The sequence below is a fragment of the Chelonia mydas genome, chromosome 15 (assembly GCF_015237465.2).
Source record: "Chelonia mydas isolate rCheMyd1 chromosome 15, rCheMyd1.pri.v2, whole genome shotgun sequence".
Taxonomy (NCBI): domain Eukaryota; kingdom Metazoa; phylum Chordata; order Testudines; family Cheloniidae; genus Chelonia; species Chelonia mydas.
In genome coordinates, this window is record NC_057856.1 from 27,005,215 (window position 1) to 27,063,059 (window position 57,845).

The 57,845-nt window shown below is 42.7% G+C and overlaps 2 protein-coding genes and 1 long non-coding RNA gene across 10 annotated transcripts; 1 reads left to right on the plus strand and 2 right to left on the minus strand.

The window, feature by feature from the left end:
* Positions 1-2,021: 2,021 nt before the first annotated feature.
* On the minus strand, positions 2,022-14,470 carry LOC122463074. The gene is made up of 3 exons (XR_006286054.1): positions 14,357-14,470; positions 12,208-12,380; positions 2,022-7,562 (listed from the first exon to the last, which is right to left on the minus strand). It is a non-coding gene; the product is annotated as an uncharacterized LOC122463074 (long non-coding RNA).
* A 65-nt stretch (positions 14,471-14,535) lies between these two features.
* Positions 14,536-32,322, plus strand: TCTN1 (tectonic family member 1). Of its 3 annotated transcripts, none has more exons than XM_037878567.2 (15): positions 14,536-14,913; positions 18,628-18,748; positions 21,819-21,949; positions 22,838-23,007; positions 23,665-23,752; positions 24,931-25,040; positions 26,729-26,749; positions 27,365-27,493; positions 28,556-28,681; positions 29,075-29,157; positions 29,624-29,764; positions 30,086-30,242; positions 30,550-30,675; positions 31,159-31,303; positions 31,763-32,322. In XM_037878567.2, the coding sequence occupies exons 1-14, from the start codon at positions 14,598-14,600 to the stop codon at positions 31,300-31,302; spliced, it is 1,863 nt and encodes a 620-aa protein (XP_037734495.1). In that variant the 5' UTR covers positions 14,536-14,597; the 3' UTR covers position 31,303; positions 31,763-32,322. The 3 variants fall into 3 exon arrangements, with proteins under 3 accessions (XP_037734495.1, XP_037734496.1, XP_037734494.1); XM_037878566.2 differs by having other exon boundaries at positions 14,537-14,913; positions 31,795-32,322; XM_037878568.2 differs by lacking the exon at positions 29,075-29,157 and having other exon boundaries at positions 29,640-29,764; positions 31,795-32,322.
* Positions 26,634-49,207, minus strand: HVCN1 (hydrogen voltage gated channel 1). 6 transcript variants are annotated; one of them, XM_043529075.1, is made up of 8 exons: positions 49,096-49,207; positions 40,502-40,743; positions 39,489-39,593; positions 38,086-38,317; positions 33,074-33,186; positions 30,759-30,916; positions 28,788-28,891; positions 26,634-28,209 (listed from the first exon to the last, which is right to left on the minus strand). In XM_043529075.1, the coding sequence occupies exons 2-6, from the start codon at positions 40,703-40,705 to the stop codon at positions 30,818-30,820; spliced, it is 753 nt and encodes a 250-aa protein (XP_043385010.1). In that variant the 5' UTR covers positions 40,706-40,743; positions 49,096-49,207; the 3' UTR covers positions 26,634-28,209; positions 28,788-28,891; positions 30,759-30,817. The 6 variants fall into 6 exon arrangements, with proteins under 6 accessions (XP_043385010.1, XP_043385011.1, XP_043385009.1 ...); XM_043529076.1 differs by lacking the exon at positions 49,096-49,207 and adding an exon at positions 48,527-48,744 and having other exon boundaries at positions 40,502-40,730; XM_043529074.1 differs by lacking the exon at positions 49,096-49,207 and adding an exon at positions 48,527-48,741.
* Between the last annotated feature and the right edge of the window lie 8,638 nt (positions 49,208-57,845).

The following is a 57,845-nucleotide window of genomic DNA, read 5'->3' on the forward strand; positions in this document are numbered from 1 at the left end:
CCCCCACCCCATCCCGATTTGTCACACTTGCTATCTGGTCACCCTACCCTATGCTGACTATGGGACACCTGGTAAAATTACTCAAATTCAAGCGAGTTCAACGGTAATCAATCAGAACTATGCAGGACAAACATTCAAATTAACATCAAGTTGATTGAGCCCCTGTTAAAATGAAACACTGCATAGCTGGATTCTTTTTATTTACCTGCTTATCTTTAAGGCTTTAGGGTTCACATGGGGAGGGGTGACACCCCCTTCCCCCCAACCCTCACACAGAGGTGACACACAAACACTCCTGTTCACCTCTCTCACACAGTAGGGGTGACTGACCTACCAGACCCTCCCTGCCCAGCGCTCTCCACCCTCCACGCCTAGCTAGGCCCCAGGCTGGACCCACCTCTCCTGGTACCTTGCACCACATCTTCCCAAGACAACAACGTGGCGGGGGGGGAATGACACAAGGTCACTTGCCCTCCCTCCCCAGATTTTTGCCAGGGTTCACCCTAGTTCAGGGGTGGCCAACCTGTGGCTCCGGAGCCACATGCAGCTCTTCAGAAATTAATATGCGGCTCCTTGTATAGGCACCGACTCTGGGGCTGGAGCTACAGGTGCCAACTTTCCAATGTGCCGGGGGGGGAGAGGGGTTCTCACTGCTCAACGCCTGGATCTCCCACAGGCCCTGCCCCCACTCCACCCCTTCCTGCCCTCTCCCCTGAGGCTGCCATGCCCTCGCTCCTCCCCGCTCCCCAGAGCCTCCTGCATGCCACGAAACAGATGATCGGAAGCACTGATCAGCGGGGCTGCAAGTGGGTGGGAGGCACTGGGAGTGGAGATGATATGGGGCTGCTGACATATTACTGTGGCTCTTTGGCAATGTACATTGGTAAATTCTGGCTCCTTCTCAGGATCAGATTAGCTACCCCTGCCCTAGAATGTGGTCAGCAGCTGCCTTTGGGCACTGTATGGGAGGGAAGGGACAGGAGCTACTTCGGGGGGGAGAGGAAGGGAGAATTACTTGGCCCATCTTTGCAGAGCTCATCTCTTCTCCCGCCAGTGTGGCTGGACACAGCTTGTCCCTTCCTGCCCCCACAGTGTCAAAAAGCAGCTAACATCTCCAAGCTGCTACTGGCCACCAACATAACTCGGCCCTCCCCAGCTACAGCATGGGCAGGAAGGGGTTAAGCCCTAAGGATGCATTGTGCACCATGGCCCAGGGAACCTGATTGCAGGGGCTTCAGTGAACTTGGCCAGAGAGGTGGCTCAGCAGAGGAGGGTGCCTAGGGGACAGAGCAGCCCTGCGTGCCCTGGGGTCAGTGCCCAGGGCTGGGGAGGTGAGGAGGGTGCTAAGCCCCTGCCCAGGGGGCTGTTATAGACAGGCTGGAAACTGCTTACGCTTAACCCCCACCCCTCCCCAACTCCGGAGCTTAGCTGAGGGGTGGAGAGATGTCCCTGTGGCAGCACTGTGCAGGCCGGGAATGTCTTAGGGTTTTCCAGCGCACCAGCCCAGCCAGAGGCAGTGGGGGAAGGAAGGAGCCTGCCAGCCAGGCTGTTGGTGAACTAACCACTTGAACCAGGGGCTGGTTCTCCACACAGCACTGGGAGTGGATGGAGAAGCAGTTGGGCTGGGAGAGCAAAGGGGCAAAGCAGGTAGAAGACAGCAAGAGGGGGAGCATGTACAGGGCTGATGGGTAAGCAGCAGAGGCGACACGTAACCGGCCCCTGCCCACTCTCACCAGCCACTGTAGCTCACAACGCGCAGCCAGTGCTGGCCAGAAACAGGATAGGGTGCAGCTGGCCGAGAGCCAGCATGCAGCAGGGGCTGCGCTGACAGACCAGCAGGGGGAGCAGCTGGCCCCCCGCACTGCATCTTCGCCCTGCCACCAGCCTTGCACACCCACCCCCATCGTCAGCCACTGGACACCCCCACCTCTCCCTGCCCACCGCTGGTAGGCGGATGGCTGGCGAGCAGGGATCTGGCCAGCAGCAGGACCTATCCATACAGAAAATATGGGACAATTTGCCAGTTTTTAAGAAAAAGTCAGGACACCTGCAGGAGGGCTTAAATACAGGATGTCTGGTCACCCTACCCATAAACCATACTTCAGGCACCTTATGGCCTTCGCATTGCCAGCTCTTGTGCTTTGTGCATAAGAACGGCAATAATGGGTCTGACCAATGGTCCATCAAGCCCAAAATCCTATCTCTGACAGTGGCCAGTGCCCAATGCTTCTGGCAGTTAGAGGTTTAGGGACACCCAGAGCACAAGGTTGCAAGTTTTGTGATACTTTTATTTTTTCTAAGTTTATAGCGGGCATGGTTGTGAAGTAAAGCTGGAAAGCATGAAACCTAACGGCTCAAACACCAGAAGGCAAAACAACACATTAAACCACACACAAAGAAACAACCTCCCTCAAATTTATTATTTAAAAAAAAAAAAAAAAACAAAACCTTTTTTTGGAGCTTGACTCAATTTTTGAACAGCTGGCATGGGCAATACTGTGTCTGTCCTAGATTTTTGAGGACCACATTCATGTTCGTCGGATGATTCCATGTCACACACCCTCCCACCTCACTTTAAGGGACATAGTGACCACCTCTATTTCAGAATTCATGCATGACAAGGCTTATTTTTAAGGGATAGTTCCCTACAATGTTATTCATGGTACAAAATCATACAGAAGACAAATGCATACATTTGTATCATAATGTATGATCCTTCACAGGATTACTGCTGAAATATGGGATAAAGTGTATTGTATATTGAGCTGTATAGGATGATAGACATGAAGTACCAAATAACAGACAGCCCTTAACATAAAGTCATCTTATTTAGCAGCCACAAATGATCATAACACATTGCCATGACCCCACTTAAGAAAGCAACGTAAATAAGGTGGGGCACAAAAAAAATTATGTTACCCCACGGACAGAGAATAAAATGTATACTTTTATTTAGAGTAAGGGAAACAACAAATATAAAGTCTCCACAAAAGAGAAGTCAACATGTTTTTTCTTCTGCAAGATCCTCCATTTTCAATCTCCTCAAAGCGCTACCATCAGCAGCTTGACAGGCAGGCTAACTGACTTCTTATATTTTTAAGCACTCTATGCAGAAAACATAGCTACATCTATCACAAAAACAGGGTCCTTGAAGACAAATAAAAGAAGTGTTATTTCTAATAGTACTTTGCATTTTTATAGTATCTTTCTTCTGAAGATGTAACATGGTTTTACAAGCAATTATTAATGAAGCCTCACAGATTCCCTATGATAAACATTACTATTCCCAATTTACAAAGTCAAAGTCAGTGACAGCACAAAGAATAGAACTCTGGTCTCCTGACTTCCAGTCACAGAATCATAGACTATCAGGATTGGAAGGGACCTCAGGAGGTCATCTCGTCCAACCCCCTGCTCAAAGCAGGACCAATGCCCAATTTTTGCCCCAGATCCCTAAATGGCCCCCTCAAGGATTGAACTCACAACCCTGGGTTTAGCAGACCAATGCTCAAACCACTGAGCTATCCCTCTCCCGCCTGGTGCCTTCCCCCTAAAAATTATAATTATAAAGCATATACATATAGCACCTAAATATGACAGTGATGAACACATTCAAAATGTGCAGACACCAATTCCTCAGTTCTGATCTTTTTGAAGAAAGTGATTGAATTTGATCTTTTCACAATTATCCTTAGATAAAAATAACAATCCTTGAATCAGCCCCATGGAGCTGGACAGTTTCAAAAACAAAAATATTCAAAGTCTTGATTTTCCTCTCACTTTGACCAGTTTTAGACCAGTATAAATCCCATGATTTAAATTGATCTACTCCTAATTTAACAATCAGGCCTTTGTTAACAGACTGGACACCAAAATGGAGACATTGACTTGATATGCAGAATAACCATGGGGGAACCTTTATTCATTGATTAAAACCTTTTCTACAATGTGTCCTCAGCTAATGAGAAAACATTTTCACAATAGTCATAACAAACAGTGATTAAAATATCCAATTTAGGATGAAAATGCCTTGCCCCCCCACCCCATTAGATTTTCTTAAAAGAACTAAAAGTCAGTAACTCCAGACAGATTGTCAAAATAGGACTCTGGTTCTACAAAGTAGGTTGTATTTAATTTCCTTTGTTTCTACATCTTTCATAGGGATCAAAGACATGCTTTTCATGTACTGTGACCTTTTTAATGTTGCTGACTGCAGATGTTCCTTGAATAAAAGCAGTATGATCAGAAAGAGTATTGGAAGGGAATATCACCAAGGATGTATGTAAAGTTAATAGCTGGATTCTGAACTGGTCCATATTTTAGTAAGTTCTTTGAGATTTAATTGTTCGATACTATTGATAATGGGCAAATTATTATATTTCTTACAAATCAGTACCAAATACGGGGTAATACTGAGTAACCTATTCAGTCTTTTCTAAGAGATTCACTACACTTTTCTACAACAGTGGCAACAATTTATTTTCTTTTAATAATGTATTCCAAAAGACACATAGGTCTGAAAACAATCACTGTATTAAAAGGGCCTAGATAAGATTTTTTTAAAAAAGACTTGTGATTTTGGTTGCTTCTGTTTTTGGGTACTCAACCTGAGACACCTTAATGGATCCAGATTTTCAGAAGGCACTGATCATCTATCCTCTGAAAAATCAGCCTTGTTAGGTGTTCAAGTTAGGCACCCACAACTGCTAGTCACTTCTGAAAATCTTGTCCTTTGTAGTTTAAAATAACAGTTGTGCTGTGATTTGGATCTTCCAGGTATGACAAATTTCTGCATGAACATTTATCTGCAAGAGGCTGTCTCTGCAATATATAAGCAGCTGAATGTGCAAACAGCAAAACAATGTACAGGGAGAAATCAAAGGTGGCACTTAAACTCAGATTCCCAGATGATTCAAGTGAGAGCGACAAAATTGATGGTACATTAACAGCTCACTGGCAACTCAAAAGGAACCTTTTTACTATGAAATTAACAGTATTACTGTTGCACTAGAGGGCTGTCGATATTTCAACTGGTGTACATCTTGAGGGTTTTAAAACTCACTTTAAAACTGCTAGAGGCTGAAATTATGCTTGCAGATTTTCAACATAAGAACAAATTTGCTTAAAAACTTACTCAAAAACTACTTTGGCTATTTTCTGGTTAGCTTCTGGATGACAGGGCATGAATTCCAAAATGGGTTGTCTACTAGTTTGATATTAGAGAAGGGGCATCAAACTCATTTGGAGGAGAGGGCCTAGTTCCAAGTTTAAGTATGGTCCTTGGGCCATAATAAGTTTTCAGTTCATGCTCCCCTCGGTCCACATCAGATCTGAGGCTTGCACAGAGACCAAGGGGAGAATACACACAGCCTTATATAGTAACTAAATGTTGCTGATCTCTTTCGATTCATACAATCCTGCAGGATGACAGGTGCTTTACCCCTTTAAAAATATTATTGTCATTTTCTGTTCTGGAGGATTATTGGGCTGCTACAAAAGAAAGAACCAGATCATTTTCATGGCATGGAAGAAACAATTAGTTTCACTCACTGATCAGCACCCTGACTGAATTGGCCTTGTCAACACTGGTTCTCCACTTGTAAGGTAACTCCCTTCTCTTCATGTGCCACTATCTGTAATTTTCACTCCATGGATCTGAAGAAGTGGGTTTTTTACCCACAAAAGCTTATGCCCAAATAAATCTGTTAGCCTTTAAGAACCAGACTCCTCATTGTTTTCACTGATCAGCAGAGATCCTAGAAATCCATTTGCCACAGAAAATCGCGGAAACTGCATTTGTACAGAGAATCTTTAGTTTTTACATATTGCAAAAAAATGAAAAACATTAACTAAAGTTTACTGAAAGTACCAGTGTCACTTATTCAATGAGCACACCCTCCCCTTCTTGAGGTTGATTTTTTGAATGTGCTTTAAATGTTCACAGCTAAACATACTCCGATAAACTGCTTCCAGCATATAGAGGTTCCTCAACAGCGTATAGGGGTTTGTGTTTTAATGCATCTCAAATTTCACTTCAGCCTCCAGACGTAATTAAAGTTATGAAAAGATGCTGAAAACTTTAAAAATCATGCCTAAATACCATGTCACTGAGTTTGGCAAGAACAAATTTCACATTGATGGTAATGTGCTGTTCTTACTATATGCAGCAAGGCATTAGATTACATTCAAAGGCAGACAATTGTAGAATACATGGAAAGTGCTAAACATAAAACATGCAAATAAACTAAAACAAGAGGTTGAAACAGCAGGGCCATTGACAACAGCAAAGAAACAATGCACTGTGACTGGATCATTCTATTAATTTTAATATAATGATTGATGGAACTGGTAGACTTTGAACTTGCTTAAAAATTGTAAATATATCAATAAAATAGTGTTCAATTTATACCTATATATATTTTGTGGCTAAGGAAACTAAAGTTCAGCGTTTCATTTTACTTGCAGAAAAAAGCCAACTGTTATGCTTTTTTTAAAATCAGAGAATTTTGGGTTTTTTTTAATCATGGAAAAAACTTAGGATCCCTGCTGATCAGTGTTCCTGCTGGTGGCTCTCCATGTAAACCCCCTGACTGTACTGGCAAATGTGCCCCCTGATGTCCTATATTTTACTCTCAAGGGAAGGTTAGACCCTTACTAAATAACATTTGCTTACAATTCTAAAATGCACAAAAATTGGAGCAAAGTGTATTCCCCCCGGTTACTGTGGCTGGATTGAATCCTCCCACCTCAAAGTCCAAGACTCATTCATACCCATTCATTTAAAGCTGCAAAACAAAATGAAGTATTTCTGTGAAGTTTGCTCAACCAGATTAATAAACTGAGCAGTGAATTAAGAGCGGAGGTACCATGCAGTGTAATAAACTGTCAGACACACATGTAGTTTTTCAGCTCAGACTAAGACATTTAAAACAACCTGATTTGTGTCTGAAGAACAGCTGACATCACTATCCCGCTCCCCTGCTATTTTAGGGATTTGAGTTTGATAAATATAACCTGTAATGCCATCCACTGTACAGAGAAAGGGACTAATATTCCCAGGCTCCTTAGTATTTATTTAAAGGCTAATGTTCTGCTAGACCAGAATGGAGTTTATTTTAGGCTTATTTGACTTGTTTTTATTTAGCATCAAAACCATCTGTCTACTTGACTTGTTAAACTTTTCTATTACAGAGTGGAAACAATGTTTGCTTTAAAATAAGTTTGTCAAGGACAACATTCTCATCTTTATCTGTAGCTAAGTCAGGGAGGAAACTCATGTGAGTAACAGCAACAGGATTAGGCCCCTACCAGAGAAGTATTCAGGAAGGCAGCACAGTCCAATGGTTTGGACTGAGAGCCAGGACCTCCTAATTCCAGCCCAGCTACCGACTCTCAGTGAAGCCTTGGGAAAGTTACTTAATTTTGGTGTTGTTCCATCAGTTATATGGGATAATGTTACTTACCTGCCTTGGTAAAGGCACAGGACAAGGTGGTCAGGAGACCTAGGTTCAGTTTGCAGCTTCTTCATAGACTTGTCACAATTTCTCTTTCAGTTTTCTTGCCTGTAAAATGAGGACAACTGGTGGTTTAAACACAGTTGGAGTATGTTTTGGTCAGTATTAGAATCACTTGGGATCATGACTCAAGTGAAAACAGAATTATAGATGTTTGAGATGCAATCCTGTATTTGCGTAATTCTACTATTTTTTTTGTTTAGGATTTTGTCCATTCTGATTTTAAAAGTCTGCCATAATGGGTCTTCCACCACTTCCCTTGGGAGGCTATTCACTGGTAATAGATCTTACTGGCAGGAAGCTTTTCCCTACTAAAAAGATAGTAGACATTGCAACATTTGGCAGGCTAGTTAAGAGTCCTTCATGTGGCATATTCAATAGGAAAATTATCTCACATTAATGTCTTCCTCAAAAGTATGGATATCAGTATGAACCTTATCCAGTTCTAAATTAGTGCAAGTACCTTACAAAAATTAAAAGATGTAGCCAGGAAAGTGTCTGACCCCATCCAACAAGTTTCCTCAACTTCACCCTAGCATAAAGAAATGTGTTGACTTTGCCAAAACACACACACAGCCAGGCCAAGATTTGCACTTAAGTAACAGTGCTACTGAATTGCTCTTGATGAAATGGCTTGATGGAATCTTAGTATCTTTTGCTCTGATGCATAGAAATATAGTTTTACAAGGACACTTAAGTTAAAAATCATATTGTTAAAAATGAAACAGTTTGTTGTGCTATTAAATAAGAGATTAGATGGGTAGAACTGAACTATTTTAAAAAGTAATGCTGTTTTCTTTTTGCACTTCTTTCAGGTACTAATACTATCACTTAGCTCTTATACAGCACTTTTCATCAGTAGATCTTAAAACACTTTACGTTCTTTAATGTATTTATCCTCAACACCCCTGTGAGCTCGGAAAGCTTATCATCACCCCCATTTTACAGATGGGAAATGGTGGCACAGACAGGCTAAGTGACTTGCCCAAGGGCACATAGGCAGTGATATTTTTAAATTTGATGAATTTTTTTAAAATCAAGTTTCATAAAATTTGTTGAAATCTACAATATTTTGTGACCTATCTTACCTTCCATGTGAGAATCACTTCATAATAATTAAATAACTTAATCTACCAGCACATCTGTGAAGGAGGTAAATATTATTATTGTGCCTGGTTTGTCTGTGCTATATACTCCAAAGTGTGCTGTTTGGAACCTGCTTTTCAAGTCGAATGTGTGCTGGTTTTTTTTATTTTTGTTCCTGTTTTAGTCTGGGTAGACTTTGCCTTTATTTTGTGCAGGAAGAAGTTTTATTTTTCTGTGTTCTTTGTGTTTATCTGTTGTTCTATACAATTTACTTGTGGATTGGATGTATGTGTACATCTTTGGGGAAAAAAAAATCTTAGTTTACTAAATTATCTGGTCCCACACTTAGTAAGACAGTGCTGCTTGCTTTAGCCAACACCTAACGAGTAAAAAGCAGCGTGATTAAAAAAAAAAAAAAAAGGCCTGTCAGTGTCACAGTTCCTGTAAGTTCAGAGAAACCCTGGTAAAACACTTAAGAAAATATTAATCATGAGAGAGCTGATAATACAGTATAACATGATGTGTTAGACAGCTCTCTAGTTTCTCTTCAGAAGTGGCAGATTTCAATGACAGAGATGAATAAAAAGAATATAAAGCACTTTAGGATCCTTCCAGATGAAATGTGCTATGTAAATGTAAGTCTTTATCATTACAGCACATGTGATGATAGATGTCTTCACTATTTCAAACAGAAAAAGTGCCGAACAGTGTTCCAGAGTTATGTATAAAAGAAGAACTGTTCAAAACCTCCAAGATTACGTTGTTCAGCTGGATAACCACATTTCTCAACATCCATTATTATATAGAATACTAATGTGAACATTAACATCTACAGCACTAGTCACATACATAGGACATAAAGATGTGCTTCACAGGGGAAGCAGATATAGATGCTAATTCCATACAGTCAATCTAGGGAATTGAACTGAAAAATAAAAATAAAGATAGCAGATATTGCTTCAGCAATAGGGCCATCCTGATGAGGTGTTTAAAGTGTGGTTCTCTTCTGAAAGGTATAAAAGTGGCACTTTTTACTCAACAGACCTGCTCCATGCACGTCTTCAGAGTTCCATGTGCTTTAGGGACTAACAGTAAGGTGACAAATCCTTGCTCCATTGAACTCAATGGCACAACTCCCCTTGACTTCATTGGGGTCAGGATTTCACCCAAGATGTGATTGCTTTTTGCTCAGGTTAACTCTGCAGAGTCAATACAGTTACAGGAGAGTTAGCTGGATTCCATTTCTCCTTGTGCATCATCAGATTTGTTCACTAAGTGCCAATGCATTAGACATATGTAAACCCAATTGGTGTCAGTGCACTGGTATGAGTGAAGATCACCTGTGCAACCACATTGTCTTCAAGAGGAGGGCAGATTTCAGCCTACACAACCATTATACACACACAAGAAGGGGTGGAGGGAGACAAAACCACAGATTTAATTCAGATCCAAAGCTGACTTAGAAATCTGCCATTAGAAAGTGATTGTAAAATGAGCACATGCAATATAGAATCACTGAGAGGTAAAAAGGATGGTGTCCCCCAATGTCATTTTTACAGTCACTTTCCAAAGTAGAACCATATCTTAAGTCATCGTTGATCTTCTTTCCCAAATGTGAAAACTAAGCATAAAAAGAACCAGGATCCTTCCTTAGACCTAATTTAAAGGAAACGCATAGACTTGTTACCAATTGCATCAAACCCGGAAAAAACCCAGAATGATAAAAGGTACCAAAAAAATCCACAAATGTCAATGTGTATCAACTTTCCTCCCTCTGCTTATAGAAGGAAATAAAGTAGGATTATACACATTTTAACAGAACACTGTATTAGAGGGCTAACCAAGTGATACAGTTGTAGCAAGTAAACTGCTCTGGGGTTTCAGGTAGAGTGGGGTGCACTGAAGAGACCGTGTCCTTAACAGAATAATGAATTTCTAGGGAGCAGGATGACTCAAGGAAACTGTCACACAATAAGAAGTAAATTCAAATCCACCCTAAATTAGTAGTGACTGACAGTTGTTACCAATGGAGGGCTGTTTTTTAAAATAGAGAACCATCCATTTTGTGGTCTTGATACAGTTACAGGCAGACAGTTGTTTGCCTAACAAAACTCAAACACAGCTGGCACTAATTAGTCCTCTTGCTGGCAGTCTCAGCAGAGAAGTCAAAGCCTGACAAGACCATAGGGACTTTACATGTGGTCTGTCCAGATCAGGTGTGCAGCATGTTGACAAAGGACAATGTGAAGAAGCTGGCACTGCTGCTGCCCATACTGTACCTAGTCTATGGAAATATTTCAGTCTCCAGTATGAGAGCTGAAACCTCTCCAAAATTTAAGAATTCGCACACAAAAGTTACAACTGGAAGTTATGTTATTCAGATATTGTTGATGGCGCTGTAAGCATTCTGATGTGCTATTTACAAAATTCAATGCGCCCTCTGGTGGTCATAAAGATAGCAAGGGGTTCTCAGGACAAATTTTTTTGGTGACTTCAGTGTGGGGCCACCAACTCTTGCTGGTGGCTGCTCTCATACTTTCTCCTAAAATATTTAATTAACTTTAGGAAAATCAAATAAATACACACACAAACACATCCAAATCATTGTAATTTATTTATTACTAGCTAGTAAATCTGTTGTGAAAAAGTGATATTAACAAACATAAGTATCACTTTTTCACAACAAGAAAAGGAGTACTTGTGGCACCTTAGAGACTAACCAATTTATCTGAGCATAAGCTTTCGTGAGCTACAGCTCACTTCATCGGATGCTTATGCTCAAATAAATTGGTTAGTCTCTAAGGTGCCACAAGTACTCCTTTTCTTTTTGCGAATACAGACTAACACGCCTGTTACTCTGAAATTTTTCACAACAGACTTACTCTGCCCTGGCAAGCCTGGGGACAAATTAAGCTGGATGGAGGGTCAGGGGAGGCAGTGGGGGCCAGGGGAGATGGCGGTGGTTGGCTGAGGGAGGCAGTAGGAGGCTGGAGCCTGAAGCCCTGTGACCAGAGCCCGAAGCCCCATGGCCAGAGCCCAGGGACAGATCCCAAAGCTGTGTGGCTGGAGCCTGGTGTCTGCAGTCATGCAGCCAGAGCCCAGAGCCGCAGCCCAAAGCCTCATGACCAGAGTTTGCTGCCCCCCACCCCAGCACTGAAGTCTAAAGCCTGAGTCCTACCGGCCCTGGAAAGGAAGGGAACTCACCAGCTCCCTGCACCTATAGCATTGTGCCCTAGCTGACGCCAGATGGGGGCAGAGCCCAACCCCTGTTGGCGGCCCCAGCAACCAAATACCAAGGCAGTGCATCCAGAGAAATGGGGGCGAGGAGTGGCACTACTCTCCCTCCCACCCCCGCAAATCACAGCCCAGGAGGCTGTGGCCACAAGAAAAGCCCCTGGTGGCTGCATGCAAGAAACACTGCAAAACACCTTGGGTGTTTGTAACTCTGAAATGTTCAAAACTCCAAACAAATCATTATGGTTGTTCTTTCAAAAGCTTACAACTGAGCATTGACTTAATACAGCTTTAAAATTTTACTTTGCAGAAAAAAATGCTGTTTTTAACCATCTTAATTTAAATGAAACAAGCACAGAAACAGTTTCCTTACCTTGTCCATTTTCTTTTAAAACAACTTTTTTTAGTAGTTTACATTTAACAAAGTACTGTGCTGTACAGTATTTGTTTTTTTTGCCTCTGCTGCCTGATTGCATACTTCCAATTCAAATGAGGTATGTGGTTGACTGGTCAGTTCGTAACTCTGGTGTTTGTTTCTCTGAGGTTCTACGGTAACAGGAATGAACTTGATCAGAAAAAGAAGAAAGCCCTGCATAATGATGCAGGGTCAGGTCACAAGCAGAAAATAATTGTTGCAAAAACATTCATCTTCAGATTATGACAAAACAGAAGAAGAGGAAGCTTCAGATCTTTCAAAATATCCTGCAGCCTAACCTCAGTTGTGCAGAACACCATAGGGAATTAGGAAAAGTGGCCACTAATGACTCGTGCACAGGAGTGAGAATCTTTTTGCAGGAGCTTTGTTGTATAGCTACCCCAATAAACTTGAGAGTGGCTGATGTGCCTACAGTCATTAATGGCCCTTTAACTGGGAAAGCAACATTGTCTATTGGTCAGACAACAGGTCTGGAACAACTAAGCAACTAACTTTGTGAGTTGAGTAAGCCTGTTTGCCTCAGTTTCCCCACCTATAAATTGGGTATAATGATTGTATATCTCAGAGATGTGGTGAAGTTAAAATTAACTACAAACATTAAAGTGTCCCAAAAGCCATAGAGTTCTTCCTAAGAAAAAAGGATATTTAATTTTACTCTTAAAAATACAATTGCAATAATGCATTAAGTGTTTATTTAGTAGTTATTCAGTATTACTTAGTTCAAGATAGCATCAAATAGTTGCATCAATTTATGAATCAAGAGATTTGATCAAATTAAGGGCCAAATTCTACCCTCACTTTGTATGTTGTTCTGCACTGAAGTCACTGAAGTTATGTTTACCCTAGCAATTTTCTTATTGGGAATTATTAAGAAAGGGATAGATAGTAAGACAGAAAATATCAGATTGCTGCTATATAAATTCATGGTATGCCCACATCTTGAATACTGCGTGCACATGTGATCACCCCATCTCAAAAAAGATATATTGGACTTGGAAAACGTTCAGAAAAGGGCAACAAAAATGATTAGGGGTATGGAATGGCTTCCGTATGAGGAGATGGGGATAAGACTGGGATTTTTCAGCTTGGAAAAGAGATGAATAAGGGGGGATATGATTGAGGTCTATAAAATCATGACTGGTGTGGAGAAAGTAAATAAGAAAGTGTTATTTACTCTTTCTCATAACACAAGAACTAGGGGTGACCAAATGAAATTAATAGGCAGCAGGCTTAAAACGAACTAAAGGAAGTATTTTTTCACACAACGCACAGTCTGCGGAATTCTTTGCCAGAGGATGTTGTGAAGGCCAAGACTATAACAGGGTTAAAAAAAAAACTAGACAAGTTCATGGAGGATAGGTCCATCAATGGCTGTTAGCCAGGATGGGCAGGTGTCCCTCGCCTCTGTTTGCCAGAAGCTGGGAACAGGTGACAGGGGATGGATCACTTGATGATTACCTGTTTGTTCATTCCCTCTGGGGCACCTGGCATTGGCACTGTGAGAAGACAGGACACTGGGCTAGATTGACCTTTGGTCTGACTCTGTATGGTCGTTCTTATGTTCTAAGACCTTCCCTAGTTGCCCTACCACTGATACAGGCCTGCTGGTGGTAGCAATGATGGGAGTGCTAGTGTCCATGGGCCACCAGCTTTTTAACTAATGTGTCCTGTAGACCTGCTCTGAGTAGGATACGTGATAAGGTGATTAAAGTGCCAATGGCGAGTCTACACTGGAGCGCCCATTACAGCGATTACCATTGGTGGAGCTGCAATAGTGGGAAATGCGAATATTCCTGGTAGACAAAACCTCAGCATACAATATGCTCAAATCTACCCATGCATACTGAAGTCCGTGGGGATTTAGCCTGGGCGTGAACTGCAGGACTCAACGGCCCAAGCACCTACTAAGGGAGGTGCTACAGAGACTAAAGAATGTCTGGGCCCGGGCACCTATGTGGGGCCCGGAGCATGTTGCTGTTCTGAGGTGTACAGCACCTAGCACAGTGGGCTCCTGGGCCAGGGCGCGGGCTTCTAGCTCCTACAGCGACACAAATAATAACTGACAACAAGCTATGGACAGACTGACCCCATCTCACCCTCCCTTCTTCCAGTCTGGAGACACACACTGGGGGCCCTGCGACCCCCCGACCTCCGCCATGACAGGGACCAAGCCAGCCCGACCCCATCCCATAATGCCCCGGGGCTGGGGCTTGGCCTTTTTCCCGTGATGCCCCGCGGCTGTGGCTTGCCCTCTCCCATGATGCCCCGGGGCGTCGCCTTGGTTACCGAGGCGCTGGCGCGAGCGAGCGGGGCTCGCAGGAGCCGGGATGGCGGCAGTGGCGCTGAGGCTCGGGATCCTCCTCCTCCTCCTCCTGCTGCTGCCGCCGCTCCCGGCCGTTAGGGGGGTCTCGGGACAGAGCCGCTCCGCCAGCGCCACCCCGCAGCCCTCGGCGGGCTCGGGCCCGCCCGCCCCCTCTGTTCCAGAGACTCCCCGCCGCCCCGCCGCCAGCCCCACAGCTCCCGGGCCCGGCGTGGGCTCCTCCCCAGCCCCGGAGTCGCCGCCGCCAGAGACCCCCGCTCCGCCCGCCGCCTCCCCTGCGCCAGCGGCCCGGGCAGGGCCCGGGCCTGCCCCCGTCACAGACGGTGGGTACCGCCCAGCAAGCGGCTGGGGGAGCCGGGAACCGGCTGAGGAGGGGATGGACGGGGGAGGATCGGGCCAGGGGAGCAATGGGGGCTGGATGGGGATGGGGCGGAGGATCTGTGGGGTCTGGCTCGGGAGGTGGGGTGGGGGCTGGGGGCTCTGGCTGGGCGGATCTGGGGCGTCCTCCGTGCTCCCAGCACTAGTTGCCCAGCACCTGCAGCTTCTGTCGCTACAATTCTCTGAAGTCCCGGGTGGCACTTCCAGGGGGATGCCATCAGGGCCTTTGGGTGACTCCTAGGAATCCTCGATGAAAGCATTGGCCTGCTGAGTGTATTTAGAATATCAATTTGTAAATGGTTTTTGCTTCTTAACTACTCCCTTTGGTTCCTTCTCCCCCTCTGGCTTCATGCCTTCTTCCATGCCTGCCTATGACTTGGAACAATCGCTTGCTGGCCAGTTTGCCCTCTTATTCATCTTGGAAATCATCCCTGTGAAGCCCCACTTCTGTGGGGAAGGCGTTACTGAAAGTCTTCTTGCTAGCAAAGCCCTACATCGCCTTTCTCTTCACTTTTGTGCCTTGCATCCTCCTTTTCAGAAGCACATTATAAATTCTCCAGGTCAGGGACCCTACCATTTTTATGTGTTCTGTAAAGCCCTGTTTACATTTATGGTGCTGCATACTGAGTAAAAACACTTTCCTATAAGAAATTGGAAACATGCATTTTAGAGTTTGCTTTTCCCCAATACACATAAGGGTTGTTTTGCTGGGGTTCAGGATTTCGGTAGACCAAAAGCTCTTTGAGGAAGTAGCTGTGTTTTGGTTTTGTGTTTGCACAGTGCTTAGCATGATGGGATTGAGGGCTATTAGTAGGGCTCCTAGACACTACTACATTACAAATAATTTTATGCTGAGAGAGGCTCATCCTGGCAATGTCTTTCAACTGGTAGCTGTGTTTTGCATTTCACTCCTGATTTGTCTCTCTTGAAAGCTGCTGCTGACCCCACATCACTTGAGGAACTAGGAAGTTTGCCCATGTGTACTCCTTTCCGAATGTCAGGGGACTTAAAATCCCTCAAAATTGATCCCTGTTTTACATTTCCAATTCAGGATTCTGGTGCCAAATTCAGCTAATAGAACTTCAGAGAGACAGTGGGTAAGGTAATATCTTATTGGACAACTTCTGTTGGTGAGAGAGAGACTTTCAAGTGTCCAGAGAGCTCTTCAGGCATTAATGAGAACATGTTGGACACTGTCTAGGTGATCAGATAGCATCCAGTGGGCCATAGTGAAATTTAAAAGTTACAAATTGAAATTAAAAAAAATTATGAAAAAGTCATCTGTATCCTGACTGCTAGCTGTTGTCCCTCACTTACTGTTGTTCTAGGCCAGGGATCTCAAACTCAAATCATCACGAGGGCCACATGAGGACTAGTACGTTGGCCCAAGGGCCGCATCACTGAAACCTTTTCATACAACGATGCAAAAGTATAGTCAAAAATGAAAAAAGAAAAAAAATCACATGCTATTAAAAGTCAATGTATTAACTTTTTAAAAACTGTAATGCGAAGAGGGGTTTTAATAAAATATAAACACCTGTAACTATTCCTTATGTGGTCAGTAACACTGATGATGATCTACTCTAACAGTTTATCAACATAGCTGTAATGGCAGGAACTTTTTAAAGTAACTTCATACAAAATACGTTGCTACTTTTAACTACTCATAGCAAAGAATCATACATGCTGAACTTCATACCTCAGACTGCTTGTCTAGTCTAGGAGGCCCTGCCCCATCTCTTCCCTGCCACCATTCCACAAAGTCCCTACCCCAACCCCGCCTCTTCTCCACCTCCTCCCCACTCCGTCCTGGAAAGTCGTAAGTGCTGCCAAACAGTTGTTTGGCGGCCGGAAGGTAGGCAGAGGAGAAGGGATGCGGTGTGCTCGGCAGGAGTGCACGGAGAGCTTGGCTACGGTGGAGTTGGCGCCTATGGCGGGCCACAGGAAATAATTGGCCCGTGTGTTTGAGACCCCTGTTCTAGCCTTTGGCTCTTGCAATCCATGGGTAAATACATCACTGATCCAAATTCCAGAGGCTTTGGAATCAAGATCTCTAGTGCCTCCCTCCAATCTATATTTACTTACATAATAGCAAATGACAAAAATAGAATGGTGAGCAGTGGCCTGGGTGCTAGCCCTGCTAAGTTGTATTCCTTGCTTTGCAACTGACTCTCTAGAGACTTGTTCAAGCCTTGGCTTTCCCTACCTTTACAATTAGAATAGTAATGCTTGCTTACTTCACAGCAGGCCATAAAGCTTAAATGATTAAACGCCTTGAAATCCTGTTAAAGCTACTATGGATGTGCAAAGAATAACCATTTTACTACTAACAGAACTTGGCAATTTCATATTGTCAGTCAAATTCCCTCACTTCCAAAAGTGACATTCCAAAGAATGTTTTGGTTTTGTCCTAAATGAAACAATTATGGGGATTAAAAGGAAAAGCAAATAAACTTACTGATAGGTGACGGGGTACACTACTCACCACGGATGGCACCCCCTTCTGAGAATTGCCTCTGCACAACTAACACCCCTTCCTGTGGTTGAACTCCACCATGCTCTTTTGCCAGCTGTGGCTCCTCTTTTGCTTAAGGAGCTGTTGCCTCCTCTTCATGACTCAGCCTTCCAGCCAGGTCATTCAGCCTGTATCCCCCCAGGGTGCCAAAGTCCTTCTGCAGGACTGGTCTCAGGCAGTCTTATCTAGCAGTGCCCTGATTGTGCCATTTCCCTAGTGGCCAGTAGGGGAACCTAGGTCTATCCACTACTCCAGGTTACAGTCCAGAGACCCTATACCTGCAAACTGTAGGCCTCTTTCACTCAGACCCTGTTGCTCCTTCCTACATCCTCTGGTCCTCTCCCATGTGTACCAGCTCAAACTCCCCCCTCACAGGGAGTAACTGCAGATTGTAGCACCCTATAGTCTCAAACTCACCTCTCTACTCTCAGGGAGTGACTACAGCCAGACTCTCTGTTGCCAGCATCTTGGCTTTATAAGCCCAGCCCAGTTCCTCTCCAAGCTGGACTTCATCAGCAAATTAGGCCTTAGCATGCCCTGGCTTTCCTCCAGAGGCAGTCTATAGGGGGTTAATTGAAACTAGAAAAATTTTTAAGATAAAGCTGCAAAGATAAGATGGAAAGAAAGAAAAAAAGAAAGAAAGAAAGAAAGAAAATTCACATCTTTAAAAAAATCAACTCATATTGAAACATCAGGAAGATATATTACTGTACATGGAGCATGTCTTGTCCTTGGAATTGTGTGGGAGTTATAACAAAATGTTTTATATTTGTGTTAGAATCTAAACAAATAGATCAACATTTATTAATATGACTTTTTCTATATCAGTATTGGGTAATGATCATATTTTTTGACATCTTCAAAATTCCTGTTTATTTCACTACGAGTTTTGGATTCCTAAGGAATGCAGAATCAGGTCTCTAGTATGCCCTTGATATTGTTAATTGCTCATCATATGGTCACTTCTTGAGAAAATGTGTATCTTAAATAATAATTCATGGTTTTAAAAACGATACCTTAGGATTTAGATATAAACATTTAACTGCAGTTAAAGAAGGACACTGTGAAAACAAAAAATATAAAGAATGTTTTGTTAGGCATTAAAATTCATTCCTAATTTTATTTTAAATCTTCTTCTCTCCAGTTGCTACATTGTGTGTTTGTGACCTCTCGGTGGCACAGTGTGATGTAAATTGCTGCTGTGACCCAGACTGCAGTGCCGCAGATTTCAGTCTCTTTACTACATGTTCAGTTCACATTGTCACGTAAGTTCATAAATAACTTTTTTTTTTTCAGCTCGAAGATGCAGAGTCCCATCATATTTTCATTGAATTCAATGGATACAGGCTAGGGTCTGCATTGTGGGCTTGTTTTCCCACAGAACCTCCTTGCTGAGTGACAGGGCACTGCATTCACCCGCCATCCAGTCCTCAGCACCTAGGCAGTCATCAGCACAGCTCTACTGGGCCTGGGAGACTCAGGCCTTCACCTGAATCCCATGGGAGTCTTCCCTTTCTGGGACTGTCATAAACAAACTAGTGAAAGACAGCAGCAAGCCTGCCTTCAAACAAGGGACCTCCAGCAGTCTGTATAAGGGTTCAAAGCCCTCAGGTGAATCACTGACAGGAGCTGTGAAATAGACATTCAGGGTATGCCCAGTTCTGCTTAGACTGGCTGTGGTCATGGAGGAGTCTTTGTCCTCATTTACACTTCTCCCCAAACTGGGCTGGGCTTCCCTGTTTTTAAGGCTCTTCATCCAGGCCTGAAATGCCTCACAGATGTGGTGGAGCAGGGAGGCTTCAGTTTAGTCCTGCTTTTTAACCCCTTCCTGTCCAATGGGGGGTTTGTATACCTCCGTCACAGTCTGGAGTTAGTTTTAGTGATATCTCTTTACAGCTGAAGAGAAGTCCCAAGGGAGGCTGATAATGGTCTCTTGTTGGGACATGTCTGTTTGCACTGAACTGTTTCTGGAGTAAAAAAGGGAGCTGTAGGTTTGTAAAAGATCACTTTTGAGTGGGATGTGAATATTTAAGGCTATGGAGCTGAGCCTCTAATTGTTCTGATGTCAAGAATTGAGTGCTGGCACTATTCTCATTAATGCTTCAGGAATGACTTCAGCCTAAATCTTGACATGGAGATACAAAGGTAATTTAGTATCCATTATAGCACTGGATGGCTATTTGGAACAGATGTTTGAACTTCTACATTAATTTCTCTGTGCTATGCGTTGGATTGTAATCTCATCAGACCTGTCAAACTAAGCAAGGTCATGTCTGTCTGTTGCTTGGATAGGAGATGTTGAAGGAAAATGCAGGTTTTGCAGGGAGTGATGTAGGTTACACCTTTCCCTCTATGTCAATACTGACTCAATGCCTTATCGTGACATTAAGGGCATTGTTTTTGCGGGTGCCATCTTTAAGAGAAAGAGTAAAACATTTGCAGCTTCCTATCAATACAATTTAGAAGCTGGAAATTAGGAGCATTAGCACCCAGTAAGCAAGTGGTTCTCTCCATGGACCACCAATAGTCCATCAGTGTTAGTTTGGGAACCCTTTGCTGTAAGAAGTCCTAGTCCTAGGAACGTGATAGCACCATGGCCATCATTAGATAATGCGAGCTTTCCTCTGATCTGTCTTTTAGGAGCAAGCATAGAATCTCTTCATCTCATTGGCAATTTTTGCCTTTCTAAAGTAACATAGTAAAATATTAAAATATAACATGATAGTAATATAATGCTGGCTTATTGTTTGTCTTTTGTTGCTGTTTACAACCTATTTCAGTATGTAGCTTTGCACTGGTATCAGCCTCTCAAACAGGAGTTAAGAAAGCTCATTTTAGAGTCTGAATTTAAAATAGCTCAATGTGACTTCTCAGAACAATAAGCATAGCTCTTCAACCCACTTCCTGCATAAATTAGCCCAATCTGAATAACTGAGTTTATTCTCAGTGCTTTGAACTTTGAATCATTCAGCCACCTGGGACTGCTATTTCTTTGTTCTTGCCACAATGCATATTGCCACCCATTTATAGGTATTTTATATATATATCGGAAAGGTGTAATCAAAGCCTTTTGAATGACAGTTGAATCCTCTGCTATGAATATTTTATTCTTGTCAACTAGAAATGCATAAAATCAAGCTGTACTTTTTTTCTCAAGCTATCTTTTGTGACATGTCAAGGGATTGTCAATAGCCACAAGTTTTACATCTCACTTTTACATATCATTTTAAAGATGGTAACTTTCATGTAAGCAACTGCTGTAGTTGCTACAGGGGTGTTATAATTATGAATAGGAGGGGAGGTGGTTTGTGGAATCCTGAGGGAGCAGGAATATAGTCCATGATGTGGGCCTGTTAAGATGTGGTTCACCTTATGAAATAGTTTACAACACTCTACCTAATGGGTCATGTCTAACTAGCATAACTTAATAAAGGAGAAATGTAGTGTTCAGGATTATATAAATTCCATATATGCCATTTCTTTTAATTTTGATAATGTTCTTTTACTGCTTTTGACCACTCTGCAGTATCCACTCACTCTAGCACATGAGGTATCACCGTCTCATATTCAAGTCCACCAGCCAACGTAGGGGGGATTAGTACTCTTCAGAGTGTGACATTTACCATCCACTGAGGTCTTATTGGAAAACCCCACTCACTATTGACCATACCCGCTGCAGTACCAAATTCTCTTGTTGATCTTCATTGAGGATGCTGGTAACACATTGTACCTATCCTAAACTGACTCAATATTTCCCCTCCTTGATGTTTCTCATTCCATCCTTTGTCTCCTATGTGTTGTGAGCAGTTCATTATATTCTTTTTATGAAGATGAGTGATATGATTCTGCTGCTATCTCAAGTCCATGCACCTCATTTTCCCCTGATCCTCTTGTAGCCTTCTCTATGTTCAACCTCATTCCGACCCATCCCCTACCTTCTCTCTGGTATGAAAAAAAGCACTTTCTGAATGTCCAGTCTTTAACATATGTGCCATTGTGGTATCTGAAGCCAATTGGATCCCATGTGAGTTGTCATCTTTTATATCATTGTCATCAAATGCTGTCCTACTTTGAACAGTGGCTATTATCACATCCCTCTGTTTTGAAATCTGTGAATGAAAGATATTGGAGAATGGCTAATTGTTGTTGGTTTTTCCTGGGATAAACAGTATAAAATGTTAAACCTTGTAAGGGTGCATAAATGATCTTCAAATCTTTACTGTAGTTATCCATCCCCACTGTTGCCTTCCTTCTGTTACAACAATACATGCATATAAAGATTGTAAAATAACATTGTCAAAATTGACTTTGTTGGATCTGTATATTTGTTTGCAGAGGTGACAGCCAGCTTTGCACTCAGGAAGCAGCTATATATTCAATCAGTGTTACAGCACATCCACCTGAAAGGATATTTAAATTAGTTGATCAGAACAATCCAAGTATTTTCTGCATTCACGCTACAAACTGTAAGTAGATCTGTAACTCATGTTGAGCAGTGCAATGTTGTCATCTTCAAAACTTTTTGGATGACAAAAATAAAGACTAAAACTGCAAGTAACCAAACTTGCAAGAAGACTGGTTATCCTGTATGCTGATGGTCTGGTGCCATACTCCTTGCCCTGACAAAACACTAACAGTTTTATCAAAGGAGTTTTGCCCCCATACAGAGCCTCTGTATAGAGAGAATGGGATTGGGATCTAATTAGGGCTGGTTGAAGATTTCCATCAAAACTCTTTTCCAGTGGGAAATTGGGCTTTTGACTAAATGAAGATTATTGCAGAAAATGTTTGCTTTTCTCAAATTTTAAATTTTTCATCAGAAAACTAAAAATGTTTAAATTTTTAGAAGAAAAGTCAATATTTTCTGCAGGGGGAACTAATTCTAACTAGCTCCAGTTGTGACTGTGCAACTGGTGAAATTTTTTCCAAATCTTCTGATGTCAGTTTTGTGGGGGCTTTCACATAAGTGAAATAGAGTTCATGCTGTAATTTTTTCATCTCACCATGACTGTGAAATAGTAATTTAAGTGCTATCCATTAATTGGTATGTCTTGGTATCAGAATGTATGATCAAATCAGAGACTTTGGTCTAAAAGGTCCCAAATTTAGGAAAGCATTTTATCCTGTGCTTAATTTTAAGCACGTTTAAGTGCTTTTTTGAATCGGGGCCAAATTACAGATACCAGCTAATACCGCCTAGAAAACTTTGAGAAATATTCATCTTATTCTGGTATTTTCCTTCCCATTTTTAAATTCTAAGGGTATGTTCCTGTCTCCACAATGGAAATGTTTGTTACTAAACACAATTTTTATAACTTAAAACTTTCTCACTTTTATAAAATATTTTTTCACAGATAAACAAGCACTGTCCTTTATTCCTCCTGAAATGCCTACTTCACAAAATTTTGATAGTTTGCTTAAACAGTTTGAAGGTGTTACCTTCAGTGCTGAATCTGATGTTCTCTTGAATACTGAATTAGATGCTCAGAATTTCTCTGATACAAATGAAACTGCTAGATATGAGGTAAAAATAATCTGATTCTTTTTATATTTGCAATATTTTAAATGTACTTTCTTTTATCATAAAACACTTTCTCGCTAATGAATCTTTCCATATATAATTGAATAAACATTGTTTGCATCAACTTAAAGTTACTTTTCTGAAAAATACAGACTTCATTATAGTCCTTCATTAAATATAAAAATTTCAGAGCAAAAGACTAAAGTGCAGCATTTGGCTTTAGTCTTCTACAAAATCAAAGTGAATTTTTAACATCTGGGAATTGTTGCTATTATGCTACTTTTGCTATTGTTGGCAAGAAAAAAAGAAAAGGGCAAGATGCTATTAAAATCTAGCCAGTAGGGTTTATCTAGTCAGTTGTCAGTGCAAATTTCTAAAATATGGACTTTGTAGTCTTTGAGAAGATTTGTTTTATTTTAATAACAGCAGATGAGCTGGAGAATTTCCAGTGATTGTAGCAGATCTTTAATTTAGCAGTCAGTTTACAATGGTAACATGATCTTGGCTTGAGGTATTGGTGGGTGGAGAAATTTGGTTTATTGGGAGCCATGGTAGAAGCAAACAAAATGTTAATAGTTCTGGTTAAATTTGTTGTACATTTTATGAATCTTTCTGTGTACTGAAAATCTACAAGCTTGGGTTTGCTCCTTTATTTGGCAGTATGGTGTTCCTATCCAGACGGCTGATGCATTTCTGAGATTGCCTGCTCCCCTTGTCTCCTCTCAGTGCTCCGATGCTAATCCTGCAGGTTGGCAAATGCATTCTAATTCCTGTTTATCCTCTCTTTAGTGTGTGCTTTTGTTATCCTGCCACTCCAATTTACAGATGATTCAAATGAACTATCACACTTACCTGTTCAACCCTGGGTAAAGTTTCATTTATAAAAATGGTACTTAGCTATTTTAATTCCTTTTGGTCATAAACAAGAAATTGTGTTCCATGTAGACTGAGCCATTCAGAGTCACAAATATAAATCACTGAGTCTCATTAATGGGTTGCTTTTCTGTTTCTGAAACTGAGCCCCTTTGGCCTTATGGATGCAATAGAATTAGTGTGAGGGTGATAATGCAAGGTGGGATGGGGTTACATGAAACAAGGCCCAATCCTGCATACCTTGGAGGGAGTCTCCACTGAAGCCAAGGAAGTTCCTCACATGAGTAAGCTCTGTTTGCCTGAGTAAGAGTTGTAGGATTGGGTCCTGAACTTTCATACCAACAATATCCTAAAATGCTTCAGAGATAAATACAGATGGTATATGTTACAGAAAATACTAGATGGGAAATAAAAGTATTGGCATAAGGTAGATAATGGGGGAAGAGAAACTCAGAAATCCCTAGTTAAAGAAAGAATGATAAGCTTATGAGAGCTGTAAATGCAAGCATAAGTCTAATGGTAGATTTTTTTTGTCAATTTCTATTTTTAGGAAATAATGTTTAGTAAGAATGTGACCATGTCCTAAATGAGCATACATGCACATAACTAATGATGATAAAATCATGAAAATCCTCTTTAAACTATGTGAAAAAGTGTGGTTCTCTTTTCTGTCTCTAAACAAAAGTAAAAATGCCAAAGAAATGGAAAATAAATTCCCTATTTTTTTTTCCCCTCCATGACAGTTAGTTTTAATGAAAAGGTAAACTCTTAGTTTTGAATTTAACCTTAAACGTGAGAATTTTCAGTACAAAAGTGATAAACCTTTTTAGCTACAGTTGTACCAAAGGCTGCATAATAGGCACTGATTCTAAGGCCCTGTCTACACTGGCAAGTTTGTGCGCAGTGTGGAGGTGTTAATAGACAATCTTTTAATTGACAGCTGTCTAAGCATTACTTCTCATTCACTTTCTGTGTTGCATTTACTTGAGATTTTTGTCTTTTGCTTTTCATAATTGTGTTTTCTTTAGTTCTCTCAGTAATACTTTTTTACAGGTTTTCTAGTAAACCAGGCTGTGAAATGCAGTAGAATGATAAATGTGGGAAATTGTAACACCACTCAAGCACTTAGTATGCTGTTTTACACCAACTCCAGCATTTTAGCAGTAAGTAGGGTTTTGAAACACAGCTGCTGACTGACAGTTGGTATTTATTTCCTATCTCCTCTTCACATCTTTAGAATTACGTAATTTCCATTTCCTAAGGGAAGTGGGATGATGACTGTTTACTTTATATAGGAGTTTAAATGGGATTTGGAAAAAATCTTCATCACCATCATACCTTGTAGAAATAGCCATTCCCTCCCACCCCCCTTTCGAGCTCAGAAAAGAAAAGCACTTGTTTGTTGGGGGCTTAGATAACCAAAAGACAGCCTGGAAGATGTGAGTTTGTGTATGATTCTAGGATTGCTGTTGCTGAGATAGTGGACTTATTGTAGATGCGTGGGTTTCCACTTTCGATGTGCATGCCTAGGCCTTCATAAAGAGCCTGTTGCCAGGAGTCTAGATCCTCAAAAGTATTTAGGCTCCTAACTTGATTTCACTGGAAGTTAGGAGCCTACATACCTTTGGGGGTCTGGGCTAGAGTGCCTAAGGTGGCAATGGCCAGGGTTTTGGTAGAGTGAGATTAATGTTCTTCTTTGTGTGTGTGGATCCCACTGTAGGTAGGCATGCACTTTGTGGGCCCAGATAGGATGTTTTTGAATAGCAGTGTCTGGGGCCATACCTGTGCCCTCTGCCTCCTCATGCTCCCATAAAAGGCAGGATGGCCATAACTATCCCTCAGTTCCCCTTTTTACTGGAGCAAGACAGAGCCCTGCTGCTGTCTAACCCACTATTGTTCTAGTTTAAAACTTACTTTTTCAGCAATGAATCTTTTTCCTATTCTTCTCTTCGTAGTTATTCTCCAAAAAAGGGGAAAAGGAGACATTTTGACAAGCATTGGGCCTTGGACTTAGCCACGGTTGCACAAATGACACATGGGCATTCATTATTATTCTCAGCCAGTGAAATCTCCATCAGTTTTGCTCAGTTTACTAAGACCAACTTGATTGTCTTGACAGCACTGCAAACGAACCCAGGACCTAAACATTCCTGATTCTGCTTTGTGTGCCTCTGCCAACAAAAAACAAGTTTTAGTTGGTGATTTAATGCAGAATCCAAGAATCCATCTTGGAGCTTGTGGAGCTCTACAGAATTATTGCAGCATAAACTCTTGTCAATAAGCTAAGCAGCATGACATACAAAGACCTGTTATGTAAAGTAGAGGTGCCATTTCTGAAGCCGTTTTTTTGATACAACTAAACTTTCATAGTATATCCTGCTCACTTTATCTTCAGAGTCTGTGTTGCAAAAAGGCAGGCAAGACTGGAAATAGTAAGAGCAGACACCAAGTTTTGGTAACCTTTTAAGGAAATCTTAGATCCACCTATTCCTTGCTGATTTTATTATTGTTTGTGGGAATTTAGCCAAAGTTAGGGCCTGATGCAAAATCCATTGAAATCTAGGAAGTTTTCCACTGACTTCAACGGGCACTGGATCAGACCATAAGGACTACACAATTTTGCTCTTAAATCATGAGGAGTAGCTAACACTTTGACACTGAGGATAATATATGGTATTTCTAGTTACTTCCCTGATGTGAAAGCCATTGTCATATTAGATAATTGTTGGTAGAGGAGAAGGAAATAGACAAAGCAATTAAGTCTTAACCACTTACCTTTTTATTTATTTGCTATTTTTTGCTAATGATTTAGCTGTTGTTTGAAATAGCTTGTTTTTGTTCCCTCCCCTAGGTACCTAAGTCAAGTCAGCTGGTAAGTAACATTATTTCTTAGATGAGACACACTTGGGATGAAATCCTGGCTCCACTGATGTCAATGGGAGTTTTATGATTGCCTTCAGCAGGGCCAAGATTTCACTCTTGCTGTTTAATCCAAGCAAAATATGCAGTTTAAGCCAGTTAGCCTGTCTTCTGTCAGCAATGGTACAGTTAACAAGTGAAAGGGTGCTCAAGAGCTTGGAGCTACTCTCTGAGATGATTTATTAATTCTGGTGATTGAATCCCCACCCAAGTATAATTATAGACTCTAGGTTAGCTCATAGTTGCTATTAAACATGGAACATCTGACTGGTGTTCAGCAATCATGTAACAAGACCATTGTTCTGTCCCTCTGGAACAGAAACCTCAGGCTAGCGCTTGAGGATTTTAGAGCATGCCCTTCGAGGGTGCAGACAAACGCTTGTAGCTTCCTGTCTCTAGGAAGCAAACTACTACTTTCCAGGAAGCCGCTGTTCTAAGACTTCCGAATGATAACAGCTGGAGTTCTTTTAAACAGGAAAAAGTATCAGTCATCCAGGCAGGATCATAGTATGTGCCTTAAAGTTCAGTTATACCCAGTATTCAGAAATGACACTTGTTTATGTTTCAGGTTAATGTTACTCTCCAGACCATAACTGTCCAGTCTCTGAGTGGAACACGTACTCTGCTTAACAGTAGTGATGTCCTTTTGCTCCCCAAGAATTTAGATAATCAAGTGTGCATAAATGTAGTTCTTGGGGTAGGTACACAAATTGTTTTTCCTCTTTGTACTAAATTAAAGGCATGTATGTATTAGATCACTCCTACTTCTCAAACTATTGGAAATCATGACACTTTCAGCTAACATGTGGCGAAAAGAAACTTGATCTTTGGGACAACAGAGTCTTACAACATACAGCATGGTATCCTGCAACTGGATTGGAAATGCACACTAATGCAAAATGGAGCTGTGGGATAAAATCCATCTCTTATTACTTAAGATTTACTATTTGTGTGTGGCAGTTTACATAGACAAGATACAGTCTCCAGGAGCTTAGAATCTAGGATGAGTCTGAGACAGGATGCTTGGGAGAAGAAGGAATACACAAAATAAGATTAAATTGCTGGTTGGGTTGGTACAACGCAAGTTAGTTCATTTCTTTACCTTATTTGAAAATAACGAAACTTGAGGGTTGGTATAGGACAACGAGTAGGAGAGATGGTGTCAGGAAGTCAGTTTTGAAGAAACTGGGATGCATTAAATCATTCCTATTCACTAATAACTAACGTATTGATTTTTGTTACATTTGTATCCTTTATCTCCTACATCTATTGATAGGGATACTGATCTCTCTTTGCAAGTATTACATTTTTCTCTTAGACTAGACCACAACTACTTCCTTGAATGTCACTTCTGTAGTCAGTAGATGAATGGAAAGATAAGTAGGCACTCTCTCTTTTCCCCAAAGTTCCTTCCTGATGAGGAGAAAAGCCAGAATATAAAGGTTATTTTTTCCCCAGACTCCATCAGTCCTTACCCATTAACATTTTATAAAACCATAGGCAGGTATGTCTGACTTCTAATATATGGCCACTATAGAATGATCAGACATGTACTGATTTAGTGATTCAAATCCTGCCTCTACAGCTACATGACTTTACATGGTATTGCAACTGAGAAGGTGCATGTTTCTAGATGGTGGTGATCTTCCAGCACATTTATCCCTAAAGAACGGGAGAAGTGTGGAAAAATTCCCTAGATAGTTTGGTTTTTAGCTCATTTTTTACTTGTTCTAATTAATATGGAAAACTCTGTTTTCAGGTGAGTTATTCTATTACGTACACGGATGCAGGAGAAATAACAGATGCAGCTGTTTCTTTCGTCCTGGGGACAATTAACACTAAAATGCTTCCAATACAGCAAAGCTTTGAAATCACTTTTACTCAGGTAATGTCTAAAGATATTATAGATGACTTACTGAAAGATAATTTAATAACAAACCTTATTAAACTCCCCTCAGAATTAATTACCAGTAAAGTAGAACACAACTTACACTGGATGCATGAGCCAGGCAGAATTTCAGAGCTGTGTGTTCACATCCTCCAAATGCTTTGGTGGTTTTCCTTTTGAAGGCTCATCAGGTGACTGTACACCTGTCTGTAATTAAGGCAAAGTGTTGCTCTGATTTCAGTAAACCCTCTTATAGTCCTAGGCAGAAGTCTTGTATGAACTGATATTTCAAACTACTCAAGACAGTTTATCCTAAATGAATTGACTGTCTCTGTCTTCCAAATATTTAAGTAAAACATAAGAACTGATGTTGTGTAATTTGTGTTACAGCTAAACACAAAGCCAGTCCCTCTTAGTGGAAATCCCGGTTATGGTATTGGATTGCCTCTGAGGGCAGGATTTAGACCTACCGGATATCCTTTTCACATCTAAATGTGGCTTATAGCAGTTTTGAAAAAGCTTTTTGCCTAGGGCAAGTACTTTAGATCAATGAATGAAATATAAGCATATAGACCATCTGCATGGTAAAAGGTGGGCAAGTAGATTTTGTGCCTGGGTTGATACATCTTCATGATGATTTGCCAAGGATGGTTTATAGCATTATCTTTTCCCAAAGGTATGCATTCCTGCTAGCCCATATTTCAGAAATATCTATTGGCTCCATCCTGTACCACTATAATCAGTGGGAGCTTTGCCATTGACTTCCAAGGAAACAGGATCAGGCTCTAATTATGTACTCTAGTAATGTTTCTAAACTACCTACAGAGTATCTTATATTATTGTAGCATTTTCACTTGCATTTTGAGGATTTTACTAAGGATTCCTATTTCATAACACAGTCTGAATATTTAATATTTTGCCTTAACTCTCTGCTATTATATCTGGCATTATTCAGAGCACTAATACACATGGTCAACTTACTGTTTTGCAAAGCTCATCTAACCAGGACTGTCTTGCTGTAGAAGGAGTCAGAACCCCAGTATTATTTGGTTATAATATAATATCTGGTTGTAAACTAAGGTAAGAGGGTAACTTTCCTTTGAGCATTTATCAGTCTATTCTCAAGGTATAATCCACTAGTAATGGTTCCATTTACCTGATTAGAAAATCTTTAGGTGCTAGAACTTTTGTACAATGTACCAGTAGTGGAGGTGGGTGTTGAGTACTTAGTTTTTTAAAAGTAATTTAACGGAATTGTCTTGGAATAGCTGTGTGTGTGTGTGTGTGTATATTATTACCAGCTATAGTCAGAAGAGTAGAGCTCTGTATGAGAGCAAGGGGAAATTATTGCTATGCTAACCTACAAGATTTCACTTAAATTGATCTTTTCTTTTCTGAAAGAATCACTGCAAGTACAGAATGTCAACTCTTGGCCAATATCATCTTGAATGTACTGAAAGGACAAAATTTTCCAGAATATGTAGCTTCATTTGGAAATTCTCAGGCTCAAGATGTATTGGACTGGGTGCCAATCACTCACATCCAATCTTCAGAACAGGTGAAAATAACTAATTTTTCTTTTAAGAACACGCACACTTGAGTCCTCAGCTGCTGTAAGTGGGCACTGAAGTCCACAGTAAAGTCAATGAAGCCACAGTGATTTACATCAGGTGAGGACCCAAGTGCTTTTATGCATGCATGAATAGTGTACCAGAGCACAGGGATAGCAGCATTGTCTATTGAGGGGGACTATGGAGTTACTCTGGTAATTTACAAAACTCCTACATTGAGCTGTTGGGTATTGTACATGTTTAATAAAATGAATGAAGCATCAATCAATATAAGCTAATTTGTAATGTTTTCAGGGCCTGTGCCAAATCCCAGTATCATTTGAAATAGAAGTGAAGTGGACTAAATATGGATCTTTGATGAACCCACAAGCTAAAATCGTGAACGTCTCAGCAACGGTCATTACTACCATACTGGCCCAGGTATGTGGTTAATTTGCTTGCTTTAAGAGTGGAAGAATGTGTTTTATTTAGAATACTAGAGGTGGCGGTTTATTATACATTACCTGTAAGTTGTACATGACAGAGGCCTTGTTATATAAACATTGTTGCTCTTATGTTTCCCTTAGGGCACGTCTTCACTGGCAACGTTAAAGCGTTGCTGCAGCAGTGCTTTAACGTGGCTTGTGTAGTCGCCGCAGAGCGCGGGGAGAGAGCCCTTAGTCTGTCAGAAAGAGATCAAGATAAAACTTTGTTAGAATGTACTGTATCAGTTTTCACTACAATTCAAACAAGTATGGACTCCTTGCTACAAACAAGTTTCCAGTGAAATTGTACCCACTACTCAAAAAGGAAATTCAGTGATGTCAAAGTACCTATGTTACCAGAGACAGCTAAATATTTAACCCCTAGTGAAAAATCAGCTGTATAAAACCAGAGTGAGCCTAACACTTATCTTTATTGCAGACTCATTTTGGAAGTGAAAGAACTATTCAGATAGCAAGTTCTGTTACTTTTGTTGATGTTTCTACACCAGCAGAGCCAGGCTATAAAGCTCCACCAACTATTGATGCCAAGTTACCCTTTGATTTTTTCTTTCCATTTGTTTAATGTAAGTATATATCTAAAACCCATTCAAGTTCTACTTCTTAAACTAAGTAATCACTACGCATTAGATGAACAAAGCCCTCAGCTTCATCTGCTTTTAAAGATAGTAGGAAATATGCCGCTTACTGTAACTCTCTTTAAAAAACAGGCAGGCTGGGGATTTTCCAATGTCCTCATTATTGGCTGACCTGCTTGTAGGGAATCAACGGGAGCAGTTCTGCCAACACCAAATGCTCTTGAAATCCCACCCCTCAGTTTTCACACTTCAAAACTGTGCTTGCACATGTAGTAAGAGTGCACTCACTGGGTGGGCCTTTTCCAGCACCTTAGTCAAGTTTGCACTGAGTCTCGAACAATCCTGCTAGCTGGAATAATCTGTTATGATAGGTTATTTTGGAGCATAATCCTCTTCAGTAGTGCACTAACTTTTACACACGCCACTGCTTTAATGTTTTATTTTAAGAGCTTCAGTTACGCAGTTCCCCTTTTCTGCAGCCCACATGCAAATGAAAATGAAGAGCAAGAACAGAAGAAATAATACACTGCAGAGTATTCAAGCCTGCTGCTGAGGACTCCCAGCTTATCTGGATGTAGCTGATGTGGTTCTTCTCTTGTTCAGAATTGCACGTGCTGGGACTAATTGCACAATTAAGTACAACAGCACCTCTGGAAGTGAACGCTACCCAGCAACAGGATGATACAACCAGAGCAAAGATTAGCGAGGAAGCTCCTCTGACAGAAGACAAATGGGAATAGAGCAGGAGGTGGTTTAGAGACAGGGTAATGCTGAGCTGTAAACTAAGTGACCTTCCTCAGACTGCACTCTTACCTTGGTTGTCTTCTTACATTGCAAGCTCCTACTGCATATTGCAAATGAAGAACACAGCAAAAAACAGCAACTCCTTGAAATAAGTTGTGCCCCCAATATTCACAGCTTTGTAAATATAACTTTATTAAATTTGTTGCAGCATTGACTGTACAGCGATACAGTTAAAGATTTATGCAATAAAATTGTTTAAGGAAGAATGCTGGTTTAATTTTTCAATAATCTGTTGTAAAACTACCTGTACACGATGAGAGCTTTGCAACACCTTTAACCAGACTTTCATTAAATCGCAGTGTTAGTAAAGTAGAAACTACATATAGACAATGCTATACAAGAGAGCACGGAGGTATATAAAGTATCGTAGAGGTCAACAAGGGATCATCAAACTAGCATTTTTTGCACTGGAACCTCCTCAGGGAAGGATTTCCCTCGCCCTACACAGCCAGTCTTTTATTGTGGCTGACGGACAAGTCCATGCTGTTGTAACAGCTTGTTGAGCCTTTCGATTTCTTGCTCCTGTTGGAAACAAAATCTTATTACTGTAGCTCATATCTTAAAACACTTTCCAAGCTACAACAAGAGAGCTCTTCTCCCATTGCTGAAAAGGTAGCCATCCCTGCAGGGAAAAAACACAGCTCTTCAACAAGGCATTGCTAAATAGAATGTGTGCTTACCCTACATAATAGAAGTTGTAGAGGGAATTGGAAATATCATTACCCCTTTTTGAATGGACCCTTATGTTTATAGGATGCCCCAGGGTGTTCTCATACCAACTGAATAGGAGCTGGGTAGATTTCATGGCCAAGGTACAATATCCCAAATCAAGCTGCTGGGATAAAACAGAGCCCAGAGCATGACCCTGGCCATTGGTCTCCTAGATAGCTAGTTGCTGGGAAAGGATTGTAGTCCAGCTCACGCAGCTGTTTACATTTTTATGAGCCTTCTTACCTTCTCTGTGCAGCTGTATTCAAGTTGTTCAACTTTTGTAGCAAGCTGTAGATTTGCTTGCTTCAGCTTTGACACCCGTTGTTCAGAGCGTGTCTTTACTGATAAAATTATTCCTAGGAAACAATGCATGGAGGATTAGCTTTATGATGTAAAACAGCAAACAGTAGGAAGTTAATAGCATCTGTGGTTTGTGCTCAAGTAATTTGTTTTATATCCATTTAGCCTCTCAAACTCTGCTTCTGCCCCTAAATCATGCTTTTCGTAATATGGTTCCCAGATTAGTCCCACAGGGGCTTCAAATGCCAGCATTCTGCTGGGAAGTGGCACTCTGCCACCAATGACCAGGTCCTGGTCATTCAAATCTCTACTTTGAATTTAGCCCTTCAGCAGAACTCAAGGGGATGTGTGGCAGAGTAGCAATTTGTACCTCCATTTTAAACTCAGGTTTTCTGTTGCTATGGCCTTGGCCTTAACCTAACCTAGCGTAAAGCACAACTGAGGAGAGCAAGTACTCTTATCTTCCTGTTTTAGTGGGTTCAAAAACACTGACCATCCAGTCTAGATCCACAGGCTGGGGTGCTGCCTTGACCAGGATTTCACTTGTTCTTTAAAGCTTTTAACTTCTCTTTAAATGCCTCAAAGAAGGACATTCCATTTCCCTTCGTGATACAAGTGTCTTTCCTTTACTAAAGCCATTGCACATAATTCCTCTCCCATAACTGAGGCAAGAATTATCCTACTACCTTTTTCTTTACAAAGAACTGCATCGCCAAATTCTTCCTAGCCTCAAGAGCCTCCTGTTGGGAGACGGGGCAGTGTAATCGTAAAGCTGGCACCCTATGCTTTTTATACCTGCTGCTACATGCAGTGCTACTGGAGCCAGTTCTACATACTTCCCAGCCCTGATTTTCAAGTTCTTGCCTCTCTAGAGGAGAATGGAAACATCCACACCACTTTTTTGCATAGATTCCAGGGCATGTGTGTGCACCTGATGACTGCAACCCTCCTGGCCTGAACACAACCTGAAAGCTATGGAATCCTGATAAAGCCAGAATCTGTCCCCACCCTGTCTGAGCTCGTTCCTTCTTGCGACTGCATTGCTGCAGGCACAGTCTCCAGCAATTCAGGAAACATGAGCGATCTGGCTTCCTTTATTTATTTGTACGACAGACTCCTGTTATGAACATTAGGGAGATCTGGATCAAAGGGAAGGGAAAGCAAAACCCCAAAGATAAGAACTCCCCTTGCTTGTAAATATTTGAGACAGGACTAAAACGTTTAGCTTCAACTAAGATTACATCTTAAGACTGAGATAGCAGTGACTTACATATGCATCATTAGAGACTCACTTTAGCCCACTGTCAGTCTCCAACCTTCACTCCAGATTAAGGTCAGTGTCTGCTTTCTACCCCCAAAATTCATTTATTCTCCCTTTTTCCTTGAGCTGGCCATTAAATCTGTGCAAGCCACACGTTATGGACACAAATATCTTCGCTTTGTCCTAAATAAATGGTGATTCACAACTGTGTCAAGTAATGGGCAGTTGTGTACAGTGGATTTGTAGGCTCTGTGTACAGGGGCTGCAGTACAGCTCTAGGTCTCAGAGTAACAGCCGTGTTAGTCTGTATTCGCAAAAAGAAAAGGAGAACTTGTGGCACCTTAGAGACTAACCAATTTATTTGAGCATAAGCTTTTGTGAGCTACAGCTCACTTCATCGGATGCATACTGTGGAAAGTGTAGAAGATCTTATTATATACACACAAAGCATGAAAAAATATCTCCTCCCACCCCACTCTCCTGCTCGTAATAGCTTATCTAAAGTGATCACTCTCCTTACAATGTATATGATAATCAAGTTGGGCCATTTCCAGCACAAATCCAGGTTTTCTCACCCCTCACACACACACAAACTCACTCTCCTGCTGGTAATAGCTTATCTAAAGTGACCATTCTCCTTACAATGTGTATGATAATCAAGTTGGGCCATTTCCAGCACAAATCCAGGTTTTCTCACCCCCCCACCCCCCCACACACACAAACTCACTCTCCTGCTGGTAATAGCTTATCTAAAGTGACCACTCTCCTTACAATGTGTATGATAATCAAGGTGGGCCATTTCCAGCACAAATCCAGGTTTGAGGTTTTAGCCTTGAATGGGGGAAGATCAGGACTTCAAAATTTTAATGCCAAAATGGCTTCTTTGTGATGCAGGAAGGAAATGGTTCCCAGCTGCTGGGTATGTGGTTTTTTATATGTACTGTTTTGTTACTGTTATCATGAATAGGTCGGAATATGAACAAGAGGCTGCTCGGCAGCTCTCCAACACCACTTTCTACAAGCCATTACCCTCCGATCCCACTGAGGATTACCAAAAGAAACTACAGCATTTGCTCAAGAAACTCCCTGAAAAAGCACAAGAACAAATCCGCACAGACACACCCCTGGAACCCCGACCTGGGGTATTCTATCTGCTACCCAAGATCCATAAACCTGGAAATCCTGGGCACCCCATCATCTCAGGCATTGGCACCATGAAGCAGGATTGTCTGGCTATGTAGACTCCCTCCTCAGGCCCTATGCTACCAGCACTCCCAGCTATCTTCGAGACACCACTGACTTCCTGAGGAAACGACAATCCATCGGTGATCTTCCTGAAAACACCAGCCTGGCCACTATGGATGTAGAAGCCCTCTACACCAACATTCCACACAAAGATGGACTACAAGCCATCAGGAACAGTATCCCCGATAATGTCACGGCAAACCTGGTGGCTGAACTTTGTGACTTTGTCCTCACCCATAACTATTTCACATTTGGGGACAATGTATACCTTCAAATCAGCGGCACTGCTATGGGTACCCGCATGGCCCCACAGTATGCCAACATTTTTATGGCTGACTTAGAACAAAGCTTCCTCAGCTCTCGTCCCCTAACGCCCGTACTCGCGCTATATTGATGACATCTTCATCATCTGGACCCATGGAAAAGAAGCCCTTGAGGAACTCCACCATGATTTCAACAATTTCCATCCCACCATCAACCTCAGCCTGGACCAGTCCACACAAGAGATCCACTTCCTGGACACTACAGTGCTAATAAGCGATGGTCACATAAACACCACCCTATACCGGAAACCTACTGACCGCTATTCCTACCTACATGCCTCCAGCTTTCACCCAGACCACACCACACGATCCACTGTCTACAGCCAAGCTCTACAATACAACCGCATTTGCTCCAACCCCTCAGACAGAGACAAACACCTATAAGATCTCTATCAAGCATTCTTACAACTACAGTACCCACCTGCTGAAGTGAAGAAACAGATTGACAGAGCCAGAAGAATACCCAGAAGTCACCTACTACAGGACAGGCCCAACAAAGAAAATAACAGAACGCCACTAGCCACCACCTTCAGCCCCCAACTAAAACCTCTCCAACACATTATCAAGGATCTACAACCTATCCTGAAGGACGACCCATCACTCTCACAAATCTTGGGAGACGGGCCAGTCCTTGCCTACAGACAGCCCCCCAACCTGAAGCAAATACTCACCAACAACCACACACTACACAACAGAACCACTAACCCAGGAACCTATCCTTGCAACAAAGCCCATTGCCAACTATACCCACATATCTATTCAGGGGACACCATCATAGGGCCTAATCACATCAGCCACACTATCAGAGGCTCGTTCACCTGCACATCTACCAATGTGATATATGCCATCATGTGCCAGCAATGCCCCTCTGCCATGTACATTGGTCAGACTGGACAGTCTCTACGTAAAAGAATAAATGGACACAAATCAGATGTCAAGAATTATAACATTCATAAACCAGTCAGAGAACACTTCAATCTCCTGGACACTCGATTTCTGATCTCAAAGTGACTATTCTTCAACAAAAAGAAAAGGAGTACTTGTGGCACCTTAGAGACTAACCAATTTATTTGTGCATAAGCTTTCGTGAGCTACAGCTCACTTCATCGGATGCATACTGTGGAAAGTGTAGAAGATCTTTTTATATACACACAAAGCATGAAAAAATACCTCTTCCCACCCCACTCTCCTGCTGGTAATAGCTTAAAGCTATTTTTCATGCTTTGTGTGTATATAAAAAGATCTTCTACACTTTCCACAGTATGCATCCGATGAACTGAGCTGTAGCTCACGAAAGCTTATGCTCAAATAAATTGGTTAGTCTCTAAGGTGCCACAAGTACTCCTTTTCTTGTTTTGTTACAGTAGCAGCAAGGTCTGGAAGGGGAGGGGGGTGGAGAAATATCACTGCCAGCCTTTTAATTTTTTCTTTGCTGATGTCAAGGAAAAATGTAAATAATTCTCAATCCTTTTTTGAGAGTGACATTTAGGGCAGACAGGCTTGTACATATTTTCATAGTACTGTACAATTAAACCAGAATCAACTGGAAAAAGATTCTCAAGTAGCACAACGACCATTATCCAGATCGCCATCAGCAGCAGTCTGGAAAACACAAGTGACAAGAGGAAGTGCTGAAGTGGCAAAATGCATATTTTACTAGTGATCTGGAATCCCAGAAGGACAGAGAGACTACACTATTCCCCCCTGACATGTTATTAAGACACTCACATAATACAACGCATATGTTATCCCTCTTCAAGCGTGAGTAATCTAAGAATGTTTTAAGAGTAGTGTGCTGGATACATGGGTATTATTTGGTTAGGGCATCTGGGTTCTGCCATAAATCAGGTCTCCACTGTGTAGGAGCTGTGCTACCACAACAGATGATCCCTGCCCCAAAGAGCTTACAAACTCACTCAGGCTAAACTCCTGCAACAAAATCTGCATGGGCAAAACACCCGTGTCCACATGGCACTTGCTGCACGATCAGGATGCAGGTTAGCAAATGTGCCTCTTGCATACGTCTTTGGGATGCTTCGCCGCCCCCGCCCCCAACTTGGTTCAGCACGTGTACTGTAAAAATAGCCAGCAAATTCCCTGAAACTAACTATCTGACATAAACTTACCATTTATAATTCTGGCCACTCGCCACAGTCGGAGTAGGATCAATAGTCCAGCCGCTTGAAATTCATGTTCCCGAAACAGAAGGACGACATCGATGATAAACGAAACCACCACCACTATTCCATCCAGGACTTCAAACTTGTGGTGAAAGAATTCCAGGCGATAGACAAATATTTTAAACCCAACTTCCACCAAAAAGAGGGTTACAATAGAAAGGCTCAGGTAGTGAAATACCTGGGAAAAGACAATGCCAGGTATATGTAGAAGCCATATAACTATTAACATTAGCAAATTAGTCTGATGCATGTCCTTCATTATATTAGAAGTACTCCTGCACCTTTGATTGACCAGCAAATAGGCAAAGTGATTAAATGTGTGTAACAAAAGGATCTTACTGAACAGATGAGAAGCCACCAAACATTTGTATAGTATCTCTGGATGGTCTAAGGCCTTACCTAAACTAGGATTTAAGGTGTGATGTTAGCACATTAGCTAACATGTTTTAAAAGTCTAGTGTAGACAAGGCCGTTAACACATACTAAATGAGGTCCCTCCTAAAGTTTACCTCAACCAGCTAACATGGGTTAAAACTACAACTGCCTTGTCTTCACTAGGATTGTAACACTGCTTATTTTAACACCACTTAAAAATACACTTTTTTCTAGTGAAAAAGCAAGTCCTAAGAGAATAACAGTGGATAACTAGGAGCTTGTCTACAATTAAAATACAACTGCGCTGATGCAGCACTTCCATGAGACTCTGTCTATACAGATAGGAAGGGTTCGTCTGTTGGTTTAGGTAATCCACCTCCCCGAGAGGCAGTAGCTAGATTGATAGAAGAATTCTTCCACTGACATCTCCACGGGGACTTAAGTCAGCTTAACAACAGTGGTTGGAGTGTGGATTTTTCACATCCCTGATCAACATAGTTAAACCAACCTAATTTTCTAGCATAGACCAGGCCTAAGTGTTGTCTTCCTTAGTCTGCAGACAAACAGCTACAAGGCCTGTGCTGCTTGGAGAGTTCCCAAGAGCAGTCTTGTCAGTTTTTACTGCTGCCTTTCAGAACTCTATGGGCAGTCATAAAACAGACAGGGATCACAGTAATTTCACTCCGCAAGTCAGGAAAGCCTCGAGCTCCTGTAGAGACAAATGCTATGGAGCAGGACTCAGACCAGAGAGTAGGGTAGATTAGTCAGTTCTCAATTGCAGAAGCCAGGTGCGATCCTTAGGCCCTGCACAGGATCTCCATCTTTTGTAGCCTCCAACTACTACCACTTTGATGGATCTGAGGTCCCCCAATCCCAGTGACTGCCAGAAGGAAGAATTCCCTATCTTGCTATCTGGCTTTGAATTGCCCTGGAGAAGAGAGACTGGTTCATTCAGAGGTTTGTCTGCATTTTACCTTTGGTGCTATTTCATGTTTGTCTGGGTGGATGATTTTCACGTCCAGAAGCAATTCAGCGAGCACCAACAAAGCATCCAAAATGACCAAGCAAACAACCAATATCTGTGAGGAGAGGAAAACAACAGCAGGATAATAAATACTCTCTTTTGTTTAATATTTGCACTATTTAGGGCAATTGACAAACAAATTCATGCTAAAATTATCCAGCCTGCATATGTACAATCTTACCAGGACATTCAGCCTGAAAACTAGCAGAGCTATGAAGGCTGCCCTGGATTGTTGATTGGATTTATTGTATTTAGATTAGTTTCCATTTGTGCCTATCTAAGGCCCTCATCACGAACGCAGACAGTTGCTGCAGAGAAAGGAACACTTACTGGTCTCAATGCTGTAATTCCTTACTCATGGAAGCAGTCTCATTAACATCATGGGGATTACTCACTTTAGTAAGGGTTGCAGGATCTGGCCCTTGATTTTCCAGTTTAGGTGACTGCCCACAATAAGTAGTTTATAACTAAATTTGCAAAGTCTTGTTTAAATGTATGAAATTGCTTCATTTACATGTGACCTCGTGTATTACTGAAAATAAGCCAAAATCCCTCCAGATCAGCTAAAGATTTCTCCTTACTCAGCAATGGGAGTTCATTAGGAAATTCCTGCTCACATAGGAACTCAGGGTGAATTCCCACTCAGCCTTCACCTCACAGAAAGTTCACCATTACAAAAGCATGTATTAAGGCCTTACATTGCTCAGCATCTCAGGAAATGCTGAGACTCACTTCAGACTGAGTCATGTGGATTTTAGAAAGAATGCACTAGTTCAGCAGATTATTTGTAGATGTTCACATAGGAGATTATGGGTCTTTTTAAAGCGTTTTTATCTGCCCCCTTCAATGTTAGAATTTATTAGTTCTTTTACATCTATTCTAATTCCATTAATTTTTAATACAATTATTTCAACAGGCTTACTTGGGTGCGTCAGGGTTTCTCTTGCCTGCTTGTAACCCTACCTGAAATTTGCGGGAACTGAAGACTTTTTTCATCACATCCCGGAAGGAACGAGGTCTGATTGAGGAATTCATGTTAATCGTTGAATCTTCCGGCTTCTGCCCACCTTCCTCCTCCACCTGCTCTTCCTCCCATTTCTTGTAGTCATTGCCCCACTGCACGGGGTCGTCTCCCACAACAGTGAAGTGTTTCAGATACATGGACATGGCTCTTGGTTAAGCGACCATTACTCTGCAGAAATACACTATGGGAATACACAGTCAGAACGGTAAAACAATGTAAACCACTGCCCTGAAACATCCCAGAAATCTGAATTCCTCCCAAAACAAGCTCATCAATGCTTTGAAATGGGAAAGCAACAAAAGCCTTTTGAACACTTGCATATTGTATCTACTTACAACTCAGGTATCAGAACCACACTGACATTCAGATCTCCGGGTGTGAGGCTCAACTCAATGGAAACTTATATCTGTTTCCTGCTTGATTTATTCCAATATCAAATCTTGACAGATTTTTAACCACACCACAAAGATAAGCTGGTTAACACCCAGGTCTGCCTTCCCATCTAACAGATGCTTTACTACCGGTATCACATACATTGTATCTAGGTTTCCAAATTTGCCATAGTGCTCCGCGAGTCATTAGAGATACTCTCCAAATAAGTTCTCCAACAAGGGTAGTTCACAAGAGCGTTGTCTTATTTTTAGAAGATAGCAGATAATTTGTAAGCTGGCATGAAATTGACCTTGTTGATCAAAAATTGCTTAGAGACACTGTCATTTGCTTTGCTTAACATACCCTGCATGTTGTCATAGGGTTGGGGGAAATCAAATATTTTCACACGCAGACAGATAAGCAGGACAAATAGCGCAAGAAAAATGAGTCCCTTTAAATGCTTTATTGACACCTGTCTGCAAGCAGCACAAGTTTTCGCGGAGACAGGTCTCACGCCTATTTAGGCTTGTGCCATGGAACCAAACGGTTACTCAAGCAAGGCTTCAGGCACGTTTTCAGGAAAAGACGTATTCTTCACGCCTCAGTGTATTTCTGTAGCTTAAGTTTCTGCCTCTTGCTTCTGGGGTACATTTTTCCTGATTGCTCTGTCTGGGGTCTGTGCTTTACTCCTTCGAGTGCCGCCTTCTTTCTCCGTGCCCTTCACAGGCAAGGATGGTTCTCTGGTGTCCCCCACAGCACTGACAGTGCCCCAGGACATATTCTCTTTCAGCTCCTAGGGGTTCTGTTAACTGACCTGGACCTGGCTGCTTTACCAGGCGGTGGGTTTAACCCGGAACCTGCTTGTTTGGGTCTTTTCAGGAGAACAAGGAAGAAAGGTTCTGGTGACCAATTTGTGCGTTTTCCTTTCCCCGGTATGTTTTGTATGAAAGGTCACTGTTGCAATAGGGGGCATGCATCTACTCCTTCCCTTCCTGTCATGTCCTTCTCTGCACCCACTGCCCTACGGCTGGCTCTGTTGGGGCAACATGGAGAAGCACTTTAACTGAGATTACAGTTAAAATAATCATTATTGCGTGTCTGTTTGTTGTGGGTGTGACCCACCTTTACTGAACACCTTAGTGGAATGTAACCTATCAGCCCTTGAGCTAATCCCTTACAAGAGGACTTGGCAGCCCGAGGGCTACTCTATGGTGCTCTGCTCTCTTGAAGGGATGAGGGGGATCAGGAATCTGCACAGGAAAGAGAGTCCGAGTTATCAGACCCACTGCAGGATCTAGGCCATAGGGAGGAAGGGGTTAAATTAACATTCTGCAGCTACCCACATGCTTCACTGATACCGTACACCCCCCGCCCCTCCACCACCACGGCTAGGGTTCCGTACACCCCCCACCACCACCACCACCACGGCTAGGATTCCGTACACCCCCGCCCCTCCAGCACCACAGCTGGGGTTCCATACACCCCCTGCCCCTCCATCATCCCTGATATAACACTATAGGTAACGTGGGATTTAGGGAAGTTTTTAGAGCAAGGAAGTCCTTTCCCCTGAAGAGGGCAAGGTACCTGGCCCAGCACAGATCCAGCTAATCTCTGTTTATACTACTTGTCTGAGAATTGCTCCTTGTGCGTTGCCAAACAGCAGGGAGGTTAACTAGATACTTCAAAATGTCTAAAAACAAATAATAAAATTACAGAGGTGAAACACAAACACTTCTCCCACAACCTAGTGGTGAAAAATAAAAGGCCCAACTGACCTGCTCATCCATCAAAAGGATGCATTTCCATTAGGCACCAAGTTACTAAGACCAACAATGGAAGATTAGTAAAAAATGTAACACATGGAAGTTAGATAAACAATACTTATTGGAAATCCAATATAAAGGTTATCATTAATTTATGCGTACTAGGAGATTGGCTCTTAGCAGTTAAACTTGATTAGGGTTCTCTAATACTGCCGTGCAGTGAATGGATATGGACATCATTCCATTTGTGAAAAATGTCAATATCCTCAGAGTTGAGCAATATGGAGAGTTTGTTTTTAAGAAGCTGGGCTACATTGTAACACTGAAAAGGTAAAAATTAGAATGTACATAACCCAGAGAGAACACATAAGGATAGAAACAATTAGATCTCTTTGGAGCAGGGACCATCATTTACTATGACCCTGGGTGAAGTGACTGTCCCCTCAAAGTGACAGAGGGAGAGACTGAGACAGAGAAACAGTTTCTACTCCAGTGTCCCAAATATGGGGAAGTGCCAGAAAAATATTTCGGCAAACGATCAGGAACGATAAGAGACGTCTCTTCAAAAAGTGACACGGAAGAGCTGTCAGAAAGGAGAGATGGCATCATACGATGTATCAATCGGCCATCTGATCAGACCAGACCACAATGAGTAATGGCCACAAGGGATCAAACCCCAACACAGTGTTGGGTATGTACCTGTCGTACCCACCTGTGACAGATGGCTGAGGTGGGTCTTGTCATCTCCCCATGCTTTGGCAATGTCTACGTCATGGGTCATGCCAAAGAGTCTAACTGAATTTAATTGAAAATTGTGCTTGTGCAGTGCCTATCACAATGGACTCTTCACCTGGTTGAGGCCTCTGACCACAACATGCTTGTTGAACAGTAACAGTGGATCAGAAACAGAAGTGCAGGAAGATCTAACCATGGCTGTCAAACTTTTCTCAACAAAATATAAAGCAAAGAGTTTTTTCTCAGGTCTCCTGGTTTACATGATTATCTATGACAGGGGTAGGCAAACTTTTTGGCCCGAGGGCCACATCTGGGTATGGAAATTGTATGGCACGCCATGAATGCTCACAAAATTGGGGGTTGGGGTCTGGGGAGCGTGAAGGCTCTGGGGTGTGGGGGCAGGCTCCGGCTGGGGGTGAGGGCTCTGGGGTGGGGCCGGGGATGAGGGGTTGGGGATGCAGGAGGGTGCTTCGGGCTGGGTTCAGAGGGCAGGAGGGGGATCAGGGTTGGGGAGGGGGTTGGGGTGCAGGAGGGGGTCAGGGGTGCAGGCTCTGGGTCACGCTTACTTCAAGCAGCTTCCGGAAGCAGTGGCATGTCCCCACTCTGGCTCCTACATGGAGGCATGGCCAGGCAGCTCTGTGCACTGCCCCCTGTCCGCAGGCGCTGCCCCTGCAGCTCCCATTGGTCGTGGTTCCCGACTAATGGGAGCTTGGGTTGGGGGCAGCATGCAGAGCCCCTTGGCTACCCCTACACATAGGAGCTGTAGGGGTGACCTGCCACTGCTTCCAGGAGACACGCGGAGCGGGGCAAGCCCTGGACCCCACTCCCTGACAGGAGCTCAAGGGACAGATTAAAACATCTGGAGGGCTAGATGCGGCCCCAAGGCCGTAGTTTGCCCACCCCTGATCTATGAGGATGCAGACTTGAAAAAAAAAAAAACCATGAGCAGCACAACCTATCCTAAAATAAATGGGGGATTGGAGAGCTTTTATGATTCCAGTAACACAGGCAGACTTAGTGCTGGGAATTAAGAACTGCCATACTGGGACAGACCAGTGGTCCATTTAGCCCAGTGCCAGAGCTTCCAGGGGGAGTGAACAGAACAGGGCAATTTTGGAGAGATCCACCTGTCTTCCCCTCCTGCCTTCTGGCAGTCAGATGCGTAGGGTTGCCCTGAGCATGGGATTACATCCCTGACCAATTTGGCTAATACCCATTGATGGACCTATCTTGTACTTTTTGAACCTAATTATACTTTTGGCCTTCACAACATCCTGTGGTAGTAAGTTCCACAGGTTGATTGTGCATTGTGTGAAACTGTCACTATGATGATATTTTATTTTCACCAGGGCTAAGGCCTCCACATTGTACTGAGTAAACTTCAGAGTTACAGCTTCAGGGACAATCCTGCTTCCTCAAGAATCCTTCAGAAGCTGAAAAGCTACAGGAGAAAGTTCAAGGTAAACACCAAAGTTGATGTAGCTGCGGGAAGGGACAGAGACTCTGAAGCCTAAAACCAAACCGGGTTAATGATCTAATCCAGAAGCCACTGAAGTCAAAGGGAGTCTTTCTATTGCCTTCTTTGGGCTTTGGAACAGGCCCTAAACTGGGCTAGAACACGGGCTAGACCAGTCTGTGATGGGATAAAATGGGGGTGCTGCATCTGGTGTTACCTTGTCAACTTTGCTGCTACAGAACATCTTCTGCCCTGCCTTGCAATATAACCTGTAGCCTCTGGCTCCCCTTTGGCTGGGAATAAATAGCTCACTGAATTGCAGCTGAAATCGTGTCTTGGAGGACTTTACCCTTCTCAAGTGCTCTCCCTAGCTCCTCTTAAGGGCAGCTACAAAGACAGGCCTGTGGCCCCAAAAGGCAGGAAAAGAAATTCTCTGGACTTTATTATTTGTTGTCTTTTGTTCCATCTCTTTAGCTGATCTTGGCATCTTGCCAAATGGGCTGAGATCTGCACCAATAAACAAAAGAAAACCCTTTTATTCCCAATATTAAAATAAGAAGAACAAGATTCCTCTTACAGAAGTCAGAATTGCCCTAGTCAAACATTTACTATTTCAGCTTCAGATATTCACAAGAAGATAGCTCCTGAAACATGGCAGTGGTGTGGTCAGTTTTACAGTCCTTGGGAACACTGGAGATTTCAGATTAAAATGCAAGATGCTACAGTTCAGTGTTTTTGGGTCAGGGGGTTATACAGCCTGGGGTGGGTCTGGGAGTCACTGTTTTATTAAAACAACGAGGAGTCTGGTGGCACCTTAAAGACTAACAGATTTATTTGGGCATAAGCTTTCGTGGGTAAAAAACCCACTTCTTCAGATGAATGGAGGGCTCTGGGCTTTTTTTATCCACAAAAGCTTATGCCCAAATAAATCTGAGAGTCTTTAAAGTGCCACCAGACTCCTCCTTGTTTTTGTGGACACAGACTAACATGGCTACCTTTCCGATACTGTTTTATTAGTCTCCACTAATCTATGTTAGATACTTATCTGGTCCCCACAGTGAAGAGCTCAGATAGGACTTATTTTCCCAGCGCCTCTGTGAGGTGCAGCAGTGCTATTAACCCATTTCACACATGGGGAACTGAGCCAGAGAGGCACTATGGGATTAGTCCAAGATCACACAGGGAGTCTATGGCAGGGCAGGAACAGAACACAAGCCTCCCAAGTCCCAGGCTACTGCTGTATCTACTGGACCACTTCCACTCCTACATTGCACCCCATCGCTCAGTGCACATCCTTAGCTTAGCTTCACTTTCATCAATAGAATTCAATTAGAAATCTGCCTCATTGATTGCTTATTCTGTAGTTCCTGGACTCAATTACACTACATGGGCCTGAACCTACTGCAGTCAGTGAGGAATCTTTCCATTGACTTCAGTGAACCCCATATGAATCAGATGGGTCCACAGGCAAAGATTACATCCTGGTCTAAACTTCTCCAGAAACACAGGACATTTGGTTTAGATTCACACTGGTCCAAACTTCGCCAAAACCCTGGGGTGACTGGTTCAGCCTGACCTCTTACATAGACACCCTCAGCTGTTACATGACATTAAGAGAAATTAGATATTTACACCCAGCTGCCAAATTAGGAAGTATTGAAAAAAATGAAAGTAACGCTATGCCAAAAACAGCCCCACAAAGCCACAGTAACAAAACAAATGCAAAATTTTGTCAGGTGACATATTAAAAAAAAATCAAGTCTCAAATTGTTACAATAAATACACTGTAAACAATGAAATATTCTTCAAATATGCACTCAGTCCACCATGAATCACTGGTGGTGGTGTAAAAACGAACAGGAGAGCCAAGTCTAGTTTACCCACTAACGAGTAATATTGCTCAATAGTTAGTAATAACCCCTTCCTGTCCACCATCCCTCTTAGGCTTGTGACCCCGCCCCACTACTTATTTGTACACTGGTCACAACTCAGGACTGATTAAAATGGATTGAAAGAACAACATGCTTGAAAGTTTGTGTGAGGTTCTTCCAAAGAGGCTGCTGCTAGCCCCTGCATGAAGACCAAGCATTAAATATTATATTACACTACTCCTTACAGCAGTGTCCCAGTCCGCTTTTTACCAGGTGACTTTTCCTTTAGGATAAGGGCACATAGTCATGGTCACCCATGCTTTTGTCACCTCAAGATGAGACTATTGCAACGTGATTGACATGGGGCTGCACCTTCAAACCATTCAGGGGGGGTGCCTCCCAGCCTGGGCAGACAGATTCACGCCGGCACAGCTTGAGCTGGCATGGTAAAACTAGCAGGGTGGACGCCATGAGCAGAGCTAGCACGAGTCTGTCTACCCGGGTTGGGAGGCACGGTCCCAGCCGCCACACAGATGTTGCTGCGAGGGGCTTCTCAGGGGAGCAAATGACACCAGCGTTCCCGGACGTGCACTGGCTGCCTACTGGTTATGACCTTTAAAGCCCTAACGGGCCTGGGACCAGCCTTCCTGCTCCATGCCTTACCGCCATAGCTGCACTCAAGCCGGCTCCCTCTTGTCATACAGGAGAAGGGGGGACTGGGAGGGTGTCCTCTGGCTGGGCTCCAAGACTCTGGAGCTTGCTTCCTTCCTTGGTTCAAAATAACCTAGACTGGGCCACTCTCCAGGCCCAGTGCAGAAGGCCCCTTTGAGGCCATCTCTGGCGAAAGTGCAGGGGAGGAGGACGAAGGGGACTGGCAGCTGGCTGAGTGCCCGTGGAACGTGTTTTAATGCCTCTATTTCATTGTATTTACAGTTAGCCACATGTGGGCACCTGGAGCCTTGGCCAGGGGCCGTTATTATTTTAAATCTACAGATAAACCAGTTAAAATAAGGAGCAGGGACACAACTGGGCGGCTTCTGTGTAGTCCACTGTAGATGGCCTGGGAAGCGCTTGTCTCTCTCAGCAGGGGGCAGGCTGCATGGATGGCATCGGTAGCACAAGCACCACGGCCAGGGCAAAGCCTCTGCCGCTGGGAGACACTTTGCCACCTTTCCGCCCCCAGGGGGCGCCACGCAGCGGTTGCTGGTTTGCGTGCGGTGCGGAGGCCAGAGGCCACGGGGACGGGCTCCCTGAACAACCATCACAGGGACAGAGGGCACGTGCCACCGGCGCGCTGGTTCTGCTCCCCTCTGTTAGCCCATGAACTGCTCAGGCACCCGGAGGTAGCGCACCAGGGGAGGCCGTTTGCTCCCAAGCACGGACCCAGAGGGGAGGCTGGGTCAGCGCCCCCCCAGGCAGGCAGCCTGCCCAGCGTCTGCCCCCTCCCCGGCCGGGCCCTGCCCCATGGAGGGGCTGCTCTGTTGGACTCGCTAAGTCTCCTGGCTCAGGCCAGGGGAAACAGCAGCAGCAGCCCCGGCGTCTGCCCGCTCAGAGACCCCGCGTTCCCCGCCGGGCAGGGCCCCCACGCCCCGCGGAAGGGGCCCCGGCCGGAGCATCTCGCCCGCCCGCCCCCCCGCTGCCCTGCGAAGTGGAGGGGCCCCGCCGGGGCGCTCAGTGCAGCGAGCCCCGGCCCCGCGCAGCAGAGTCAGGGGCCGCCCGCCCGCAGCCCGCCAGGAAAAGCCAGTCCCCCGCCCGGCAGAGCGATACCGTGTCTCCGGGCTGCCCGCGTCCGCCAGGCGCTGTCACTCCGCCGGGCTCCGGAGCGAGCTGCGATCTCCCCCGCCCCAGGCTAGCGGTAACCCTCCGCCGGATGCGTGGCCTTCCTCCACCCCTTCCCCCTCATTGGTGCAAGCAGGAGCGTGGAAGAAGAAAACAAAAGTTGGAGGAGTGGACTCGGCGTCCCGTTATCCGGTTCCTGGAAGGTGGATTCTTCCTGCAAACTTTCCCTCCGCCCCGGGCATCCTCCAGCCCGCCTCCGCCCACGCCTCTCCACACGTGCTCCGGCCCCCCGCTCTCCCACGCCAGGCGAAGGAGACCTCGCCGCTCGCGCCCCCGGGGCAAGGTGCGCCCCGAAACTCAGACCCCGGCCCCGGCCCGAGTCCCTATTGCTCGTGCGTGGGACATCAAACCCCGCCGGCTGCGGTGGATTCTGCAGTTCCCAGCCGGGGGGAAACTTTCCTGAGAGTTCGTGCAGCGTCCGTGGGGGTTCCCAGGTTCTCAGCCTGCCACTAACAACAGCTGGGGGACTTGAACGTGCCTCCGCCGGCATTACTCACCCCTGATACTGTTTGCTTACTTCGTTTGCACTTCACCCGGCTGCAGGACAGTGACAATAATCTGGTCTGTTCCCCTCTGCTTAAGGTGCTTCTCCTGTCCTGTTTGCGCGGCAGACGTTTCAGGGAAAGGAAACCCTGTTTTCATTTAGATACAAACATAATTTATAGTTTTATTATTTATTTTAATGGCTTTTTATCTATCCCTGACAATTTCCCCTTAGTTCTTGGTCACCGATCAGGGCTATGCCCTGTGTGGGAGGAAAAGCTGGGTCACTATGCCCTGCGTGGGAGGGAAAGCTCTTTTTTCTGTTCTGTTCCAGTTTTTGTGCCCTACCTTTCACCATAGCTGCTGATCACCTATCGCCTTGTTGGTTGCACTTCACCTACAGTGGCTGTAAATAAATACATAGGATACTGCACTTTGCTATTTATTGTAGCACAGTTATTTACAGTATCCCCTAAACTCAGAATGGGAAAGCCCTGGGTTGCTGTGATAAGTGTAATCACGAATAGCAGCTACTGTATCTGTTACCTCCGACTCCCATCCCCTTTCTTATTTAAATACTGCTAGAGCTCCCTGTCTGAACAATGGCTCTTCGAGGTAACTATAAACTAGAGTTTAGAAAATGATGAATGCTACTGAGTTCAGGCTTGTAAATAAGTAAGCCACAAAGGATCCTCAAGTTTCCCCTCTTGGGATAGGATGAGGGACTAAACAACACATGACAATGCTGGTCACGTCACTTAATGCAGTGGTTCTCAACCAGGGGTACACAGAGGTCTTCCAGGGGGTACGTCAACTCTTCTGGATATTTGCCTAGTTTTACAACAGGCTACGTAAAAAGCTCTAGCAAAGTCAGTACAAACTAAAATGTTATACAGACAATGACTTGTTTATACCACTCTGTGTACTATACACTGAAATGTAAGTACAAGATTTATATTCCAGTTGATCTTTTATAATTATATGGTAAAAATAAGAGTCAGCAGTTTTTCAGTAACAATGTGCTGTGACCCTTCTGCATTTTTATCTCTGATTTTGTAAGCAAGTAGTTTTTAAGCGAGGTGTAACCTGGGGTATGCAAGACAAATCAGACACCTGAAAGAGGTACAGCTGTATGGAAAGGTTGAGAGCCACTGACTTAGTGCACTACTGGAAGGAACTCAGATAAAGGGGATGAGCCGAATATAGAAGCTATAATCTCTGCCACCTGAGTTCCCTATAGTCTTGTCTACACTAGCATTTTAGGTTCTACTGTGGAACAATGATAGCTATATTGTTGGCTGAGACAAACAAGTACTTAGGAAGTCAGGAAGATGGAATAAAGAAAATGGGATGGTTTTGCATCCAAGATTTACATATGCAAATCCTAGTCAATCAGTAGCAATAATCACAACTCACCACTTGCCTAACCAGTCTGAGAGGAGGGTTTTCTATATGCATTATGGAGGAGGCAAACTAACCTGGAGCGTAAGGTGGTAGCTTTTCAGATTTTGACTGGGAGTTCTTCCCACATTGAAGGGTCAGCATGGGAGACAGCACATAGATGTTTGAGGAAGAAGCAGCTGATCATATTGGCCTCACTGGCAGAGTTAAGGCAGAAGCTGCTCTCATGGTAATAGGATGGATAAGAAGAGTGGAGTTCTATTGTGAAAGTCTGTAACAGTTAAGATAAGTTTGATTCCTTTAGCTTTCCTTCCATCGCTGAATAAATGTTAGCTCTCTCCTTCTCCAATGGTCTTTAAGTATCACACCATCTGCATCACTCCCCTCAACCAAACTTTTTTCTTATTTTTTATCACTGACATTTTTCATTTTCAGGCCTCACAGTTCCTTAGCAGAAAATGTTTTACTACAAGAATCACTTCATCCTATATACTAAAAGGAGCCAGCTAAGCAGACATGCATTTGGTGGAACAGTATATCATGCAAACACACCTGTTTCTTTTAAGTGGCATTTATTGATTTGATAACAAGCTTTAACCTCTAAATGCCACTGACATTCAGACAAGGCATGACATTAAAGCATGAGTCTATGCAGAGATCAGAATTCAGCTAAAGACAATGTGTGCAGATTAATTCTAAAAAGTAGTCCAAGGCGTAGGGGTCAAAAGGATTACACAAGTGTAAGCCTTAGAAAATTAGGCCATGATTAACCCATCTCACTTTACAGACCCCATGCTTCATGAGAAGTCTTGAAGAATCCTCTTCTTAGATTGTTCTCCCCCCGCCCCACCCCATTTTAAGCTAGGCCTGATTTTGGAACAGCAGCAGGTAAGCTCCAAAAAGTATTAAGGGAATGTGTCTAATGTTCTCCTTTGTTGGAATAAATCTGAAATAGTCTCACTGAAGGAAAATAAATCCCTCCTCATTTTGTTCTAGCTGTTCTCTAGTCAAATGAAATCAAATCTCCTCAAAGTTAACTGCTAATGAAAAAGTCAAACTGTCACCCACTCCTTGGAAAAGTGGTTCAACAAATGTTCAGACAGTGCCTGGTGTCAAAGAAGTTTAATAATATTTAGTTTACAGTTTCAAAATGCTTCCTTTCAGTTCCAAAAATGCAGGCCTCTGCCCTCTTAAGATGAGGGAGCCTCTGTTAGATGTAACAGTTTTAGGACTTAATATTATTTCCAGGTGACGGGGTCAATCTATTATTCCATCCAACAGAAGGCAGAAGTGGCAGTGCCTTGCCCCACAACCATCTACTTGCACAAAGAAAGCACTGAGGAGGGGCAAAAGAGACTGAGGCTGAAATTCTGGCCCCACTGAAATCAATGGGACAGGATTTCACTCTGGAAATTTCCATCCATCTAAGCATTTTTACCCCACTCGTGTGCAGAAAGCACCAAAACAGTAAAGTGCAGAGTGCCACACAATTATAAAGCATCGGGGGGAAGCTGTGTTAGTCTGTGTCCACAAAAACAACAAGGAGGCTGGTGGCACCTTAAAGACTTATTTGGGTATAAGCTTTCGTGGGTAAAAAACCCACTTCTTCAGATGCAAATGATGCATCTGAAGGAGGGGGCTTTTTTTTAGCCACGAAAGATTATGCCCAAATAAATCGGTTAGTCTTTAAGGTGCCACTAGACTCCTCGTTTTTTTACAATTACTGTATAAAGGAATTTCAGAAGTTGGAGATGAAAAAAAGACTGACTCCCTGTAGATTACAGCTAACCAATTCCCCTTTCCTTGCCCCCTGCTATGAGAACACTGGGATAGCACTACAATGATCTGAGCCAAAAGAGGTCTTTCTAATACAGGATAAACCTAGTCCAGGGTCAGTTGGATAATCATGAATTAGAGTGGATTTATTTGACAGGGCCCTGGCACTTTATTAGCACAGTTGTTGAGGTGATGAGCTTATCAGGGTGATTACAAACCCAAGGCTCCATTTTCAGAAGATGCAATAAATGAATAGCCGCATGATCCATATGTCCATGAAAGAGCATGAGGCCTTTAAACAGGGCATTGAGGCCCTTTGTATCCTAGCCCTGGTGAGGAACACAGCCATCACGTGTGATGAGAGAGACCCAGCGAGGGTAGACAGCTAAAAGAGGCCACAAATAATTGAGCATGGACGATGAAAAGCATAGCAACAAAACTGGAGCCTCTGATGCACAACAGCCTAACAGTGTAGCTACCTTATCCTAAAGCCCAGCAATCATAAATGAAGTCTTTGATGCAACAGGGAATCTTCATCCAAACTCTCTTATTAATCAAAAAGTTAATTAACTGTACATTTTTTGCAAGACGCTCCTCATATCCTCCCTCTTCTGGGGAAGTATGAGAGCAAGTCTCCAGTAGTTACTGGTTTTTAACCAAACTATATAAATCCTATCTTCCACATGCATCCCTTTTGCTGGTATTGTATTTTTTAATCCATTCACTGCATTCGGAGTCACTTTAGAAATGCTGCTAGAGTGGAAATTAATTGTTGGACTTTTATCATCATCTGACAAATTAGGGCTGTCAAGCGACTAAAAAAATTAATCACGATTAATCGTGCTGTTAATAATAGAAAACCATTTATTTAAATATTTTTGGATGTTTTCTACATTTTCAAATATTTTTATTTCAATTACTGCACAGTGAATACACATCTAAGGGCCCAGTTAATCGTGTGTGTTCTTGGTTTTAAACTATTACAGGATATTATCAACCTAAGATTCAAGGCCCTGCTGATGTTAATAGCTTAGAGGGAGTCTAGGTGAAGAGAAACAGGGGAAATTAAAAGGTGATTCATCGTAGAGAATGTGCTCTCTGGAGGGAGATGCTAAACCAAGAGTCCCATCTTGCTGTTTGTTCAGATAAGTTAAATATGATGCACCATTATCCAAAATAGTATCCCAAAGAATTGATTAAAATGTTCTCACAGAACATTAGACTGGATAACAACTTATTCAAATTAATAGCCTTATATTAGACTTAGGAAGGCAGTGTTACCGAGTAGATAGTCCCCATCTAGTGCTCTAAGGATCTGGGTTCTATTTACAGCTCTGCCCCAGGCCTTACTGGGGCACTTTGGGCAAGTCATGTCAACTCTCTGTGCCTCAGTTTTCCCATCTGTAAAATGAGGATAGTGATACTGACCTTCTTTGTAAAGCACCTTGAGAGGTACTGCTGAAAAGTTCTATGTAAGAGCAAGGTATTATTATATTATGCTTAGAAATAGAGAAAAGGCCCAGCTCCTAGCTAACTATAAGTGAGTAACTTCTACAAAATTACCAGAAAGAAGAGGTAGCACTTTGATACAAATTTCTAATATAAAAACTGCCATAAAATTGACTCAGTTCTGATTTCCTGCTACTAAAGAAAACAAAGACTGTTACCCCATCTGTAAAATGTGGGCAATGTTGCGGAATTTCTTTATGAAGTTCTTTGAGCTCTGAAGACAAAAAGTGCTATGAAAGAGCTAGGCATTAGGCCCGCGCTTCTTTCTGACCCATTTGAAAACAGTAGTTTTAGAAAGTACACAACTGAAATAAAATGCAGGTATCTCATCTAAACTTTCCTATTTTGCTGCTTCAAAGCTACTTAAACTGCTTATGAGTCAAGTAGGAACAAACTTGTTCAGGAGCCTGGGGACTGCCCAAATCTGGCTCTTCACAAGAGGAAGTGAAGACAGTGCCCCAGTGGCACAGATTTTAATCAGGAACAGACAGCACAAACTTGCAAACTACTCTTAATTGTCCTTAACAAGATGCAAGGGGAAGCTTCTCCCATGCCCAGAAAATGCAGGGCTTTATAACCAGTATTCTGAACTACTCTTAGAAACAAAGAGTAGTAAATCTAAGAGCAATGATTAAGCTGATTATAGCATTCTGCATAAAATGAAGTTTCAAGAGCACTTGGGCCTAGAATGAATCATACTAATTGAGCCTGGAGATGTCAAAAACATGAACTATAAGTAAGGTCTGGATAGGAGGTAGCCTTTAGAGCATATGTAGCGTGACAGGGTTGGGCCAAATGGCTACAGGAGAGTGGGTTTTTTTTTTTTTTTTTTAACTGAAATCCACAGATTGTATATTTTATTACAAAAGGTAAGGATGTGGGGAGTGAAAATATGATTCAATTTAAAAAGTTGACAAAACATTTTTAAAAACAGCCAAGAGTGGTTTCTTACTAGCACAGATCACGTATCTTGCATTGAAAGAGCAGTTTTGAGCATCCCTACTGCTGGAGTGTTGAGGTGGCCCTAGGCAGAGATTTATCCTCTTGTAACCATGTCTTGTGTGCTAGATCTTGCACCTTACTGCCTGAGAGATTCTGCAGGGCAAGGCAGGAGGGTCAGCACATTTTGACAGATGTCTGAAGCTGTATTCTGTGAGCATTTGTAAATAAATATTCTGAACATAAAGGAAATAACTGCTGGGTGGTGTTGCCAGAAAGTTTATTTGATAGCAACTTTAATCCACTCAGCATCTCATGACAGGATGCTGTCCTCCTGCAACAGCCTAGGGGCAATGCAACAGTGATAGGCATGAAAGGCTGCCCACAGGAGGGTCTGCACAGCCTGACAAGCTGGCTAATGAAAAATCCTCACAGAAACAAGGATTGAGCTGTCCTATCCATAATCAATGCCAAACAAGAGATGGTGATGGAAGGATGGGTGGGGCTGTCTGGTAATCCCAGGTATCTTCTGGCAAGGCCCACCCCATCTGGTACACCATCTTTATCTGTGGAGAATTTGTTTTTCAAGGAACGTAAAACACACCCTGGATACATATTGCCAATTATGCATAAAAAATAAAAATCTTTCAAGACTGCTGCAGGTGACCAGATGAAGCCTAAGTTTTGATTATAGTGATGGTCAATGCAGAGTTGCCAGTGTTGTAAGCGTACCGAGGGCAATGCAGGCAATCCTGTACTCCCCACGGGCCATGAAGGAAAGGACCTCTCAGCCTGAAAGGACACCCAGGACCAGCCCAAGCCTCTGTACACACAAGCTGTAGAAAAGTATCTAATTTTAAGAACTCCCTGTGATGGTGACAACTCTACTTCTGCTGTAAGATATTCCCATGTTTAATTATCCTCACTGCTAGGACATAGTCTTATGACAAGGCTGAACTGGTCTAACTTCAAGTCCCAGCCAGTGAACCTGGTTATGTCTGTCAACATGAGTTAAGAGCTTCCCACTATTAGATATCATACGTGTGTGCGCGCATGTGTGTCTGGTATATACTTTTATCAAGCCACCTCTTAACCTTCTCTTTGGTAAGCTGCATAAATTGAGCTCCTTAAGCCTCACATTCTAAGACTTGTTTTCCAGGTCTTGGATAACATTTGTTATCCTCCTTTGAACTTTCTCCACTATTTCCAGGTTCTTCTTGAAGTCTTCTTGTAGCAGTCCTACCAGTGCTGTCACAGGCCTTCAAGAAGTCCATGTATACAACAATGTAACTACCTCTATCAACCAGACGTGTAATTTTGTCCAAAGAGACAAATGGATTTTCTACTCCCCTATTCAATGCGAGTAGAAAATAAGTTGTAAATATTACAAGGTTAAAACACATGGTATGACAGGAACTTCACTGAGATCTTCCTAATCAAATCTCCATTCTGACTTGCGTTAACCCAGAGCTACATGACCCAACTCTACTGGAGGAAATCTGATCAGGCAAATGGTTCCCATCTGTGATGTTGTAAGGCTGTGTCTGATAAATAGGGCACTGTGGGGCCACTTAATGCAAAGATAGGAGCAAGCAGGCAAGAAACCTCCATTCTTGGTTCCCATCTGCTCTAGTAAGAGACGAGCTCACGTCTAAGTAACAAGGACATGCAATATTTAAGACTATATTTTAACTGTTTTAGCTAGTTAGTGCTCACCATATTACTTCAGTATTAACACTTTATCCCATTAGATGGGTGTAAAACAGATAGTGCTGAAGGGCATAACAGGGAGAAGAGATAAGCCTCAGTAGATGCAAATACTTACCATGATGGGCATGGCATAAGAACTGTGTCTTGCTACAAGTTCTCTTATACAAGGTTGATCAGGGAAAAAAAAATCCTTACTGCTTCTTGTTCCCTTTCATATGGAGACGGTATCTGGTACTAAAGCAGTGGTTCTTAACTTGGGGTGCGAGACATGCCAGGTTTTTTTTTAGAAGGTAAATATCGAAAACACAAATTAAGTACAACTACTTTGTTTCATCAAACCTATGTATTTATTAACATTATACATTTTTAAACAATTACTGTAATATACAAACAAAATATATCTAGGTTTAAAGAACTGACCTACTTCAAATGATTTTTTATAAGGGGTGCAAGAAATATTTTGAGAACCAAAGGGGTGCAGGCTGCAGCAAAGGTTAAGAACCACTGTACTAAATGGATTTTTAATCTATCTGTAAGGCAGAACAAGAGCCAATGGCTAGAAGTTACAACCAGACAAATGAAAGTTAAAATCTTTTGCCTTATTGCTAACAGCTAGGGTGATTAGCTATTGGAACAAGCCATCAAGAAAGTGGTGGATGCTCAATCTGTTGTAGTCTTCAAATCAAGATTAGAGGACTCTCAGAGATCACTTGCATTTGAGCAAAGCATATTGGGCTCAATGATCCCTTCAGTCCTATCTGAGTCCAGTCCCCTGCTATCACAGCCAACCCCCTCATATAATTCCTTTCATATTGAAGTAACAATGAAATTCTTTAGCCTGTGTTATACAAAAGAGTCAGACTGATGATTTAATGGTTCCTTCTGTCCTTAAAATCTATTAATTTAACATTCACAGTGATGGAGACTTGTTCTGTAATTACAGTCAGATAACCATATACTTAGATATGAGATAAGAGTTCTTCCTGACAAAGCTGTTTGCAAGAAGGCTGGACAAACTACTTCATTCTACTTTTAAAATACTACTTTGCAAGGTCTTTCAGAAAAAATGTGTAGTATTTTCCCCATTAGCATTCTTATCTGGGAACTTCATCACCAGGAACTTACTATCATTTAAAGCTTTTGGCTTTAAATATAAACTTACATTCCCTCTCACATTATACGGCTACTAAATGGAAGTACCATTATACTAGTAAAGCCTACTGAAGATATGAGGCCAAGTTTTGGGTTGCAAAGGTGAAACTGGGGGAGGAGTATCGAAGAGTCTGAATTTTGAGGGGAAAGCAAAATAGCACAGTTCAAGGCTGCAGGAAGATCTTACAGCACATTCTTTCCCCATTCCAGCAGAAAGCGAACAAAACTGTCTAGGAGTTGTGTTGCAGCTATCTTGATATATGGAAGACAAATATTT

Bases quoted from the DNA above. Each gene is read 5' to 3' on its own strand.
- TCTN1 (XM_037878567.2), top strand. From the start codon at position 14,598: ATGGCGGCAGTGGCGCTGAGGCTCGGGATCCTCCTCCTCCTCCTCCTG. The intron at 26,750-27,364 runs GTAAGTAACATT...TTTATGTTTCAG, and splicing joins TACCTAAGTCAAGTCAGCTG to GTTAATGTTACTCTCCAGAC. The intron at 30,243-30,549 runs GTGAAAATAACT...TAATGTTTTCAG, and splicing joins ACATCCAATCTTCAGAACAG to GGCCTGTGCCAAATCCCAGT.
- HVCN1 (XM_043529075.1), bottom strand. From the start codon at position 40,705: ATGTCCATGTATCTGAAACACTTCACTGTTGTGGGAGACGACCCCGTG. The intron at 38,318-39,488 runs GTAAAATGCAGA...GTCTTTTCCCAG, and splicing joins AACATGAAATAGCACCAAAG to GTATTTCACTACCTGAGCCT. The intron at 33,187-38,085 runs GTAAGTTTATGT...ATTGTTTCCTAG, and splicing joins AGTGGCCAGAATTATAAATG to GAATAATTTTATCAGTAAAG.